Source organism: Spea bombifrons, chromosome 2, assembly GCF_027358695.1.
Source record: "Spea bombifrons isolate aSpeBom1 chromosome 2, aSpeBom1.2.pri, whole genome shotgun sequence".
Lineage (NCBI taxonomy): Eukaryota > Metazoa > Chordata > Amphibia > Anura > Pelobatidae > Spea > Spea bombifrons.
The window spans coordinates 89,313,441-89,384,950 of NC_071088.1; the positions used below are offsets into that span (position 1 = coordinate 89,313,441).

A 71,510-nucleotide genomic window follows, 5' to 3' on the forward strand; every position below is an offset into this window, starting at 1 on the left:
ATGTGGGTGGATTTAACCAATAATAAAATATGACAAAGCAATGTCATCACCTGGCACCCACTGGCCTTAAAGAGCCAGGCCTCCATAAAATCATCCCCAGTCTGGCCCTGCTTCCCGCTCCCTCTCATCATGCTACCCAGCACCATCTGCTACATTCACAGACATTAGAATCACACGCGTGTATTCCTGGGACATGTTCGTAACGCTGCGTTCCGTTACGTACAGAGTAGGTGGAACAGCACTGTTAGCACAAATCATAGCGTTCTTTATAGTGTAGGTTGGACTTTGGATCTGTCCCTAGATGTCACTTTTTTCCTATAAACGTATTATGGAGGGCCGCTCACAAATCAGGTCTTCATTTTCAGATCATAAGACTATTATTGCAGCTCCGTGCCATAAATACCATAATCTAAAAATAATAAGTGAGGCGCTTTTTTCAAAAGCATGCTCCGGAGACAGGCCTCCGTTTAAGGGGGCAGATTGTCCGGATCACACCTAGCACTCCCAAATGGGATGTTAGGGTTGCTAACCCTGCTTGAATGCAGGTTTCCAAGCTTTATTAGAGCTTGTTGGTTAGGTGGCAAGTCACTACATAGGACCTTCTCAATGGGCTATTAAAGGGTTAATATTTCAAGGGTCTCTGTTGGAAAGTTCCCAGGCATGTTTAGAACGGGTCTTTGTGGCCCTTGGCAGTGAACTTGAGAGCCTCCTTGTTAGATTTTCTAGAATGGCACTAAACACACTCTTGGGGGGGTGATTCGGTGTGTTTGTGGCTTTCCGGATTTTCGAACGGCGATGACCTCTCCTCCAATCACTGTGGACGGTATACGTTGTGCCAAAGCTGTTAGAAACGCAATTAGCGGACGCAGCTCCTTTAATGTGAGTGATGTGGCCCCCGGGGTACGGCACACGCCGCACTGTGTCTGTGACATACGAGCAGCACACAGGGAAGGGGCCCGGCGCAGCCGGCTGGGGATGAACTTCCTCTCTGGATCCCGGAACTGTGCGCGCAGAGTGAGGGAGAAACAACAACCCGGAGAGGGAGCCGGAGCATGGACGCCCAGGGTTAGATCTGGAGGGGCAGGTAAGGCGCCAAGGCTCCGAGGTTATAGTAAGGGGGCCGCGATGGGCCAAGACTATAGAAATACTAAACGCCGGGCATTGTGTTTATCGTCAGGGAAGCCCAGGGGGGTTTAAGCTATATTTTGATGTGTGTGCGAGGGAATGGTGCAGGAAATCACGACTGGGGGTCAGAGAGTAGGGTGCTGTGGAGAGGGGGGTATCCCGGCGGTGATCGCGGGACGGGGTGAGTGCCCCAGCTCGGCGGGAGTGCGGGGCAGGCAGAGGGGATCGCAGGGGAAGCTCACGGCAGGTGTCACAGATGTACGCGGAGTGCGGGCGTGAGTCCGGGCTGGCTGCTCGCGATAGGGTCAGGCTTGAGTAACCGCGATACGGTGATGCCGATAGGCGTTGCGATAAGAGGCGCTGAGTGAGGCTGGCGTTAGCGGGGTGTTCGCTCGTGTGACCCGGGGCTCTTCTCTCTCTCTCCCCGGCAGCACCGCTCTCCCCTGTGCCGTGCCGGACAGCCTGACATGCGGGTGTGACAGCGGCCAGAGCCCTGCAGGATGTGGCTGAAGCCCGAGGAGGTGCTGCTGAAGAACGCGCTGCGGCTCTGGGTGACTCAAAAGTCCAACCAGTACTTCATCCTGCAGCGGCGCCGGGGCCATGGAGACAGCGCGGCCAGGTTCACTGGTGAGTCAGGGCTGAGGCATGCCCGCTATAACCCCTTCCCCTGCTTGGCCTCAGGTGTTGCACCCTTCACCTGCTTGGCTTTAGGTGTTGCTAGAGCAGTGGTATGTTATGAAATGACAGTGATAGTATGTATGTATGTGTGTGTGTATTATGGATACACTACTATGTGTGGCATGCAGACACATTCTATAAATGTAGTTGGAATATGGCAGTCAGTTGGCCCGTCAGGCCTTGGTTCAGCCAGCGAAAATACACAACACAGTAACCGTGCTGGGGGAGGGGAACGGTGAACAAGTGCAAGTTGTGTGCCATTGTTTAGATATTTGACCACAATTTTCAGCAAAAAGTATATCTGTGAAGTAAAATGCGCACTTAATGTGATGGGGAAAAAAAGTGTTTTCCTTTCTAGAATATATACATATATATGTATGTTATATGTACATAATGTGTTGGGTGCTTGCACCAACCCCTCCCCCCACAAATTCGCCACCACTGACGCACATATATATGTATGTGTATATATATATATATATATATATATATATATATATGTGTATATGCTTCGGGTTTTTTGGTATCATGTGCATGTGGTACCATTGTATACCCTGTGAATGCTCTGTCTCATCCGGACGCCTTTAAGTAATCCATAGTTCTTGCTTGGTTTCTGGTGTGACTCCTGCTTATGTCTGGTGTTTTTAGAAATCTTTTGTATAATTGATGTATTTAATGCCCTACAATTTGATGATCATTCTGCCATGAATCTCAGGCCTATTACCAGTGCAATAGACCTTAATTACTTTATAATGGAGGCATTTTAATGACTGTACGTGAGTATGTTAAGACATCACACAGTTGCCAACTGTACTGTTTTTTTTGTTCCCGAGACAGTCCCAGGATTTGGGAGCTTGTCCCAGTATTTTCAGTGTCCTGAGACATGTCCGAGGAGATCAGTTGCGGTTGTTGGACCACCATCAGTGCCTTGCTTAGTATGTAGTAATGGGAGTTATGCTGTACCACTGTCTGTGTCTGACTTGCTATATAATAAGAGAATGTCTAGATCACTTTATAATGATAGGAGTAATGCTGTATCGCCCTCAGTGTCTGGATCACTTTATAATGACAGGAGTCAGTTTTTGTTTACATACATTCTTTGTGCCCTCTACTGAAACCAGGAAGGAGTTAAGGCATATTGCGGTATGCTTTCTGCACTGAAAGCAGGTTGAGGGGCAGCAAGAGGTTAAATGAGATGGGTCAGTGGCTTAACACATTTGTGGGCTGTTTGGTAGTGTTCACATTACTGGTCGTTATAAGAAATAATGCCTGGGAATTGCTCATCAGGGTTTTTTTTTTTTAATCCAAAAAAGCACAATTTGGAATTTGGTTGCAAGGTACTTACCGAGATATTTATTTAGAGGAATCAATAGCTAAAAGAAAACATGGTTTGTTTGAGATGAGCGCGTGCTTGTCGGCTGAATGAGCTGTGGTGGAAGCACTTTCCCCGAAAGTACACGTTGCCTCCCTGTCACACGTCACACGTCACAGGTGCCATTTGTTGGGAAACGTTTTCTTTGCATTGGCCTGATGGAAATGGCATTGCAGACATCGATATCATATACTGCATGGCCGAATGTATGCGGAAACCGCTTGTAATAAATTCATTTCACTATTTAGGCTGTTGCTGTAAAAATGAAATCATGTGATCTCTACAGACAAGCACTGGCAGTAGAATGACCCCGTACTGCTCACTCTCTGACTTCCTATGTGGCATCGTAGAAATCAATGGGAGTGTTTTCTACCTTTATACCCTCGAGCCGTCTTGCTGGCGGTGAAAATCGCACACGTGCTGGGGGGCAGGGAAACGGGTAAATGTATAGGTGCTGAATTCCTCCATGCATTTGGAAGGGGAAGAAACTGAAACCTTTCCTTCAACATTCCTAGATTTTTACGATATGTGCTAATATGGAATGCATCTTAAATAAACATTCCTTTCTTTAAAATAATATACCATTTTGCTGTATTTTCATGTTGAAAACATGTCAGCGGGCCTCTTAATCCTCTCTGTCTGCTCAGCTTGCCCATCTCTGATATCACAGAGCTTTAAGCTCTTCTAACAACTCTCATCACACCTATCACACAGGACGCCTCCCTCAATCACACTCACTGACCATCACTGTTAGAGAACAACCAAATGACAGCTTTCTTTTAATTTTTCTCTATGTGATACAGAATTTATCTGAAAGAGGGGGGCACCATATTGATGGCCATGATTTAGGTATATTTTTTACAGCAGCTGCCCTCATACATGGTAATGTGGCGTAGGTGACATGGAAGCATTTCTGCGTGTAATGTTAAAAATTCTGTCATTTTAATTAAGAAATTTCTGCGTTCTATTTGCGTGGTCTGTCGACGTGTTTAGTTTTATATAGTTTTTTTGGGTGTGACTGTTCCCCATAATGCACATTCTTCTCGTAGAAACACATGTAGTGAAGTCCTTGTCATGCCTTTTAATGGTAAGTCATATTCTTGGCAGGAGAACAAGGTGACTGGAGAATCCTTGAGAAGCCTCTGGCATCGCAAAATTGATTCCCTCTCGTAAAGTGCAGTGGAGAGTGCCATTTTTAAATGAAGTCATTATTCTGCGGTGATGCTTTTTTATGTTCGTCGTTCTGAATTCACCGGCGTTTTGTTGTGTCCATCCTGTGGGGTTTCACAAAATCTCAGATGTTTTACTTTGAAATCGATGGGGGGGGGGTGAGCTAGTGGGCATTTTCAAAACATTCTTCCCAATGCCATTCTCCTTTTGCAAACTAGAGGCTAATATACCAGTGAATTTGTTGATCCATGTTTAACCATACAAAGTTATCCAATTATTCTCCCAAACTGACCAGACCGCTACACAGAAAATGTTCCCTGCTGGAATAGCCAACTCAGACACTTCATCCGTGATATTCCCCTGTTCACACTACACTCATTCTCTCACACAGACTACTCTCTCTCTCACACTCTCACTCTCACTCGTAAGTGTATTATTATCTCTTTTACAAACTGCAAAACATTTTACACTGTGTTTTTGTTTATTTCAGCTCTAACAGGTTAAAATTGCATCTTTTTTGATATACGCACATATGGTAATATTGTCTATTTTATCGCATCGTACTTTGTTCAATATTTGTGTGGTTTCATACTATAGGAGTTGGAATAAGCATACTATAGGAGTTTTTTTTTATCTTATTAAAAAATAAATGAATATGATATTAATAGTTTATTCTTTGTGACACACAGGAGGGTGTTTTTAAATTCTTGTATTACTATTGCACCATTAACACTTTAGTGTCACTTTTACTATTCCGCTTATTATCGCAATGGCAAGAAATGTCAGACCATGGACAGGACAGCTGCTGCGTGAGAGAGAGATTTTTTTTTAAGAATGCTATTAAAGTAAAGAGATTACTTTATTATGTGTTATTATTGCTACATGATGGTTGTTTTGACCAACCGCAACTAGAAATACATTTAAGAAAGGAACTTGCTTTTTAGACATGGGAAATCTGAACTGTAGAGCCAACAGGAAGCTATTGTGTATGCGTTCATCTATACAAAGAACAGCGTGCAGAATCCTTATAGATTTACCGCCATCTGCAGCTTTAATATGTAGGAACCTGACTGAGTGCGTTAAACATTCACCATGGTGCCTTTATGGGAAATGAGGCTCCGTTGCTTTTGTGTATTGATGGGAATTCCCATTATTTATGACACAAGGCCTTGATAAATGTGCACAGTTCCTCTAATAGAAGATCGGGCTTCTGATCGCCGTCTTCCTCTTTTTTTCCCTCAGTTCTTGGCACTGTAAATGTTTGCTCTAGAATTCCCCTCTAGCTTGAAAGGCTTGTAGTGATGTGAACCTTATGGAGCAGGTTGGCATGTGAAACAAACCTCACGCAACATAATCTATGCTCACTTTCCAGCTCACGGATGATAATGCCTATATTTAAACGCGTTTGGAAAGCAAGGTGTGTGCATTGCCTGATTAGCGTGTGTGCATGCATGAGTGTGTGTGTGAGAATACTTAAGTGAATACTTAAAGTAAATAGTGGTTTAATCACTAACGAGAGAGTTTCCATTATGGAAGGCCAAACTCTGCAAGCTTCTGCTGTAAGAATAGCTTGAATAGCATATTCCAACCAATGATCTCTATTAAAAATATCCTTACTTATTCAACTATGTACTATATGGGACCGTCATAACCCTTCTTGCTATGAGATATATGCTAGAGACCGCTCTTTAGAATACATCGTCAGTTCAGGGACTTCTTTGCAGTTGTTCATAAGCCATCAAGAGCTTAAGATACTTAAATTGGGGGGAAATGTTTGTTCCGTGAATGAGACGGCTCCCAGTGGGTTGATTAATATTACTACGCATTATAAACCCCCACTTGTCGCAACCTGTATTGTGTTTTCAGACAACTCGTACTTAGTAGAAACCAGACGCGCCGATCACTCTTATTTAGTGTTCTTTGCAGGGGAAAAGCACGAGGAAAATGAATCCACGTTGGTACGTAGGTGAGCGAGCGGTGGCTTGTTCAACGGCCAACTTCAACCCACTGGATCACAAGGCTGGTAAACACATGGGCCACTTGGTAATCTGGATTATTCACCTTTAATGATGTGTGTCTCTGGGAGGCAGCGTGACAGCTGTGATGCGCAAGCTTTGAACATGTTCCATTTTGTCTGAGCCGTGTGCTTTTGTCCTCGGCGTGCGTGTTCAACGTTTCCTGCCCAGCTTCTCCTTTGCTTTGAAGTCAAACTCTGTGTTATTTTCTTTGTGATTTTTGGAGCTGGTTCTACATCCTTAAATCTTGTTTACAAAGCAAACTGCCCCAAGTCAACCGGTTCTTCGGACCTTTCCTTCTTACGTGGAATCCTAGTGTGCACTCGTTTGGCAGTCGCTGCTAAACAGTCTGTTGAACCGTCAGTCTTGATCTTATTTAGCAGCGCCTAATGCGGAAATAACACTCGCTGCTGTGTTTCCTGTGGTAGTAATAGGTTTCTCTTGTTAAAATACATTGTTAGTTGTCCTGACAAAGAACCCACAGTGCTATTAGCGGACATTAAAGTTATACTCTGTATTTTCATGATTTTGTTTAAAGAAATGTAGGTGTTTTACCTGTATTGTAGCAATTGGGGCTCTTACATGACACAGAAGCTGCCGCTACCGTGGTCTGGCTATTGTGTTATTTGGCTCCCTGATAGTATACAGTAAAAGGTTAGCGCCATCGTAATTTAAGAAAGAAATACAATTACGATGCCACTGTGGCACTCAGGAGCCCATTTACAGTATTCTGCTGTAGGACCACTAAGTGATTTCTGCCATACCATTACTCATAGCAAGCCCAATGCTACCATACTGGAGGAACCTGACACCTTTTTATAACAAACGGCAACAAAAAACAAAAGTTTATTACATTGATGTAAAACTAACCCCTAGCACAGTTTTTGTCCCCTCTGCCGTCCGGCAGCCTTGTTCAGCCACAAATCCCTCAAGTTGTTCATCCGTGTCTGTTGGTATTTGTTAAACATGCCCCTGTGTGTTCAATTTACCCCATCACTAGGCAAGCTTGTTGGGGGAATAATTACCTATTCCAAATTTATTTCTAATTTAGCCCCAAGCTATAAATGTGAAACTTGTGTCATTGGTGCCGAAAGCGTTAAAGCTGTTTTATCGGACTAGTTACACAGATTTGCCCGGCGGCTTTCGTTGTGTTCCTATTTTATTAGAAAGGAGTCCTTTGTTTGTTCTTTCTGGAGCACATGCCAATGAAAAGGATAATCCAGGCATGCAATCTGTCACGGGAAGCGGCCAGTCCCTTCAGGTTCAGCAGTGCCGAGCACACTTGGATACAGAGGCTTCACAACATTCCTTGATGTTCTACTTTTTGGCTCAATTTACTTTTCCATTTAACCTTTGAACGGCAGGAGGCTGACACGTTTTGCTATGAACCCTAGTAACAAGCACCTTTTTCCAGATTTGTTCATACATGTTTTAAAAAAAGAAAATATATATATATATATATAACTTTTTCCGCCGTATCATTACGTTGGGCAATTTTGTGTCTTGCTTTTTACCAAAAAAATTAAGATTCACCTCTAGACCGACTCTCCACCTTTGAATAAATAAGAGTTTATCATTTTACCGCAGAGGTATGAAAGTGCCGTTGGCTTAATTATCATCCTTTTATCCCAAATGATTTCGGAATAGTCCACTTATAATATGAACTAACACATTTTAATCACATCCCCTTATTTTGCCATAAAAAAAACCAAAAAAACAAAGAGATTTAAAGGTGAAGTGCCATGAAAAATATATTTTTACGTGAGCGTAAAATACAGTGCTGTATTCCAGCGATGTATTTACATTCCGCCCCTCCCTGCCTGGAAGGGTGCGCTGTGCCTTTAAGACACTGAGCACCAGGATATGATGTCATGTCCTGGTGGTGCTGAGCCGGCACAGTCCCCTCAAAGATGTCCCCTCAAAGATCTCCCCCTGTAACCAGCCCATTGAGCAGCTGGACACCAGGGGGCCTGATCGGAAGGGGGACTACCACCCCCCAGGGCCCTGTCGGCCTATGCCAGTATGGGTCACTGATGTGTACAGTAATGTAGGTTACCATTGACAACCTGGATTTATCCCCTTTTGTTCAAATAAACTTCCTTTATCTGCAGACCTGGAAGCTGCCGTTGTAGTAATGGGCACACATTGTTGTAGTCATGGGCACACAGCTTCAAGACTGCTCTGTCTCGTAAAGATTTGCTTTCTACTATTCTGTTTGTTCAGTTGCCTATATTTGTTTTGTTGGCTCAGTTGATTTTTATTAGGTTTGAATAACGACTGCATTTTATTTCTAGCTTTGTATAAGGGCAATATCCGGTATAGCCGGTGGAGCATTAGTAATTCCCTTCTTTGTTTTTTTTCATTAGTCTGTGGATTGATTTCTCCATGGCAGCTGTCTTTTTGTATGTTCTGTCAACCTGTATAACATAATCCCCCAAAATAAGATGAAACGGTCATATAATCTGACTTTTTTTGTCTGTATTGTCCCATTGGTCTTCAGGTGTTTTCAACACCATGACACTTTGGAATGTGCATTGATCCCCCTTTGTAGTGTCCATGTCCCTGCTCTGCCGTAGTGTATTGTTTCTCATGGTCAGGATTGCCTACACTTTCACCTCTACCGTAACAAATATTCTATTTCTGTCCCCAAGAAGCATTCAGACTGGTGAAGCGCAGAATCTGGAGGATGGGAGCAGATGGGGTAGGGCAGAATGTAGACTGGGAGGCTTGCATGTGGGCAGAGAGAATGCTAAAGTTAGTGAATGCAGAAGCTGAAATGCTGACATACAAAGTATGACTAGGAAACTCTAGTAGGGCTCTTGTCGATCCTTTTCTCTTTTCCCCATATTCCCCTTGTCTATGATTATGTAATCGGTTTATAAATATGGTGTGGGACATTCTTCACTGCGGACAACACCCCACACTCCAGTTAGTGTGTACCTTTCTCTCTGCCTCACTTTGCCATGCCGTGCCACGCACAAAATATTCCATTTGGATATCGTAAGATTAATAAGGCTTATCCCAAATACATTTTTATATGCTTCTTCCCCTCGTCCTGGCTACTGTTTAAATATGTGGGAAATGGGATCGTATGCACTATGTGGAATTATTCATTCTGTTAATCATACAGCATGGAAACAATTTTGATTATTCTCAATATTTTCTTTGTTGCTTATAAACGTCATTGGGTACCATAAGTGGCGGCTGTAAATCTGTGCCGATGCTTAGCAAACTAAAGCGTTCAGACAGCATCATGAGCTGGGTGTGCGTGCATCCCTGTGTTCTACAGCCATAAATGCCCCATTAATGTGTATTTAAACAGTAAACCATGTAAAAATAAAGTGTGTTGTGCACCTGTTTACATGGTAAAGTGACTGTTTAGAGAATAGGGTGATGTCCTGCCATTGAGCACATAGAGATCATAACACACGTGGCTTGATGTAGCGACTGACCTGACTGCTCATTTATGTGGCACATGGATTCCATGCTTCTTAAGTTACACCCCAAATATAATACAGCGCTCGTAGAATGCACATTTGGCAAAGCTGAAAATAGCTCTATTCAGATTGTTTGCATTCAGGGAATGTGTCTGAAGTCTTGTCAAGTGTAATGCTAGTGTTGTGTGAACTGCTTTAGCGTAGTGATCTGGCACACAAACTTAATCCAAAGCTGTTTACATTCTTTAGGATTGTGCGTTCTCTTTCAGCTTCATTCTTTGTAGTTTCTTTATCTCGTAATGATGCACATGGTCTTTGTCAGGGATCGACAAATTTGGGTCTAAGAGTCGGCCAAAAAAGTTAGGAGCCAGCTCCCCCCTCCTCAGTCATGTTTTAATTTCCTTGGCACTTAGGGTTTGTCAAGCCTTGCCATGCACTAATATACTTGTACACCGCACGGTAACAGATACGCTAACATTCTGCACTTGTGTGCAATCATTTTAACACCATACGCTAATACACGCACTCTAACGCTATATGCTGACATATACACTCATGCCCTTTCAAAACCCTGGGTGCCAGGAAGGAGTTTCTTGTCGCCATTAGCAACCTGGCGCCTGGGGTTTGTCAAGCCCTGCTCTATGTAAATAAATAACCTATCATTTATGGCAGTTAATCTCTCTGCTAATAGACCTGAGAATTAAAATAAGTTAATAAATTAGATATTCAATACATCTAGTGAAATAAAAAGAACACAATTTTTAAACTACCACAGTTGTTTTCTCCAACAAGGGGCCGTTTCTTGGGTGGGTGTCAGGGATGTGATGTGTTTTTATTATTTTTTTTCCAGGGCACTTACATTTCACATGTTGCTGCCTCATAGGATGTATAATGAACAGATTGGAATTGATTACTCAAATATATATCTCACATACTGAAGGCAGCAGCTTACATGTCCTCACCCATAACACGTGAAATATATATACACATCCTGGGAAGAAAAAACGTTTTTGCCATAATGAGGGATTTGATTACATAAAACCATTAGTAGATCGCTAGCCTCATTTTGAGGATCAAATTAAGGATTAGCCCACTGCTGAATATGTGCTTTGGGTAAGCCCCTTATTTATTTTTAAATCTTGTAATTGGAGTTGCCCATTTCAATACTTTGCATTCTAGAGGACAAAAAATGCATTGCTGTATTATGTTGCCCAAAGCAGCTGTCCTTCTTTAAGCCGTTATACCTAATGTGACTTCTGATATATCAAGTCGAGGGCAGCGCTTCCTTGAAGCACAGCGAATGCTGGTGTCCTACTTCTACAAACTGAGACAATGAATGGCTCTTCTGTCCTGTTGGAAAAGTTGACTGTAGTTCTACCACGGGTAGCAATTCTGTGGCTCCTAAGAACAAATGAACCACAAATTCATCAAAAAAAAACAGTTAACTACTTATTTGTAATGTAAGAAGAATAAAAGGGAGGGTAGAAGAGCGTTTAGGGAAGCAGGGAGATGATCTCATCATATCAGTCCACACGTTCATCTTTCTTTAGTAGGGGTTACTGGTATTATATGGCCACTTTTTCTTCTGTTCTGAGAGCAGCAAAGTATAAACAGATGTACCAAATATGCTTGGACATAACGGAAATGCTTGATTCATGCCAATAGTACAGTAACTAAAAAAAAACTAAAAAAAACAATGGAAATCTTTATTTTTAACCTTTTTAAATATTTGCAGGGAAAATAAATTTGTCTTTGTACTGTCAGTGTTAAGGGCGGATAGAGTAACAGGTTAAAAAGGATGATTACGGGCCATTTGCTCATTGCCCGTATTATAAGGCAATCGTTTGCACTGAATGCAGATATGTTCATCGCAGACAGATAATCGGCATCGTGCAGATAAGGACGGATCAAATAATAAAAATGTACACGGGGAAGCCGTAACAATAATGTGAGAATTAGCAGTAGGAGCGCAAATGTTCCTGTTCTCGTGTATATTTTTAATGTTTAATGCACTGGCGCCTGGATAATGTGCTTTCCTGGCGTGTTACTGAACTGCCTGTCGGATTCTTGCCTTTAATATTTGCTTTGTCAGTTCTGTTCTTTGTATTCAGAATACGGGAAAGGGTCTGCATTTCCAGAAAACGTTGCTGTTTAAAATGAACACTTATAAGCAAAAGGAGAATAATATATACAGTCCAATCATTACAGTCAAGGCCGTTATTATGAGCCTTCCACACTGCGTAGAATAGAATTGTGATCTAAAGCCATCTTCCGAGTATTAAGAAGGCATATCGACTGTGTGTTACCTTTGGTTGCGTATGAAACTCTCCAGATTTGGCCTTTCATGATAAGTAAGAGAGTCTCAGGCGAAGTGTCCAACTACCCAAAAAGTACAAGAAAGGATGTTGTCGTACTGGCCACAGACAAGATAGCCCAAAGTTTGATGTTCTCATAGCTTTTAGTAGATTAACGTTTGTACGGTAAGCTGTAAAGTCCCATAAAGACCTCAGAGGTTCTTTTCAATTGTTTTTATAACTGAAATTTGGACAACTTTTTGTTTTGTATTTCCTGCTACATGCTTTAGAATTTATCTAGCTCAAATTAAGGCTTCATCTGATGATATATATATAGATATAAATATATTATGGGTTTTTTTTCCCTCCCAGAATTCTCCCATTACTTGGTAAGCAGTTCACATTTTTGACAGTCCTCCTGAGCTATAGCTGCTTCCCTACCCAGATCTTTCATTTGAGCCAAGCTTTGTTCCTGCCTCTGGATGTGTGATAAATAATTCTCTTTATCTCAGATTGAGACTGTGAGACAGGTTTCTGTCGCTTGTGTTATATCAAAGTCTGATCACGCTTTAAGATCTACTTTTTATATCTTCGTTTCATCACCATATTATAATGTATGTTTATTGTAAGCATGGGTTTACAATCGGCCCATATGACTTTTTCCAGTAGTCATTGGCAACTTAAGAAAAATACAAATAGTAATGCCATCAAGATGGCCACTTTAGTCAGAACATTATGGCTTGATAATAATAGTTGAGTTGTTAGTCACTAAAATAAAAACTTTAAGGTGCAGTTCCTTTTAATTGTAATTTTCCTTTATGTTTAAGAACATATAGAAATGTTGTTTGGTTGGAGGGCATCTTGTGGGCTACAGTAGCACAGGTATTGATGTATTTTAAAAGAAAAAATTTTTTTTTTGCCCATCTATGTAATGTTTCTTCTTCAATACGCAGGCCGCCTAGTTGGGGCGCTGGATGCTGTGTTGGACTCCAATGCCCGAGTTGCCCCATTTCGAATACTGCTGCAGGTCCCTGGATCACAAGTTTACTCGGCCATCGCATGTGGTGAGTTACTGAGCGGATCAGAGGTGTACTGGGCCATAGCAATTGGTGAGTTACAGAGCTGATGCTGTGCGCATGCTCAGTGACTGCATGACCCAGGATCTGAAGGTAACCTCTAATAACTTGTGTGTGCGTGCACTTCAAGGCTTACCATAAATCCTTCAATAACAAAGCCAGATCCCCGTCCTCCAAGCTTGTTTTGCTAAAGGTTAAATAAAAATTGGCTTTAAATGTTGCAAACAAGAAATGGATGGTTTCACATGTAGAATGGCGGTGTTGTGCATCCTCTAGCTAATGGTTATGGGAGTTGTTTTCCAGTATATTCACAAGTCATGCATGCATCATGTACGCTTTAATGCAGCTGATAGCTGCTCGGTGTATTATGTTTTTTGAGTTGCCCCTTTTGCAAATGTGTGGAAGGATTCTGTTTTAATCCCCCTTATGCATTTGCCCCTTTTCTCCCACCCCCAGCTAAATGCCTTGTGATATACTCCCCTCCAGTTAGCGGCCAGAGTCCTGTTCATACCTCTGTACACATGGATGGAAAGCGCTCCTATTGATTTCAATGGAAGCGCTTTCTTGCTACTTTTTTCTTTTCTTTTGGAAGAATGCATATTCTTCTCTCCAGGAAGTGTCCCTTTAACACGGTAGAAGCTAGACATCTCCAAAACCACTAAATGTTTCTGTATTTTTTTAAATTACCATTACTGTAAAAAAAAAAAAAGTTTTAAGTACAAAAGATCATGAGGGAATGGTAAGCTAGATTGGCCAATTTTCTGCTGCTATGTATTTTTAATAAGTCATATTATTTTATAGTTTATTGTGTGCATTTTAAATGCTTTTTACTGTATTTAATTTCCTAATCGTGTTTTTTTTTTTCTTTGCATAAACATATTTTTGGGCTATTCTTTTTAATTTGGATAACGCAATTGGGATTCAAAACCAGTGTACTTGTCGTCCCATTTACCAAAACCTGTCTAAGTTAATATGCATTTTACATTAACTGATGCTTTACCAAGCAGAAACTGAACAATGCAATATGTTTGCTTACCTGTGGTGCCCAAAGAATAATCATCTTGGCCATCCTGGCTACCTGGAAATGTGTGTAATCGCAGTGCTAGAACATACACTTTCACTAAGTTAAGCTAATTACACTTCAGCGTGAATTCCATTATGCTTTATTTGGTTGCTGACGTTTGAGTATACTGTAAAATCTCCGGTAAACATCTAACGTTCAGGTACATTACCCTATTAAGAACTGGAGTACCGTGTGTGTAAAAGTTTCCTGCGACTTTAGTCCTAAATGTTGCCCGTATGTTTACAAGGGACATATGCCTGGTAAGACTTTGACAGTTCCCTTTTACGGGACAGTCTTCTGTCCCTTTACAGCCTCACCAGCCTGGATTACATACTAATTGCAGACTTTAATATGCATTAAGTAAAATAAGAAAATGCCATTGCTGCTCTCAGTGATTCCAGCCAGGAAGACTCGCCTTAACCATAGCTACAGCCGGAAATGCTCATTGCCGAGCAGGGAATGCATCTGGCATTTTAAGCAGTCGTATGCATTAAACTACATAGCATAATGAGACTATAGGAAAGGCTGTGCTACACTGGTCTTTGCTACCCCTTGGGCTGCTTGCCATCAATCAGGAGTTAACTCTGAATTAGTAAGTTATTGGGTATACTTGGGAAGTTTTGACATTTTAAAGACCATATGGAGTTATTTATATAAAAAAGACCTGTTCTCCTAATTGTCAAAGCAGTCATTTTGGAAGACTAAAGCAGTTTTGATTTTAAGGACTTGTTCTTTAAGGAATGAAGTATTCTGATTTTTGCTCTTTGTAATTCTGACTTTGATGTGGTGTACATGGTGTAGCTGTTCTCATTCATTATCTTTTTACCAGGGGCCACTGCGGAGGAGATCAACCAGCACTGGGAATGGTTGGAACAGAACCTGCTCCACACTTTATCAGTCTTTGATAATAAGGAAGATATTTCCAACTTTGTCAAAGGGAAAGTAAAGGTATGAACGGATTAGGCTAAATAATGAACCTTTTGGACATCAGTATATTTGAATGTTATTTTCTCTTAAGTAAAATGGAACAAACAGAGTGCCTGCGTTGGAAGCCTTCTTAGAAGCAAGCAAAATTGTGAAAATATTGCTATATATGCAAGTAATTATGTCACAACTAGTGTATATCTTATCGCACAAGAAATGTAACTCACTTCCATCATCTTCTATCTTTAGACAATCCTTCATCTTTCACATCTGTTTCAAGTTGAAGCAGGACTCTTGGGTGGAAGCAATGTCTTGTAATTAATATATGAACTCCCTGTCGCTGGATAGACAAAGCACAGCTACGTATTCTCGTTATGATGTCATCTTTCCAGAATCGTACTTAATTTTAAAAGTAGGATTGGTCTTTAAACCGAATAAAATGCAGAGCAGTGAATCGAATACACGCAGTAGCACAAAACAAAAGCCGTAATACTCTTCTGTGTTGAAAAAAAAATGTTTTAAAAGAGAAGTACCACTTCCACAAAATAGCTAATTTCCATAACATAATACTGGAATTTTCTGCTATTTGTTTGTTTTCCCATGCAGCCGTTACCCACAAAATATGTAACTGCAAATAAATATTTTTATTTATATTTTATGGTCAATAATAACCTTTTGCTGATTATATCAGCTTATAGTATATATTTAGCACTTTACTGGGGACCCTACACCTCTATCAAAGATCTCAAGATGGGTAGTAGCATTTGACCAATATTTGGACATCTTTATACTAAACTTATCGTCTAGGAAAGCTTTTATAATAAAAGCTAATAGAGAATAGGTCTATAGTGTGCATGGTGGGTTATATATGTGTATATACATATAATGTGTGTGTCTTTCATATAAATCACGGGCATGCCCTTACTCAAGACTATATAGAATACTTAGGCTAAGTGACTGACCGAAGGTAGCAGAACACTGCTCGATTTTATCAAGACCAGCTTTATCACCAATTCTTCAGAACAGCAGAAGAAAGGAACAGAAAAGCGATTTTAATGGGTTTTGCACATTATTAAAAAAAACAAAAACCTTATAAAGTCAATGAAGGGAACGATAGCTTGATTGACTTTTCTCAGGGTCTGCATGATTATTTCTTCCCATTCATGTATCACTGCTGATTAGTGATCTCCAAATCAACCATTAGACCAGGTTTATTTTGTGTTATTACAGGGTCTCATTGCTGAGGAGACCACCAGCAAGTTGGCTGAACAAGAGGATGATCCAGAGAAGTTCCGTGAAGGCCTGGTCAAGTTTGAGAGCAGGTTCAGCTTCCCTGAGGCCGAGAAGCTTGTGGCGTTTTATTCCTGCTGCTGTTGGAAAGGACGGGTGCCGAGGCAGGGCTGGCTGTACTTGAGCATTAACCACTTCTCTTTTTACTCCTTCTTTCTCGGAAAGGAATGTAGGTGACCAAATGAAAGCACAGAATTTCTTTACAATTCATACCATTAACATTTTGTTTGCATTACATATGCCTCATAAAATTGATATGCCATTTGCAAGGGATTTAGATCTGTCAGTAGATCTGTTAATAATTTAATTAAGCTTTTCTTAAAAAAACAATATTGACCAAGCTACAGAGCCAATAGTTATTGACCATAATTTACATTTATGCCACTTGATGGTAGCTCTGTGTTAATACCAGTGGTGTATCAGAAGCCTGAAAAGTGCCAGGCAGTCATTTGATTACCAAGAAAGGGGCTGCTCAGCAGTTAATTCAGTTTGCCAAACATTTGCTGCAGATATTCTGTACAAACGTTATGTAATTGTCATCCCAATGATGGAACTAGTGGGAATAGAGTACTGTCAGCGTTCCGTAGCAGTGTTGGCATCCACAGGATGTTTTACAGCACTTTTTAAGTCGTGCTTGGCATGCTGTATGGTCGTTGCCAGCGAAATTTTGGGCTATAAACATCATTGTTTTGCTCTGTTTGTGTTCTTTCTAACTAACCCTCAGCCTAATTCCCATTGCAATGCAATTATACTTAATTGGGAAGACCGTGTTACCCAACATAATCCTGTCTATTAAACTTCAAGTCGATCTGGTCTCCAGCTGCCATGTCTGCCGAGGTCCAATTCTGTAAAAGCTTAGCATACATTTATTTAGCGTGACTGAGATAGAAGATAGCAAGCAGTTGGGAGTTACCGTTAGCTATTTAGGATGTGTGAATACAGACCTTGTGGTGTTGCGCTTAATTTGTTTTATGTTTTATTCTCTAAATTACACACATAAAGTGACCATAAACAGATGTTCTTTATGTTGCAAACTATCCTTGACCCAGGGAGCGCTGTCATAAAACTTTGGGTGGATTACGTCCCTCTTCTCTATAACGTATGCTTTAGTTCCATGTTAAGATCACTTAGACTTTTACAATTACGTTTCTAGATGAAAACCTTTTATGTATTCGACTTTTTCGTAGACCTTTGCATCCTGCAGTCGCTTTATTTTCATGTGGATTTTAACGATAGCTTTTCTGCTTTGGCTTTTTCATACATTCTCCGAGATGATTTACTGTCTTAAAATAAAAAGGCCAGAACAGTTCAGTGCATCTCTTTTAATCTTTGATTCCTGCAGCTGATGATTATATTTGGCTGTCTTGCAAAAATCTCATATAACTGGTACCAAGCCCAGTGCGTGTCTCCTTCAACAAGGGCTGAGTTGGCCTTGTATAACATGTAAATAGATTTTTTTTACTATGTATTTGCACATGGCCAGCTAGCTTAGCCCTTCTTTGATAGTTGGCGATGCTGGATGAGGTTTCATATGAATACCGCTAATTACTTTTTTCCCCCCTGTTATTCTTCAGTAAAGATTGTGATCCCCTGGGTCGATGTTCAGAAACTTGAAAGATCATCTAATGTTCTGATGACTGACATCATCATAGTCTCTACACGTGACAAGGAGCGAGAGTTCTCCATGTTCCTTGATATTAATGAGGTTTTCAGGATAATGGAACAACTGGCAGATGTGTCTGTAAGAAGACTGCTGGACAATGAGATGTTTGAACTTGATGCAAATCTTCAGGAGCCTACACAGATAACCAGACGGTAAATTAATGTATTCATCCATAACTATTGTATTTGGCTATAATGTCATATAATTTATTTCATAATGATCTCAGGTACTTTGCAGGGCAAATAAGGTAATGTTCTATTTTCACAGGAAACATATTTTAACTGATTTTTCTCTCTTGACTGCTTGGCGGATAAGCTTTGGTTACTGTGGGCAATTAATACCTCATATAGGATGTCACTGATATCAGTCTCTATAAAGTAGCACACGATTGGTCTCGTGTAAATGCATAAGCAGCTTAACCAGATATGTATTTTTCTTTGTCCTTGTGAACTACAAACCTCATGGTTCTTGGCCTTTGACCAAGAGCCAACTGAGAACCATCAGAGTTGACGTTTCAAGGTAGCTGGGTAGCCTCCTGTTGGTTAATCAGACAGAAGATGCCTTTCAGAAGTAACCTCCGTTTATAGGATGGCCTCCACCAGTCTTCTTCATCCATTTTCCATCCAAGTATGGTTAGTTACAATTTTCTAGAGCCACTAGTGTCACACTTTTATTTCAGTAGGAAGCAACAGATTCTGATCAATTTCCGTTAGCGTTTCTGGGACAATAATCAGTCATGTTTTGGTTCCAAATTTGTGTGAAGCAAATCAAATAGCATGAAGAGCTGTGTGTTAAAACTGTCCAGCTTCTTTCCCTATCAGACCAATATACTTTTCTTTTATCATAGCTTCATTTTTACCTCCTTTCCTCCCATTTTATAATTGGTTCTTTCATTTGTTTTTATTGTTATGTTAATTAAAATGATCTGAGGGCTGTATTAGCAGAGGACAAATCATTGCTGCAAAAATAGCTGAAGCTTCATTGACTCAAAAATATCTGAAGCTATTACCCCCTACATCAATCAAGCTTCTTGACCTGAAGAATATTTTTCAAGCCATCCTGCTAGTCTTAGCACTATGTAAATTATTCTTATGCTTTGCTCCTGAATTACTACATTTTCTGTGAAGCACTTCATGTGCATTTGTCTTCATCCTCCGTTATGATATCACCTCTGCTGCTGAGGGACCTGGTCTACATGTCTCTGCTCAGCCTGGCTCTGGGGCTTCCAGTCTAGTGTACTTCCCATCATTCCAAATTTGTACACACACATGAATATTTAATGGAGCAGTTTCTAAGAGAGCTTTATTAGTCATTAAAACATGGTCTTGGGTAGAATTGATGAGTACAAAAAAATTATAGCTAATAGGCATCCTGCTCCGTATTGACTTTTCTTTTCTTTTTTCCCCTTCTTTAGTCTCAGACTGTCACGCAGCACTTATTTTTATTTACTATAGTGATGTGGCTTAATTTGGCATGAAACCAATATAATGTTTCTCTTTTCCATTGCACGGTATATACATTTAGTACTTGACTGATTTGTTTTATGTCTTGTCAAATGCAAGTGGTGTATCCACCTCTAGTGACTGCATCGTGCAACTCGCTGTGGCCATTTTGGGCAAAGTTACAGCAGGAGATAGTGTGACCACGTGTCTAGTCATAATGCCCTTTGGCTGTTTTTTGGCTTCTGTAATGCACATCAGTGGCTCTTTGTGGGTTTTGAGCATCAAAACACTGTACATTTATTCATGATTGTGTTTCCGTTTTATATTTTTCCCTTAAACGCTTTGGATGAAGTCAACACATGCTCCTGTTCTCAGCTGTATCGCAGGCCATGAAATAGGGTTTTTTTTTTTTTTTTTACCTGTTATAGATGAGCTGCTAGAAATCTTCTGCTCAGTTGAATATGATACCAGATCTTCCAGCGGTCAAACGTGGGGGACTGGCTATGGGGCAACAGATGAGTCAATCTGGGACCTCCTTGTTTCTGTCTGTCCTCTCCCCAAACTAGTTACTTGGCACATGATAATTACCGGTTCAACCAAAAAAGATAGCGATTATGTCCCCAGCCTTTTCCCTTAGCGGCAGGGAGATCAATCTGTTCTGGTGAGTGTCAATGCCGATACCCACCAGAAAGACTTTGCAGGAGGGGAGAGATCCAGCAGGGTCTGGCTGATCATACACATTGTAATGAGAAATGCAAGGCTATGGAGCAATGCCTGCAGGGAAGATAATGAGAAGCTTCTTCCTCTTCCAAGAAATAAATGAAATAAGCTAGATAGTAAGCTCACAGGCACAAAAAGGGCCCTACTTGTGAGCATGCCTACATTCTAACGATGTAAAGAAACGTAAATTTCTAGGCTCTCTGAGGTCTCTTTAGATGAAAATAATTTAGTCTCTGTTTCCGTTTATATGTAATTTAGTAACCTTTCAACCCATACTGTTGCATGTACAATTAAGTGAAGCCATGGTCACAATTGTCAGCGTGTCTGTAAATTGCACCTGTAATGTGAGCTAACAGTTTTTAAGAGGTGGCTTTGGGTTGCTGCTTCTACGTGGACTGTGTCGGTCTTTGGTATTGAGAGTTGCTAGCTGTGTCAGTGGCACTAAGCTAGTTTCATCAAGTTTCTTGACGAGTTGGTCGATATCCACCGACAGGGAACACGTACTGAGCTTCTGTACATACATTATTAACACACTGTTCAGGTTATGTTCAGTTCAGAATTTCTAAAATATTTCTACTTAAGTCATCTGGAATGTTCTGGGAGATTCTCCAAATGTTGAAGAAATTGGACATTTGGGTCTTAAAGTGGTCTTGTCTCCATACTGCCCAGTGAAATGGTGCTGTTAGCAGAAACATTCCATTGGTTGTTACGCCCATAAAGTGACATAATTTGAATGTATTTATTTATACGTAACCCTATTGTTTTTAATGTGGAAATATTTACACTGGTTCTGACATGATGCACATCCTTAATGCTGAACCTTGGGAGTACACAACCGCCTGTTCATTACCGGAAAGGACGTTCTTTGTCAACCTGGCTTTCTTTTACTTGTTTTTGTGAATTGGCTGTTCCTCTTTGTATGTTTGTTTGAAATGACAACAAGAAGTTGTGTTGTGTTCTCTTGACTTGCGTTTGAAACAGATACTTCCTAATTTTCTTCTAAATAAACTGACATGGGTTCATTGTGTCCATGCACATCTTTTGACTACTGGCATCAGTAGTGATATATTAGGTTGGGCAATACCCTTTGTCTGACCCAGGGCATCCTGCCATCCAACCCTCAGTAGTTAACTTTGGTCTCGCTCCCCTCTTTACTGAATGCTGAAGCACAGACCACTGCAGAATAACCGGGCTCCTTACAAGGAAGATCATGGATCTCCCAAACTGGCCTGTTGAGTAGTGGTGCACTGGGGAGCTTGATCACCTAATAGAAGAATCTGCACCGATTCTTTTTATGACCAAGGGGCGGTGGACCATCAAACCTGCATGTCCCATATTCCTACTGCACCGTGAACGACACAGAAAAGATATAGTAACCTATAGAAAACTGGTTACAAGCCATTGCTGACCAAACAATGTGCTTATTCGCACTGAGCTTATGCCATAAGAATGTTAAAAAGCTGTGTAAATATTTTATGTTCAACTAATTGAGGACGTGGTTTCTATGCGCCAATTGTATTGTTTGAGTTGGTTTGTTTGAAATTGTAAATTGCGGCAGTGCTTCATTAAAGTGCCCATACATCAGATTTTGTACTCTTCCCACAACATGTTTTAGCGAGGAGTACTAAGCATTGAAGCTCCACAGCAAGAGCATAGATTACGCGTCGTAAACTAGACTTGTGACAGAGATATGAGAATTCTTGCAGGTCCGTGTGTGCATAATAAACCCGGGTATTTCACACGCATACACGCAAAGGTGAGATTTTATTGTGTGTTTCTGTTTGTAGGGATCTGGAAGCAAGGGCGCAGAAGGAGTTTTTCCGAGCCCTCTTTAAGCTGCCAAGAAAGGAGGCGTTGCATGAGGTGCTTGACTGTTCTTTGTGGACACCCTTCAGCCGCTGTCACACAGCCGGGAGGATATATGCCTCCGACAGCTACCTGTGCTTTGCCAGCAAGGAAGATGGGCTATGCAATGTTGTCATCCCTCTTAAAGAGGTAGTATAATCACTTATTGTCTCTTAGAACCAGTTCACCTGCCTTGAACCCCCTTAGTTTCACTATGATTGGTACTTGTGATGGGCAACATTTACGAAGAAGGATGTCTAGATCTAAATCACAAACGCCAATGGCTCTACTCAACAAAAGTTAATGTAGATACCCCTGTATAACTGTAAAGTGACAGGTTTTAATGCAGGTATAATGCCTGTGTCTTAACAGAGAGATCTAACCTCTATTCCCTCGGAAAAGCTGTGAATCGTATAATTCTAGCAGCTCGTCTAAACTGTATAACACAGAAGATTGGTTTCTAAAAAGATGCACACTACTAGCTGTATGAGTGATAGTTTCTGATGATTACCATAATATTACCAAGAATATATAATTTCCATCCACTCGCCGTATGTCCAGAATGCATTTAGATAGGCTTCAAACTGTTATTTTAAATTTTATGTTAAACTGAACAATATCTGGTGTGTTTCCCTTTCACCAGATATTGCCTGATAACCGAATGGTTCTTATTATTTTCAGGTTGTAAGCGTTGAGAAGATGGAGGACACCAGCCTTCTTCCCAACCCCATCATTATCAGCATACGGCATCAGATGGCTTTTCAATTCATTGAGCTGAAAGACCGAGATAGCTTGGTGAGCAGTTTGCTGCTCAGGCTGGAACGTGTGCAGACCAGCACCCTGTCCATCCGGCATAAGGAAATGGTAAATAAATATGATCCCTGAAAATAAACAGAACTTTTCAAAAAATGCTATAGGATATTTATATTCATCAGAAGTAGCGGTCTGTATTAAGCAAGGTATGGGGTCTGGTGACCCTATTCCAGAGATGATGGGAATGATGGCAGCTAATCTGCCTAGTGGGCAGTTATGTGTAATTTGTAGCCATTTTCTTTAGTTGTATATATCTTGACAAGGCTTGTTAAGTATATAGGACTCCCCACACTTAGTACCCTGCTAACATTGCTTTCCCTTTATGTTTTCTCTGTCTTTGTGTGGCTGGCCAGAGGTTGAATGAAGACCGGCTTGGTAACATGAACGTAATGGTTAACCAAAACGAAGATGGAATTGGTAATGAGACGCTGTCAACGAATGCAGAAGCGTTAATGGCAGCTTTTCATCAAACAGGAACTGAGAGCACCAAGGCAGGGATGGTAAAGAACACTCTTAATTTCTTACGGTTAAATCTCTTGAGAAAGAGGAACGTAAGTAAGCCCGCAGAAAACTGTTTGGCTTTATCATTACTTCAATATACTGTTCTTCTTTTTTTTTTTTTTTTTTTTTTTTTTTTTTTTTTTACTGAACATAACTGCTTTGCATACACCCAGACCCGTAAAACACAATATCCTATTCAGAGCCGCTACAACAGTTACTTGTTCCTTACTTGTAACAGGCAAGAAGCAACAAAAGATATTTTGGAACTTAAATTGAAGTATGTAAAAGTGTTCATTCTTTAAGTTATTAAGGTTTATACTGTGCGATTTTTGTTTTTTTTTCTATTTTTTTGCTTATTTGTCATACTTAAATCATCAAACTAATTTTAAGATTAGGCACAGATAACTGGAGTTAGCACAAAATGCAGTTTTTTTCATGATAATTTAATGTATAAAGGGAAAGCTGTCTGACCCTACTTGGCTCTTAGTTACTAAATCAACTAAATCAACCAATTAACAAAATGTAATTGATAATGGAGTTCAATGTCACAAGACACACCAGGCATGATTATTGCCAGCCTTGTTGAATCTAAATATCGATTTGAAGTAGACCTGTCTTTCAAAGTGAAGTAGGCTAAAAGATCCTGCCGTCAAAATAAGTTCCCGAACACATGAGAAACAGAGTCTGAATCTGATTTTTGAAGGGTGTAGGGAACCAGTGGTGTGATTGGCACAGTTTGCCAACGGATAAAGTGAAGGGAAAATTGATCTGGCAGTAGGGTTCACGATGGATTGGTGGAGTGAAAGGCGGGAGACGAGAGATCAGTTAGTAGAGAGTTGTAATAAGGGAGTGGATGCTTACATAAATAAGCAATATTTTAGTCCTATTAGCAACACGTGGACACCATTCCGTTCGGAATATAGTTTGCTGAACCATTGTTTGCTGGAGCTGGCTCACACTGAAATTGTTTTGAATATTTTGATCCTCACTAGTATCCTTACTTAGGTTGCAGATGAGTCTGGTTTAGCTAGTCCTTTGATGTTGCTAAGATTAAGTCGCCCTGCAGCTCCAGTCAGCTAGAGTTAAGACTGTTCCTTGCTAGGATCTATGAACCATAAGAATCTTCATCGTCACATAGGTGTCCCCAATCGGTTTCATAATTGGCCACCGGTCATATCCTTCTCCCACACCAAAGACATAGTGAGAACCAAGGTACCCGTCTGGCATTCTCCAATAACGGTAGCTTCTGCGTGTGCTCATTTTATTGGAAACAGGAAGTGACTTCATCAAGATATTTGTAATACAGGCTGATGATATCATCATCACTGTTTTTAAAATCTGTCCTTCTGATAGTTGCACTATTAGTCAATGTACAGAATATTCAGATGAAGCTTTGTGAGGAAATGGTTATTTTCTCTAGCCCTTTTCTTGAGCGCAGGCTGCTTGTGGGCCAGGAATGTTTTGCTTTGCAGAATGTGTTCTTCCCACACAGTCTACAGCAGTGATATATATTTACAGCCTGTGTTTATTGAATGCATCTTTCAATATCTTTGGGCAACTTTCTATACAAGATATAGCGAGACCATTTTAATGTTTATATAGTTCCTGTACCATACCTTCTCTAGAAGGCATTATCTTCAAAATATGCTGTCTGCCTTTGGCGCCGTTATCCAAGGATTATCATAGTTTGGATTCTGCTAATCCATTTAATATACGATGACGTCGGCTTCACCTTTGATAGAAAAGCACGTTTTACTGAAAATGTATCTAAATCGATCTACCTGCCACAAGGCTGGATTGTAGTGGAGAGTCCCAAAAATGACTATGTATATTAACATGCAGATATAAATCAGTGCTCCATACGAACAATTCGGCCTGATTATCCTGATACAAACCCTTGAACTTGAATCAGTCCTTGGTCTTGTTCTAGATTCAGGATAGCCATATGTCTCTCCCATGCATGTTTAAATTCTCTCCCTGTATTAATTTCCACCACTTCTGATGGGAGGTTGTTCCACTTATCTACCATCCTCTTCCTAACATTACATTAAAAAAAAAATCAAAATCCCGGTCTATAAAGATTTTCAAGGTTTTAGCTCTTATTTGTCATACGACTATAGTTATCGCAAGCCGTCTCCTTGTTAGTGTCATTTTTGCTTATTTGAAGAGCTCTTCGAATCTTTAATGTGTGTTCTTCTTGTTTGAAACAGTCAAGAGAGCAGATAAAAGAGCACTTGTGGAACGACCATTTCTCGGAGTACGGTAGGACCGTCTGCATGTTTCGCACAGAAAAAATCCGAAAACTTGTTGCCATGGGGATACCCGAATCCTTGCGTGGAGAACTGTGGCTTATATTTTCAGGTGGGCATAGGGACTTTCCACTGAAGAGTCAACCCCTATAACTTAGATACCCACAAAAGTGTTGAGAAGTGTTTATTCTTTAAGAACACCCCTTCAGAAATCTGGTGCTGATGATAGTATCACCTTTTGCACTTACATTGCAACAAGGTCTTCATTAACAAAAACCTCCATTCATTTAGAGTTTAACATGTAATTTCATGTATTGCAGATCTTTTTCAAGCACGCTGTATTTTTGTTTTTCTTGCGTCATTAGATGCAGTAACTGACCTCCCGACACACCCGGGGTACTACAATAAGCTGGTGGAGGAGTCCATGGGCAAATGCTGTATGGCGACTGAAGAGATCGAAAGGGATCTTCACCGGTCCCTTCCGGAGCATCCCGCCTTTCAGAACGAGACAGGCATTGCGGCTCTGAGAAGAGTGCTTACTGCTTATGCATACAGGAACCCAAAAATCGGATACTGTCAGGTGAGAAGAGAACGATGCCAGTTTTGTTGGTATTTGTTTCTATAATGCCTACGTTTTATACATTAATAACATTTTTACGTCCCTGGCAGCAGTGTGTTCTGCCAACCCAGTCCTCAAGGACTACAAACTGGGCAGGATTCAGAAATTGGCACCTTCTCTTACAATGGGGGGATTCAAAAAGCTGGATCTTTGGGATGAGAACCATTGGTCTAGGGTGACAGGTCCAAAGGGGGTCACCAGCCCCTGTGTTACGTTGCCAGTTCACCCGGGCTTGTTAAGTGGTTACGTGTATGTGTCTCTATACATATTTAATGAAAAGGTGCATGGTTCATTTTGGTGTAAAAACACGTATTTACATCTGTGGGATCAGAAACTTGCTTTGCTTCCTTACCCCTAGTCTGGTTTTTTCTAGAACCATGCTAAATTATGTTGTTTGTATCTAGTAAGAATAAAAGAGAAATGTCCAGAATTGCAAGAATTTAGCTTTGCTACTGGCCATGCAAGGTCTCGCTAAATTATTATGAATACATTTATATCGGACCTTAATTCCTGTGTCACAACAGTTAATTATTCTGCTTATTCAATTATTTCAGTCCATGAATATTTTGACTTCCGTCTTGCTTCTCTATGCCAAAGAAGAGGAAGCGTTCTGGTTATTGGTGGCTGTCTGTGAAAGGATGCTTCCAGATTATTTCAATCACAGGGTGATCGGTAAGTGTCCAGCAGTTTTGGTAAAGGGTCATTTTATAGCATTAGGCTAATGTCCTTTTCTGCGCATTATTCTGTCTTACGATTTCACTTGTCAAACAAACCTTGTTATGCAACACTAAATTCCAAATAAACCAAGTCGCGTTTATAGTAAACACTTATTGTTCATACGTTCCATTTAAATAAATTCATCTTGCCGTCGTCTGATCAACGTGCTACTTTCTCCTAATGTACCCAGGCTAGCTTTAAATGCTTTAATTGGATAAACCGGAATCGACCCTATCCCATGAAAATCTGTTGTGTCTAAATTGAATGCTTCTATATGTATTTTTTTAGCCAAATAACGTCCATTTTTTAACTTGTGTTGAAGATGGTATGTATACTAAAATACAGCTGGGACACTGCTAATATGACATGGCAGGACAGAATGGAGAATACTAAGATACTGATAGGACACTGACGATATGACGTGGCAAGACGGCACGGATGATACCAACATACACTGTCAATGTGACGTGGCAGAACTGAGAATACTATGAAACTGATGGGCTAGGGCTTTCTGTGTATTATACATGGTCTAAAGAGGAACTGGGTCGGTTGGGTGTTCTGAGCTGGGGTTCTCTTGTCATAAGTGTCATGTGCATAGAAACACATCTCATCTTCACTGTCCGGCTCAACCTTGTTTACGTTGCCTACAGGCGCTCAAGTCGACCAGTCGGTTTTTGAAGAACTAATACAAGAGCGCCTTCCTGAGCTGGCTGAGCACATCACTGATTTATCTACGTTGGCCTCAATCTCTTTATCGTGGTTCCTCACCCTGTTCATCAGTATCATGCCCCTTCAGAGTGCTGTCAATGTTGTGGACTGTTTCTTTTATGATGGCATCCGGGCAGTTTTCCAAATTGGTTTGGCGGTCCTGGATGCCACCGCAGAGGAGCTCTGCAACAGCAAAGATGATGGGCAGGCCCTCATGATCCTGAGCAGGTATGTGGGATATAAACGTCATTTTCCGAGACATTGCAGCTTAGTCAACATTGCTTTACAGTGTTCTTCGTTCTAAAAGAAATTGTATCTGTATAGTTGGATAAACGCAACAGCATCGAGGGCATCTTAATTCATATTATACCCACGATTCATGGGTATTATTGAGCTCATTGTTTCAGGTTTAAAGGGTCCTAAAGGGAAAAGTTTAAGGTTTGTTTATTTTTCTGTTGCTTTTATTAATGTACGATTTATACCGTAACTTACATAAAGTGCATCACTCCTCCAGAGCCATTTTGTCTGTCCCTAGAAAGAATCCCTTCGTTTGCAGAGGTTTAGTAGGTAAGGCTATATTTGCTTTGCATCTGAATGTAGCCTCAGTCTCTATCAATGCATCTGTTCCTATGTATAGGTTCTTAGAACATGTTAGAAACGAAGAAAGTCCTCTGCCTCCCATCGGGAAACCGGATAACGAGCAGGAAGACTACCCGTTCACAGATATAGCAGACTTGATTCGCGACTCATACGAGGTATGCAAACCAATGCCATTACAAAGACCCGCAGAGAGCAGGTGGAGTGTGTGTGTGTTATATAGAGAGCTTGGGGGCAAATATGTGCAAGGTATACTGCATGGCGATATCGATGGGGCATACAATAATGAAGCAATTACTCATCGCTTCTGTGAAAGGGGCTACGTTGGCCCTATATAACACATGGCTAATGTTGAGGAGGGAGTGTGTGTGTGTGTGTATATCTAAATATGCGTGTGTGTGTGGAAGTGTACATCAAACAATGAATTGCTTCCACAGTACAGTAAAAAGTGGGAAGATTAAACGTGGACTCAAATGTCACTCTGTTTAGCATAATCTTTAATTTTATATAATGTGACTTGGGTCATTTTATAATAACATGTTTGGTTGATTGCATATTGTTTCAGAAATTTGGCTATAATTCTGTGGAACAGATTGAGCGCTTGCGTTGTAAACACAGGATCCGCGTACTCCAAAACCATGAGGAAACTACAAAGCAAAATGTTGTAAGTGTCTTATTTATAGGGTGCTAACGATTTACACTGTGCTTTATATATAGTTTTGAGTATCGTATACACAAGTTGACAAACAACCATAACTTAAATAAACTTACATAACCTACAGAGGGATTTTAAATGTTGGTGGTATTAATGGAGCCAATTTCATCAAATTGCAGGATAGATTTGTTTCCTTACATCAGGGATATTTTCTATGGCGATGGATGACCCCAAAATCCATTTGCTGTAGGAAGAGTAGATTAACATGAACAGGTCTTTCCTTAAATACATATGTTGCCTAATGTTGATAGTGTGTGAGTACACATGGAAGTGTATATTAATATTAAATACACACACACACACCACACACTTGCTGAGCGTCACAGAAATAACTTGATGATGCGGCTGCTAGACCCCCCATGTGGCCATGTTTGGAATAGCAAGCTTACAATGTTCAATGTACAATGGATTAGCCCAGAGGGTTATTACTAGCCATCCCATGAGCCTAACCTGTATTTTTATTCTCTCATAAGATAAGAGTTGTCTCACCTGATGTTTCCTTTCTTCACGAAGATTTAGAAGAGCTATATGACATGTTTAAGGTAAGAGCTATATACATTTAAAATGTATTCACCTCAGACTGCCATAGTTTCAGTGGGTAGTCCCACTTACTTGGTTATAGGGAAAAACTGTGACTTTGGTCTGTGGCTGCTGTTCAGTCTATTGCCGGTCTCTGTGTTCTAAACGATCCTTCTTCTTTTAGAAAAGGAAAGAAACCATTTGTATATATAATTTACCTGATTGGACTTCACTTGGAGCTCTGTCAGTGTGACAAACAATTGCCTACATTGTCACATAGTCCCTACTTTCTATATATTAGATTCTACCCTTGTCGCTGTAAATAGCTAAACTATCCTGCAGTCATAGTTCTGGCACATTATATTCTTCTTTAGGAGAGAATACCCCATCCCAAATGATAAGCGTGATAAATGGGTTGATGCAGTCTGCTAGCGGCTGAATGTATTCCTCTACCTCTTATCTTCCAGCGGGAGCATCTGGTCAGCTGTTACTGGGAGAGGACCTCTCCTTTACTTGAGCGTCATGACCCTAGTAGACCCTACACAGATCAGTACAAGATTGACGGCCAGCAGTTCCTGAACCTCTTCAAGCTTTCCTCGCCCTGGACATGTGGCACACACACCGAGGTTCTGGTCGAAAGACTCTTCCGTCTGTTGGATGAAAATCTGGATGGTCTTATTGAATTCAAATCGTTTGCATGGTCCTTAGGTGAATAAATCTGGAACCAAAATGTAAAGGGTATAATGAAACCTGTTTGTAAGTTGTAGACACTGTCACTAAAACTCCTTTTGTGGTCATGTGAGGTTTTAACTCTGCTTTTAATAACTTGACTGCCCATTGACTGAACAAAAACTTTCCCTTAGTACCCATGCTTTAGCCCCTCTGTCCTGGCTTAACCCCTTAAGGACAATGGGCGGTCCCTAAGCCCATTGAAAAAAATGCATTTTGAGCCCGTACATGTACGGGCTTTGTCATTAAGGGGTTAAGCCCTTATGTTAAAGATGTTTTGAATACTTTAATTACTACCGTTAAGGGCATGCACTGATAAAGGGGGGGGCAAGTTAAAAAATATTTCCTGTCATCTGGAGTTTTTTTTCTTTCTTTACAGATGTAATGTATTATGGTGAGATGAATGACAAAATCAAATTGTTGTACAGACTTCATATACCCCCTGGTAAGCTTTTTTGTTTTAATTAGAAGTACTTGATTAGAACGTCTTGGAAAATGCATTAAAAGTGCACCCTAGTCATCATATGCAAGTTAATGCAAATGATAACTGAATGTCTTTTTACGTTTATTCTGCGGAATCCCCACCACCACTACCCTTTGCCTCTTTCCCCATCCTCAATCTATTTGCCATGTAGGAGATGTGTAAGTCCTTAATATAGTTGCTTTAATGCTCTTTAGGATTGCATGATCGGAAGGTGTGAGTGAAACCAACTGGAAAGACTCTGAAAAGAGAAGAGACCCGGAAGGGGTCTGTTTGTACCCTGCTGGGATCTCTGATAGCTCCCCTTGCTACCTGATCAAGGAGCCCTGCTTGCTGATCAGTGTGATCAGCAGAGGGAAGAGAGGGAGAAGCAAGGTTTCGCCACCATTCAAAAACAAAAACTAAAATTGTAAATAGTCAATTAAAAAAGACCCAAAACGCTAATCATTAATGTATGAACAACCCCTGGTCCTGAAAGTACTTTAATATGCATTATTTCATGAGGCCATCTGTACTTACCTTTCAGCAGTCCTGCGGCGAGTCTCCCTGTTCGGTCTCTGTGCCGGCTTGTAATGCTGAGCGCCGTAAATGAGGTAATCTTCCGGCACTCAGCATTACAAGCCGGCAGGGAGACTCGCCGCAGAGGCGAGAGAGAGGGGCGTCGAGGGGGTACTGACCGCTTGGTAAGCGAAAACCACTCGGCGCCCCTTTCTCTCTCTTTCGCTTTAAAAAAAAAAAAAAAAAAAAAGGGCTTGGGGCAGTTGCCCTACTCGGCTCCATTGTCGGGCTGGCCCTGCCAGGGTCTCTATTATAAATAAAATTTGAAGAAAGGAAGCACTCTTGCGTCAATAAAAATATAAATCTATGTTCAAGACTATATTCTAGTGGGTGAGTGGGACTGATGTAAGTTCTTGAAGAAGTCTGGTGACGTTTATGAAAGTTCGCACCTTTTTTAGTGGCGATAATTGTGGTCCCAGTGTCTCTGCACCTTTTGTTGTTTTTATAAACTGTGTTTTTGAGCTGTAATGTGTATCTGCTTTTTGTTTTGGAGTGCAGCTCTCACAGAGAATGACCAGGACTGTCAGTCACCACTCAAGGGCCCACTGCTGTCCACAACCAGACCACTGAAGATCACCAAAGCAAACGGCATGTCTTTTGAACTCCTAAGGGGGGGGGGTATTGTGTTCTTTTACTTGAGTTACACCTGTGGGTATAACTGCAGGACGGATTGTCCAAGGTGCCAGCATTGCACATTCTCATAAACATATATTGTAATATATTATTACATGAAAAGTATTGCATTTCTAATTCTATATTACTTGTTTATACCATTCATCCTCACAATAATGGCCTGATTTTTACAGGAGGTGAAACTGATTATCAAAAACAAGTAAAACAGATGCTAAAAGATTTGGCCAAAGAAAAAGAGAAGAACACAGAAATAGAATTGCCTAAAATGACCCAGGTATGAAGTCGGAAAGTGCTGCTTAATTTCCGGTGCAGAACCGTCTAGTTTTCTGATGCAGTACATTGGAGTGCAAGCAAAATGAGATAGCTGAGGAGTAGCCAACAGGGGATGCCCCAGCTGTTGCTAAATGAGCCTTCTGAGAAGTGGTCGTGAAGGCTGTAATGATTATTTAACATAAATAAGTGTGTTTTTGTATTTTATTTCTTAAAGGCCCACTCCAGTCTACGTTCATGTTAAGTGCATATTTGCATGGGCTACATTGCATTTTATTGCATGCAAATAGATTCAGGCATGCTTGTTATTTGAGTTTAAAAAAAAAAAAAACAACTAGATTTTGTGTAATTTTATTCCTCCAGGATATATTAAATAAAATTGTTATGGTGTTTCTTTATATATATATATATATATATATATATATATATATATATATATATATATATATATATATATATATATATATATAATATTCTATTTCTTTCTTAACAGAGAGAATTTATCCAGTTCTGCAAGACATTGTATAGCATGTTTCACACGGACCCCGAGGAAAATGAGTTGTACCAAGCCATTGCCACAGTGACCACCCTCCTTTTACAGATTGGGGAGGTTGGGCAACGCATCAGCAGCTCCGGAAGCAACTCTGATGAATTCCCGGAGCCAGAGAATGGCACATCGAGCTCTGACCAGGACAGCGTGTTTTCCGAAACCGTTAAAGTGTCCTCACATTCCTCCCAATCGCTGCCATTCAGTGAAGCAGACTGGGCAGTGTCCTTTGAGCATATTGTGGCTTCTCTCTTGACTGAGCAGTCCTTGGTGAACTTCTTTGAGAAGCCCCAGGACATAAAGCCAAAACTAGAAAGTGCAAGAATGAATCCATACAGCCTCAAAACCAGTGGGCTCAGCCAACAGCCATGATGGTCTTGTCTTCAGTTTATCCATCTAATGTTTATTATTTTGTCTCGGGCACCTTACGTGGAGGAAACATACACTGTTCTGCGTTACTATGTAAAGTGATTACCAAAATAGCAGCATGGTTCAAGCACATTGTGTTGCTGCAGGTGGAATAATGCCGAAATCCTAAGCTTCATTACGCTATTGGTTTATTCTGCCGATGTCTCGGAACCTAAGGATGACCGGTTCTCACAGATACTTGCTCAGACGTATGTCACCTCTGGTGCCCAAGCCAAAGTACAGCACAGGTCACATCATGCGTTGGCAGATAGGTATCTGGAGTCGGAGAGGTTGGCTGTCCACACATGACTACTTTTTCTAATCCGAAGACTAAACAACAATGTAATAGGAAAGGAGAGCGTTACTTCTCAACATCTATGCTGCTTAGTACAGTTGATCCAAGCAGACCTGCAATATCTTACGTGTGTTTTGCGATCAAGGCAAATAACTCCATCTACTCGTGCCACAAATTTCTATTCCACGTAATGTAGAGACAAATGTGCATGGTTTGTCATAACTGTGATTTGAATCGAAGTGGAATTTTGAAAATGCAATCTATAAATCTATGTAAAATTTTGACAACAGGAAAATCAAATTTCAGTATTGTGCAAATCATAAGACAAAGTAGCCCAGAAACCAATCGGCCAACATAATGTACTCTGGAACAAAAGTCACCAAAGCACAAAGGACAGTATGTCATTCTTCGTCCCCTTTCATTAGTTCTTCTGTTTTTGTTTCTTGTGTGATGCCTGCTGTAGGAATCATTTGAAAGCTGTCTGATTTGTCCCATGTCCAGCACCGGCATGCCAAACACTTGTAGTTGGAATATGTTCAGTAGTCTCATGGGGACTAACGTCAAATGTTCACTGTTTTGCACTAATAATGTATATGTTTCAATGCTGGAAATTGAAACTTTTATTGTGTTTGATTTGCATTGGAATTTTTATGTTGGTGTATAACCTTGTGCTTTACATCCTTTGTTCTGTGAGAATGTGCACTTTTCAATAAACTTTTTTTTTTTAAGGTATTTTGCGTTCATAGACCTCAAAATCTGAGCTTGACGTGTGCTCTTTTGCTTGTTGATAATTGGTCAAGCAGTATTGTGAAAAAGGTTTATTGGATTCTGTACCCAGACACGTTTTACACAGTGTCCTTTTATTTGAAACAGTAATAGATACTGATTTTATGGCAGGACGGGAGGCTCGTATTATGCAATAGTCTTTCTTTACTACTGGACAGCACCAAGGGTTAACCAAACAATATATGTTGAGAAAAAACAATCAATCAATCAAACATGCTAGGTATGCAGGTAATAACCAATCAGAGCATATCACAGGTAATATAATAGGTAACTTCCTTAGACTCCTCCTCCTTTCTCGCTGCTGAGAGTTATATATACACCTATATATCTTTCTCTCACAGTAGCAGATTTATTGTTGCTTATCGTTAATATATACTGCATAATTACATACACCTTTGTGTGTTCATTTCTTTCACCTTCCTACCCCTTTCCAGGGGTTTCATTAACTCATTTTGCCTACATTTTATTTTATCTCTGCGGACGCATTTTCAATGTTTGGACCGCTTTACTTTCTTCAGCCCTCCTGTGCACTCCGTTGTTCATTTCTTTGGTTCAAACGGACACCAGAGTCGCTCGTGCGTTTTGCACAGCGGACATTTTGAGAGGTCTCCCTTTGTGGAAACCTCTGCCCCTGCCCCGCCTTGTGGGACGTGGCTTCCCTTCGCTGCCAGCGAGGCTCCGCCAGCTGGTGCTCAGCTGTTTGTGTGAGGGCGGGAATATTTCAGTCTGAGGACTTACCTCAGAATTGAATCACTGTTGGCCGTGCGTCCTGCATTCCGTTACTCTAACTATATATATTTCTACATATTTATATTTGTTTGCCTGGCAGCCTTCCAACCCTCGGAACCATCAGCATTTTATTCATATTTAAAGTGCTTGTTATTTCCTACTATGTCTTCTAAGGACCATTCTAAGAAGGCTATCACAGACGCTAGCCTTATAGGGCCGGCGGGTGAGGCAGGAAGACTCTACTAATAAGTCCATTTCTTTAGCAATTATCATGGCCATGACTTCGATGCAAGAGTCATTTGCCCAACCTCTGGCCGCTGCCATTGCTCACAATACACATGAGTGGAAAACTCAAGGTCTCTCTACTTCAGACCTATTCTGGTCCACTGAAGAGTCCACTAGACCCCTATCAAAGGAACTCAAAAAGCCTGATCAAGTGTCCCGCAAAAGACACTTCTGTATTGACGATCTGACCTCTATGCAGAGGGAAATGGATCAAGACTCTCATGACACTGAGACACCACATACCCTCTGCCCGAGAGGACGACATATTAAAACTGGCTCATTTGACACATCCCACAGTGACAATTCCTCCTCGGACACCTCCAAGGATTCGGAGGTTGAACCCCCTCTTAGTGTCTCCTCTCAGGAGTCACAAGATCAGGCGGCTACTACCGCTACGGAGGGTTTGGCCCTCGACAAAAAAGGCAACCCCTTTTTTGACCCGGGTAATATTAAACCCCCGGGATCCCCTGAGTGGATCCCAGCCACTCGTGTTTCTCAGTACATGGAATTATGGCTGCGCAAGCCACTCGACAAGTCCGCCAGTAACAAATTACGGGTGGAATGCCCAAGACCTTCTATCCCTAATAAAGCTGCTGCTACCCCTGAATTAGACCCCATAATTATTCAGTACCTCAATAAAACCCAAAAAAAGGCCCAAACAGGTCTTTTAAGGCTAGTCAAGACAAGCTTCTCGACCTGTTGGGTCCACTTGCCAAAATCTTCGATATAGCCAAAGAAGCGTGCCAATCTGGTACACCGGTTGACACTGAAAATCTTAGGAGTTGGATTCAGAGATCTATATGCCTTTTCGGCAATGTTAATTCCGCCCTGAATGGTGAGCGGCAGAGATCAGTCCTTATGAAAATGGACTCTCAACTGGCTACCCAGGAACCTGGCTCTTCTGCTGAAGGCTTACTATTCGGAATACCCTTCATTAAGGAGATAAGGAAATATGTGGGGCTACTCTCTACGCTCAACAAAGCAGAGAATTCACTTAAAAAAGGTGTTTACTCCAAAGGTTTTCGGCAGGGCTGGGAAAGGCAGGGGCCGCTTTCCCAGCCGCAAATTTCAACCTAGACAACACCAACAAGGCCCTTCACAATATGAAAATTCAATACTCTAGTTCATATCAAGCCAATCCTTTCTTCCCTTCCCGAGGAAGACCTTGGAGGGCTAGAGGCCAACGTGGCTACACACGATCCAGACCAGCAGCTGGTAAATCCCTTTATTCTCCCTTCTTTCCACACAAAGTTGGGGGGCAGACTCACATTTTTTCCATGTTTGGGCCCAAATTACCTCAGACAAATGGGTTCTAGACGCCATCAGGTGTTACAAGATAGAATTTCTTTCCACTCCAATCCAAACCCAAATCCCGAAACCTTTGGTTTTCGACCAAATTCATCACAATCTCATAAATCTATAGATATTAGATTTGAAGAAAAAAGGAGCTATTATCCCAGCTTTTCTCTCACCTCACAGTTTTGTAAGCAATCTATTCCTCGTAAACAAACGAGAAGGGGGCCACAGACCTGTAATAAATCTGAGAGATTTAAACAATTTCATACGTTATCAACATTTCAAGATGGAGGGCATCCATCTGTTAAGAGATCTTTTACTAATAAACGATTGGCTCCTAAAAATAGATCTCAAAGATGCCTATACACCGTTCTCACCAACAATATCTCCAATCCTTTGAAATCAGACATTATGGCAGTTCACCTGTCTTCCCTTTGGCTTCTCATCAGCACCATGGTGCGTTACAAAAATTCTCAAACCTGCGGTGGCCCTCCTCAGGAGCCGGGGTATTTGTCTAATCATCTATTTGGACGACATCTTGGTTACGTCTCAATCCCTAGAATCTATCCACACTCATACCTATTGGACCTTATCTTTGTTGTCCAATCTTGGATTCATTATAAACTCCAAGAAATCTATTTTGACCCCTTCTCAGGGCATAGAGTTCCTGGGTTTCCTAGTGAACTGCCTGGATTCCAATCTCAGCCTACCCTCACGGATATTGAAAACTTTTCGGATGGAAATCTATTCCAGGGTAGTAGGGCTTCTCTCGGCCTCTATCCAAGCAATTGTTCCTGCTCCTCTGCATTACCAAGCAATTCAACGCCTCAAGGCCCAACACCTGAGAGAAGGCTTAGGTTATTCAGACGAAATCTTTGACCCCAGAAACCAGGGAAGAACTCCTATGGCGGCTTCACCATGTCCAATCCTGGAATGAGAAGACTATCTTCACACCCTTCCCAGATATTACACGTTTTATGATGTATTGCCCCGCTAAACACCCTTTAACTACAGACAAGGGGGTAATATGAAAATAAAAAAAAAATATAAACATAATTGTAGGGAAAAGAAATAGGCTCCTAAATTTCTTGGCTGGCTTCTAGACACCAAATTTGTCAACCACTGTATTAAAGCATTGTCAGATTAACATAAAACCGCACCAGCAAGCGTTTCTTTGCAGACCATGGATACCATTATTTTGATCCAATGCCCCCAAAGTGCTTGTTCTCAGAATGCACTGAGGGGCATGGAAGAAATGCCATACACAAGACAATCAGAACAGCAGCCGACTGCTGATAAAAGCAGTTCTTTAAATACATTTTTTTTTAAAAGAACCCTTTGTATTTCACATGTGTTAAGATGGACTTGTAAAAGTAATTTCCCGGGACATCGCAAGATTTCTATTTTAACCCCTTCTGTCCCCTATGGACCTACCGGTTTCTGCTGCCCGATCAGATGTAACAGCTTCCGGCACGGACGCTGGAAAACCGCTACATTTTTAAATGCCGATAGGGCCTTCCCTTCCAGGTCGCATCATTGCTGACATCACCCAAAAGGTCATCAGAGGACAGGATATCCCCTGCAGGGTCTGTCCAGACTCTACTGGGATATCCGATCGTGCCGATGAGGCACAGACACCGATATCTATGCAAGCCTGAAAGCCTTCTTGTGGTTATGGTCCCTCGTGTATGAACATTTGTCATTCTTGAGATTAGGAAAACCGGACTGGAATTTTACCATTTCTATTATCAGAGAGCCCCTCAGATTTACCAAACTACAACTATACACCTAGCTCCTGAAGCCTACACGTTTCCATTGCCCTGCACTAATATAACCTAAATCACTGCTGTAAAGAAACACGCAGCAGCTCATATCATACCTCTAGTGGATGAAGTGCAGAGCGCCACCTGCTGTTCAGGTAAACACACAGCATGCCCACACAAAATGTCAATGCTTTGTAACTAAAAGGTTCCTAATTGGTATAACACTAGATTTTCCTCTTCTAGAATTATGATAACCTTTCCCTATACTTGGGCAAAGAACGTATACCGTTTTTTAATTCAAGATTGGAATTTTTTCTCAACAGGTACAACCCAAGAAAAGGGAAAAATGTATTTGATTACATGGGAAAGCACGACAACAAAAACTCAGTTTTAACAAATTTATTTTTAACAGCGAAAAAAACATTTAGTTTTCATCCACATTGACAGTCTGTAGACCTGCAAATAAAAAAAAAATATGTAAATCCAACATATCCAAAATAAAGTGATAAACTAAAAATGTGTGTAAAAATGTTAAGCAGTAAATAAGTAAAAGTCATACAATTCAGTAATGCCCAAGAAGCCAATGCTTGGGGGCAATATTACCGGGGGCACATACATGCACGTCTCACTTTACGGGGGGGGGGGGGTTTGCCGGGGGGAATTCACATACAGTAATAAAAAGCTAACATGTTTTAAAGGTTTGTGACTACGGTTATGAACATATAGGAAGTCACTCATGTCCAATGCACTATATTAAAAAAAAAAAAAAATGAATCCTGGGGGGAAAAAAGCAAAACAAACAATAGTGAACTCTGTGGCTGTCCAGGAGAATGATGTAGGAGCTTGGAACATGCCAGGACCCAGCGAGTCGCTAACTGCTGGTGAACGCAGTGGGAACATTTAACGATTGGTGTTCAGCGGCATTATTCTTAGGATTCGGTACGGCAAAACTCACTAGAACTGCTGTACGGCTTTGTCTAAAGCAGTTATATTTCTCTCAACAAGTGTAGCTCAATGGTAAATGAACAATTCCTAAATGTCAGAAAAACCTTGATGCTCCCTGACAGGGTGCCCAAGACTGTACTTGTTCCAGAACATTTTTTTTTTTTTTTTTTACTTTATGGTCACAAAACATAGTAGTTTAATATTTTATAGACATGTAGAAACACGGGTACTGTATCTCGTGGCTTCATAATATGTTAACTTCTAGCTCCACATGCCAGTGGTGTGCAACTGCTTAACACGCAAATTAACTCCCTTACAGGTAGCGAAGGAGCGCTAAGAACTGACTGGCAAGCCGATGAACAGCCGCCCAGAAACACGAGTAACTTCCAAATACTTGTGATCCGTTACCACTGAACATACTCATCCTAAAAAACACCTAATGCATCTCTATATAAACAGGAACAAAATCTAACTTTGAATAGGCGAGAAAGCAAGCTACTGCAGCGAGGTCCTTTAACACTCGCCCTGCCTCTTTGATAGCACAGGCAGCAACGCAGAGACTCCCGGGCTATGAGACGGAAGCCCAGGAAAGCAGCGTGCCACAAAAGAACCGCAGAGATTAGATCGGGGACCGTAAAATCAACTTTATCTGGGTAAGAGTACACAAGCCGCAAGAAAAGTATTACTGCTACACTCCACGTTACCCAAAAAGATCCAGGGAAACCATGGAAGTGTAGGAGAGCACAAGCAATTTTCCTCTAAAAGAACGTAATACTGCACACCAAGATGATAAATAGAAATTGAAGGTGTTGATAGCTTGTTGGTAACATTTGGTTACACATGGGAAGAATGGAAGCCTAGAAAAAGACTTCAATGACAGCAGCCATGAACAGGAAAATAGGGCTCCACATTTGGAATCCTACAAGTGATGCTACAACATTACGCTTTAAACGCAGAGAGGGATATGACTGTCTTATCAGACCAAGAAGCAACACCAAATCGACAAAGGCAAACGAGTTACATACCTTTGTAAGTTGTGACTGGCACATATGTGACCAATGTGTACAGCTTGTTAGGAGAATCCTCATCCTCGTTACGCTTTCTGGACAAGCGCACGCGTATACGGTATGGAACATTTCTAAACAAAGACAAATTTAAATTACATTAAAAAAAAAAAACACAAAAAAGAACCCCAGCAGTGATTGAGGTTTGCAACTGGAATGTTTCGCCTACTCAAGTACTGTATTTATGTATGTTACATTCATTAAAAGCCTGAAAATCACCTAAAAAGTATAGCTTCATCAATTTAAAAATTGTACTTTATACGATGCATGACCATACGGACATTGTCCACTTCTGTCTCTTGGCTTAAGAGCTGTGCTGAAAGATTAGGGGGAAACAAGCTAAAGAAGTTAACGGCCAGTGGCCTCCTGGTGACAAAAGTGCTGCAGGTGGCTGGATAAGGGCGACCACACGCTGTAGCATCCGATCTGTCGCCCCAGAACGGGTGAATATGGGGCACTGTCAGCCACCACGCATTTGTCTAGGCCAGATCTAAAAGCATTCGAATATTTTTGCACTTGGGCTAGCTCAATGTATACATTTTAAATAGGACTAACCTTACTCCTTTTGCCCAGACTGCTTTGTTGAGCCTTGTGTCAATGCGCACATCGGGAGTTCGCATCTCTTTCACTGCAAATTTACGAATCTCCTTCAGAGCTCTTGGAGCACGCTTCTTGAAGCCACTGGAAGAAGGGAAATTAAATCGTTGAACATGGTGCAGTTCGTTTTGGCAGCAACATAGTTTACCAAATGGAGAGCAACAAATAACATTAATACATGACCACATCACAGGAGTCTAAACAATTCAACCAACACAAGAGTGTGGCACAGAACAGAAGTGCATCGCATGTTAACTGCATGGGCAATCAGGGGTCCTACGGAGCAGAACATATCCTTAAGCATATGCTAAACTAGTCACATGATCAACGCTCTCATTGCATCTAAAGACCTGAGACAGGCCAAAAGATGCTAAGAACGCTAAGATTGTTAAATAAAAAAACGATGACAAAACCCCAACCAATAAATTACACAATCAAAATATGAGATTAAATCTGAGAAATCTACAGCAGCCTAGTTAGTGGCAGCTTTGATTGCCACAAAACAGAGCTGTCAGAGCAGTGGTGTCCAAGAGAGCCAAAGACCATCCCGAAGGGGGCCAGAAGACCCCCACGAATAGGGGCTGATGCCAGCCCTGTGCCTTCGGGGGTAATAAACACGCAAGACATCGCAGCCTGGCCTCGTTGAGAAGTTCGCACTCACATGCCATGGATCCGCTTGTGGATATTGATGGTGTATTCCCTAGTTACCACCTCATTAATGGCAGAACGGCCTTTCTTCTTCTCGCCACCCTTCTTTGCCGGGGCCATCTCTGTAATAAAACAGTAGCCTCATGAACACAACGAGCTGTTACCAATATCCGGAGCAAGGCAAGGAATAAGTTATTAAGTGGGGCGCATGAACTCCACACGGGGCATATGTATTATATATTAAGCATAATCATACAGCGTAGCACGCAGTACGAGGTACCGACATAATGCTGTTAGTATATGGACCCGTCTCATAATACGCCGGCAGCACCACTACTGCGGCCTGCACCCGGGGATGTCACAGACAAACATCGGGATCTATGCCCGTCTGGATGGATAAAAAAGGCTCCATGCGGGTGGCTAAGGTTAGGCCGGTGTCTGGCGCTGACTATCCAGGACTTTGGGTCGTGTACACAGCTAAGAAAACGGTAGATGGGTACGGATAGAGAAGGAGGCCCGGAATCGGACATACTCACTCAACTAGGGACGATGTCGAAAAGGAAGGAGAGTGGGATTGTGGGTAGGGAGTAAACAGTGGCGCCGCGGATGCGCTTCCGGGTCACGGACGTGTTTGACGTGAGAATGACGCTAAATGGACGGCGCCCAAGGCTGGTGTCATGGAGACGCGATGCCGCCACGGTGGTCGATGTAGCAGACGCTCTCAATTGACTTTATTTAACGGTCGTGTCAGTAAAGCAAACCGAACTTTCACCCCATGACTGTCATTACGCTACTTTCTGTGAGAAAACTCCGTGTTCTGTGCCCCGGCACTCGCTCATCGCCTCCCGTTAATTACCCCGGTGAGGCTTCAGCACTTAGCCCGGCCTGGAACTATCCTATATGTCATGTTTATGCTCCCCTGAGGCCCTTCTTTTCTGTGAGATCTGAATGTTTGGTGGTGTACGAGGGTACCACAGCGTTCCAGTATCCTATAAGGCTATATAACGACTCCATAGCGATATCTATATATTAGATTACATAGGTAATAGCTAGCAATAGGTCACAGTGACATCCCCATAGGGCTGTGACCTAGCTACACCTCTACAACAAAAGTGCCCCATAAGATTGGGATGGGGTAATGGTGTGCGCTTGTAGTGCAAGGGCACAGAGAAGATGTTTGGATTTAATCATATCGGGAACTGTTGTGTCAAATAATGACATGGCTTCTCCCTTAATGGGATCTATCTGCGAGGCAGAACATCCAATAACTGGATTAACGGCGGAGCACATAGAGCAATTACCCCTGGGCCCCGGTGTTTTCACAGCCTATACTTTTGGGTCACTCACCCTCACTGACGTACACTGAGTGCCGAGAAGTGTTGTCATGTCCCGGTGCACAGTGTTAGTGAGGGAGCTATGGGCCCACAAAATGAACTGATGGGAGAATCAATGGTAGGTGTTGTGTGGGTATGTGTGTATGTATTTATGTGTGTATGTGCATATGTGTATGGTGGGGCAGAATAGAAGCGAGGATAAGAAATGTAAAGGGCAGACGAGCAAGGGAGGAAAATATAAGTGAGGAACAAAAAATATAAGTGAGGAACAAAAAAAAAAGAGGAAAGGAAATTAATAAACAAGAAGTAAAGAATAGAACACATGGAAAAATGATTGCAATTAGCATCTAATGGGGAAATGATTGCTCCAGGACCTAACAATAAATGTGTATGTTATGTGGATTCATAATTTTATCAGCTACCCAGGGCAGAGAGTGCCCATCAGTGTGATCAGTTTAGAGTGATGAATATTATGATGCTTTTAAAAGATGAATTTATATTAATGGAATTGGACATACATGCAATATATTAAAAAAAAGAAATCATAAAAGCACTTACCTTAGGGAGAAGCTGCAGCTTCCACCCCCACATTAGCTGACACACTGTAATTATGGTAAGATTATTCAAATTTCAAGGTTTTTATGGCCTATTTCAAACAGCAATAGCCACCCAAATAATTTTCTGCAACAATCTAGCATTATTGCCTCCGATCTCTAACAGCACTTCGCTCGGTCACAAATTAGAAGTTAGTAGAGTAGAAGTTTGTCTTTAGTCTGGCATTTTATAGAAATATATAGAAGAAAGTGACACAGTTGTTCAAAATCAATTCTAGGCAGACTGTCTGCTAGGAACCTGCAGAGATCAATATAAGGCTTATTGCTTTTGTATTAAAGGAAGAGTATTGCAAGCTTTTGCTGTAAAAACATGATGTTCTTGATTGTTGGGTTCATGGGAGATATCACCTTGGAACAGCTGTGTGCCGTCTTTCTAATAAGTTGAAGATAAAGAATGATCTCTGAATCACGTGGTCAGCCACCTGAGTGTACTACCAATGATTTCAACAAAATATCGCAAGGCTAAAAGGTATGTTAAAATTTAATAGAATTAGTTTAAAATTTGGGGGGAATTAAAATATATGAGGATAGATATGTATATCAGATGGCTAGACGGACTGATGGAATAATATATCCTCCATTCCATATCTGCCTTACATCAGAGGTACAACCTCTGTTACACTATTGCTAGCCTTTTACGTTCCACCAACTTCGGAGCAAGTGTGGGTTATATTTTAATGTTCACGTCTAAGGATTAAAAAAAAGCAATAAAAGAACAAAAGGGCGTAGAGATCTGCTCTGGGGATCAAGATAATTTAAGGAAAATCTGCTAAGGCGCAAAAGAATATCCTCGAAGACGCTCATCAAGTTGCTGAAATCAGCAGCATGTTTTATGGTGTGGAAACACTTGTAAATCATTCAGCTGAGGATATGCCACAAACCTCGTTTTAACTCATTTTTATTTTACGTTGTTTCTGCTGTTTCATTGCCTTTGGAATAGCTGTCTAACTTGCTGGGTCTCTTATTTACAGTGGACTATCCACTCATAGACCCATGAGATGTGCTAATGCTCAGACCCTAATCCCCCAGCTAACTTCTGTATTTCTTTCTTAACTCTCTGGATTGTTTAATCAAGACATATATGCATATAACGGTTGCATTGTGCTGTACTGTTGTGTTTTTTATTTTCCCCAGTTAAAGGGACTCTCCAGCCATCACATGCATTTTAATGCATGTTTCCCTCCTTGCAGATGCATGGAATGATGCACCAAAATCCACCAAAATCATACATTAACGTATCTAACATATGGGTTGATGCAAGATAGAAGCATCAATTCCCATTTTTTCTGATGCATACATTCAAATGTAATGTTAAAACTACAGCCCTTTAGGAAGGGGGTACATCAGATGATGGGGAGCAGGAGGTGGGGGGCGGACTACCCCTGGTCCCAGGTGCAATGTTTCTCATCCTATAAAGGGTCACTTACCGTGCATCTACTAAATTCCAGGAATAAAAAGAAAAACAATACTTTTCCTATTTCCCTCTTCCGTAATCTGTCACATAATCAGTGTGTATTAAATTGTCGCTAAATATTTAAGTTGTAGTCCAATATTAATCGTAATTTTGGCAACCTACCTATACTTCTGGGGACTCCACCAAAGTATGGCCCCATCTGACGGTGGCCATCCGTACAGTATTTAATCAATTATATTATCAGTATAAAGGATGTGTAATACATGATATGGTGCAGTATAAAGAGATAAACGTTTATCTAAAGTGTACTTCTTTACATATATCAGTTAAGCTAGCAAAAATTAACTATTCTACAAAGTACGTCCATAATAACCCCGTGGGCTGATGTTTTAAATGGAAAACGATGATGGACAACATTACATTGATTGGAAAAATAATGAGAAGGCGGTACGATGTAAGTCTGAGTCTGGTAGATTTACGACGAAACATAGAAAGTGACGGCAGATAAGAACCAGTAGGCCCATCCAGTCTGCCCAACCTCTGAGTACTTTCCTTTAGTACCTGCCCTTATCCTATATCTAGCTTGACCTTATGCCTATCTCATGCTTGCTTAAATGACTTTACTGTATTTACCTCTTCTGCTGGAAGGCTATTCCATGCTTCCACTAAAGTAATATGTTCTGATGTTACCATTAAACCTTTGCCCCTCTAGCTTATGGCTATGTCCTCTTGTTGTGGTAGTATTTCTCCTTTTAAAGTAATAACTTAAGTGTGGATCACTATATCTTGACACAATGTACGAAAAAGGACTGCCTGCATGTTTTATTATCTTTGGATAGAATAGAAAGGGAAACCATCATTTATATTTGCTTGTTTTTTCAGTTTGTTTTGAATGATCCTTTAAATGTTTCAGGTGCAGGTTTTTATATTTCCACTAGAGGGGTTAAGCCTCAAGACTGGAAAGTGTAACCTCTTTATGGATTTCAGACACTGGAGTCATTTATAAATGGTGGCTCTATAGGAAAACGACCATTAAATTAATTTTAAGATGGAACCAATAAAAAAATAACAATTCTTTTAATAAAATGTAGCTCCATTTGTCGGCTGACAAACTTTGAATGTCTCAAAGCTCAAAGTAAAGTTATTTATTAAAATACCGTATTGGCTCGAATATAGGCCGCACTTTTTTGCGTCTTAGGTGCGGCCTATATTCGGGGTCTAGTGTCCGACGCCCGGTCACCGGCTGCAGCGATGCGGGTAAACAGCCTCCGGGTTGTTTACCCGCATCGCCGCAGCCGGTGACCGTCCACACGATGCGTTTTACCTCTGCCCCCAAGACTTACCGGAGCAGACTCCCGGGTGTCTTGCGGGGCGCCGGCGGGGGACATCTACGCAATACGCGTATACAACCGGAAGTTGTATACGCGTATTGCGTAGATGCCCCCCGCCGGCCCCGCAAGACACCTGGGAGTCTGCTCCGGTAAGTCGGGGGGGGGAGGAGGAGGAGGAGGACAGTGGTAGCATATCGGGGGGGGAGGAGGACAGTGGCGGCATATCTCGGGGGGGCGACAGTGGCAGCATATCTCGGGGGGAGGAGGACAGTGGCAGCATATCTCGGGGGGGGGCAGTGGCTGCATATCTCGGGGGGGAGGACAGTGGCAGCATATCTCGGGGGGGGAGACAGAGTGGCAGAATTTTTTTTTTTTTTGGTGCTTTTTAAAGAAAAAAACTTTTTCTTTAAAAAAGCACCAAACTTTTAAGGTGCGGCCTATATACGGGGGCGGCCTATATCCGAGCCAATACGGTATTTGAGAAGTAAAGAAGAAATGTATAAAGGTATAAGTAGCAACCAAGGATATTCATAGTGACTGGACCATTCCATTGTTAATATGGTGGGGCACTTATCAAACTTTGCCCCATGTTATTTCAATTACAGACCTGGATAGATGGCTTCCCGGGCAAGTGCCCCCAGCCAACTCCCTCTAAAAACAGACTTTCAAGGAGACGTATTGTTTATATTTGTTATATCTCATACCTGCTTCTCCAAAAGGCAGAAGAATGTGTCCTAATTAATTTGCCGTCTTGTCCCAAAGCAGTTAAACGAAGACCATTCTCCAACAACTTGAGGCGGCATTATGACAAAGGTGTGGAAACAAAATAACAAAAGTTGTTAAGTTATTTCTAGATCATAGGTCTACAAAAGTTCTAAAACGATGGGATTCCTTCTATTTTTTTAGGGGTGTGTTACAATATAGCAAAGTAGTTAGGGCTAGCAAGTATAATCCCTGTGCTTTTTCTATTTAAAGATTTTCTGCCACTTCCAGGATATCTACATTTCATTTATGTATGCCTCAATAAAGACACTTGAATATCTAAGGTGGCGTGGCATTTTTGCCCTGATGGTCTGTTATGTGCCCCACTTGTTGACTTGCTGTGTTGTAGGGTGTTCTATGGGACTGGGTAATGTGCACAGAGCAAGCTGCTTGTGTGTTTAAAGCAGGTATATTAATGGGGCATATGGCAGGATTTGCCACCTGGGATGAAAGTTTCTAGCACTCCCCTGACAGCAGATGTTGATTGACCTCTGCTGTCCTCAAGGATTTTGGATCCTTATCACATCACAACTGCAGAGGTATTACATTTCATGCAAAACTCACTAGTTTTATTGGACATTTTCCATAAATCACAGTTTTAAGATAAAGCAGTCTAATTTTTCCAGGTAAGCACTTAATGCAATCACAGGGAATATCTCTCTCTCTCTCTCTACACGAATGCAGCTTTAACATGATCATTTCTCTCTCTCTCTCTCTCTCTCTCCCTCCCTCTCTCTCTCCCTCTCTCTCTCTGCTCTAGGGGTGATTATTATCTTCCTTTAGCAGTCTCATAGGAAGCTGTGTACCGCCTAGGCCTATTTCTAAGGGACTCCACCATATACTATGGAACAGTTGGGTCTGTAGCAGAAGTATAAGTAGAAAGTACACATTTTCAGAAGTATTGACACCCTTATAGCACCTCTGTGCACCCACTTTTGGGGCCTTCAGGTATCATTACTCTTGTCATTTTTGTTGTAATCTGCAAGAGCTCATTAACATGTTTTTTTTGTAAAAAAAAAAAATGCAATATCTGGCTTCTCGCAATATGTTTAATTATACCAGATTGAAAGCTCACATTTGTATTTAATAATTATTTTCATGAGTGGAGGATGTTAGGCAAATTCTTTCGAATGATGTCCACGCTGAGGTTCTCAAATTCTAGGAACATCTGGGTATTCTGATTATCTGGAAAATAGAAATTATTTGTTTTCATTACATGTTTCCATTAAAAAAACAAACAGGTCTCACCACTCCACCGATCCAAAATCAAAATAAAGGCATTAGTCCCAATAAAATTCACCAAAGGAAGTGGCTTCCCACAGCATCAAAATGAGCAGGAGAACATGCTGACCATGCAGATTTTTGTTTCCATTCAAATTTCTCAGCAAAAATAGATTCCCAGCCGGGAAAAATCAAGCAAGCAATAGAATACCGTAAACACCGCTCCACCCCTAATTCTCATCTGTAATGCAGATGTTTGTGCCTTCATTGTCATCACTCATGTACTATAGTGTACATTGCCACTTAAGAATTTGGGATATAAACATAACTATAAAGGTTACATTCAGATTTGTAATCAGTTGTATTTATTTTATTAAGTCAATTGGTTATAAATAAATATTAATATGAAACTGAGAGTGATTTTTTGTTGGCTTAAGACCAGTAAACCTTTTTTCATAATTAAATCGTGAGCAGTTCCTGGCATTCCACCCATGCAGGGATGGATCCCTGTGCAATAACACAGAGCTAGTAAGTTGCGAATGTGGCTGGCTTCCTCCTAAATACATCCAGCTTCCTATGTCTCAGATGGCACTATATATATATATATATATATATATATATATAATATAATATAATATAATATATATTCGTCAACTAGCTCCCTTGCATACAAAATCATCTGTCATGTTTAATTTGTGTCCTTTGTTCTAACTGTATCAAAAACACTTTCCTGTATAGTAAAATTCCTAGGGCTGTCTAAGTACCAACATAAAAATCGAAACAGAATCGCTATAAAAGCTATGAATATTAATAAAAGTAAAAGCCAGATAAACATTTCACCGAAGGGATGCTCGGCTTCGTCAGGGGGATTTCAATACCCTGAGGAACTAGTCTAGTCCTATAGCAGATACAAGGCATCTTGTACTAAGAGTATCTAGCCCAGGGTTTGGATGGTTATGACTACACACATAACAGTTTAATCCTATAGAGTGATTTAGGTGTCTTCAATCACTATTTGGTTTTAAATATGTGTAATAAATGTTAAGTTTTAGGGATATTTTGTATATTTTTAGCAATTTGTTATCCACCACTCTATCAGTAAAGTAAAACCTCCTTACATTACCTCTGACCCTCTAGTTTTAGATTACAACCTCTTGTTCTAACATTTTTCATTCTTTGAAAAAAAAACTTCTCATGTACTTTATAAAATCCACTTTATTCTCCCCTCCAAGATATATACTGAGATCATTTAGCCGTTTCTGGTCACTTTTATCCTGCAACCCATTCACTGTTTTTTTTTTTGAAAATAAAATTTTATTGAGGACCAAGTGTAATAATACAATATCACAGTGCAAGGTGATACAAACATCAGAAGAAGTGCATCAGGATGAAACAGGTCATGGAGATTACTGAAGTACAAGTCCACAATGGTCATTGAAGGAAGTAAAGTGACTACAAAATAGCCTCATGGTCGTTGATAGACTAGACATGGTGGAGATAACACATAGTGGATGCACAATGGTACAGATGCGCAATAAAGTACAGTAAACGGTCCTACATTTTCATTAAAAAGATAAGAGTGTGAACCGAACTAGAACAAAAAAAAACAAAAGTAAACAAAAGGAATCGCATTCTGGGGTATGTACTCAATAAGGAGGAGAAGAAGGCCAGACATGTATCTACACAGCAAACACCAGGATTGACAGAGTGGAAGCCGTAATGTCATGGGGAAGAGAACCCAGATATAGGGGGATATGAACCACCCCAAGCCTACACTCACCAAGAATCCCCCCAAAGCCAGAACCTTCATTTAAGGGAAGTGTGTAGAGTAAAGGGAGCTGCCCAACCAGACCGACCATACCCGATCATAGAGGTGAGGCGTGTGATTTGCCAGGTGCGACATTTTTTCCATGACCCTGTGCTTCTCCAGAGTGGAGAGAACGTCCAAAAAAGAGGGCGGGGAGGCTGCCTTCCACTTTTTGGCTATGCACAGTTTGGCTTCTAGGAGAACATGTATTACTAATTTCCGTATAGGAGAGGGGGGAGGGTCATCAAACATATGCAGGAGGGCAAGTTCAGGAAGATAATCTAAGTCAATATGACACAATAACGGGAAAAGGGAGAAAATTTGTTTCCACAGAGGCTGTAGTATCGGGCAGCTCCACCACATATGAACCATGGAACCCTCGTATCCACAACCCCTCCAACAAAGTTTAGAATGGCCAGGGACTATATGGGAGAGGCGAGCTGGGGTAAGATACCACCTGCAACTAATTTTCTTTTGAAGCTCGAGGTGGTTCGTACAATAAGATACCCCCCTCATCATGTCCTCTGCCTCAAGCCAGGACTCGTGGGGCAATTGTAGATGCAATTCCCTTTCCCACGCTACCATATGGGGAAGTTTACTGGCAGAGAATCGATTCAGTAGAAGGGAGTACCAGGACGAAATGGCACCCTTACATTGAGGGGCAGCATCGCATAGTGAGCGGATGGAACATAGTGACTGTGTATGTTGGATGATAGAACCAGACGAGGAGTGGAGAAGGTGGCGGATCTGGAGGTACTTGTAGAAGTCATGATGTGGAAGTCCATGGTGAGATGTAAGGTGTGTAAAAGAGTGTAGGTCACGGCCACTATAAAGATCACCCAACACCCGTAGGGTGGGTCGAAGCCAGTGGGCCAGACCGAGGCCAGGGATCAGAAGTTCAAGAGAACGGAGCGGCGTGAGAAAGGTAAGTTTAGTCAAGGAGGGCAAATATCTGGAGACAGTGGCCCAGGTATCAAAAATGTAAGAGGTCGTAGGCGGTAAGGCAGGCAAGGAGGGCCGCGAGGGGCCCTGCACCCAGAGGAGTTGATCTAGAGTGTAGGGAGAGAGTATAGCATTCTCCTGGTGTACCCAAGTTGGGGAGTTAGTGCGTGCGTAAAATGATAAAGCATGTGAGAGAATGCAAGCCGAGTAATAAGAGGAGATATGTGGGATTCCCAAGCCCCCCTGTAATCTGGGGACTACCCGAGTGCGAGCAGCCACCCTGGAGCTAGCTCTCACCTTAGTGAATGACATGAAAAAGCGCTGAATTGTGGTCAGTAAATTAGCCGGGGGACGTATAGGGACTGTGCGGAAAACATAGAGAAGCTTGGGAAGGGCTGACATCTTGAGGGCATTTACACGACCCAACCATGATAGTTCATACTTCTGCCACCTGAGAATGTCCGCCCTAACACACTTCCAGGTGGCCAAAATATTGAGCGTGTTAATGTTATGTATGCATTTGGGCAGCTTGATACCTAAATAAGAGATGTGGGAGCGTTGCCAGGTAAAACAGTAGGAATTGGTAAGGTGAGCGCGGTCTACCGGGTCCAGATGGAAACACATTGCCTGAGTTTTTGGTATGTTGATTTTGTGATAGGAAACGTGAGAGTATTGAGAGAGGTGATGCTGTAGAGCGGACAAGGAGCGAGAAGGAGAAGTAAGAGATACTAATATGTCGTCTGCGAAAAGGCCCAGGACACATTGAGAATGGTTGGAGACGGGAAAGCCCGTAATCGAGGTGTCAGAGCGGATGGAAGCTGCTAGAGGTTCTAAGGCTAGTATATAAAGTAAAGGGGATAAGGGACAACCCTGACGGGTGCCATTAGAGATGTCGAATGGGGAGGATAGAAAACCCTGCATGGAGATACGGGCAGAGGGGGAAGAATAAAGTGCCATGGCCGCTTGCATGAATGTAGGGGGGAAATTAAATTTTGACATGGTAAGTTGAAGGAACGACCAATGTAGCCTGTCAAAGGCTTTTTCCGCATCATAAGATAAGAGCAGCCCAGGAATCTTCTTCCTGTTGGCTTCCCATATAACATTAATGAACTTACGGGTGTTGTCAGAAGGTTGGCGGCCCGTGACAAAGCCAACCTGGTCAGGGTGAAGGAGTGACGGTAAAATGGGAGATAATCGATTAGCTAAGATCTTGGCGTATATTTTAACGTCATTGTTCAGGAGGGAAATAGGCCTATAATTGGAACAAGTGTCCAAGGGTTTACCTGGCTTCGGCAGGGTGATTATATGGGCAGTTAAATTCTCAGAGGGGATAGTACCAGAAGACATGTAAGAGCGAAATAAAGAAAGTAAGTGGGGGCCCAGTATGGGTAAAAACGTACGATAGTAAGAAGCAGTGTATCCATCCGGGCCCGGCGCCGAGCCCTTTTTAAGCTGAGCCACAGCCCTCTCAACCTCGCGCAACTCTATAGGCACTGCCAAAGAGGCAGAGTTGTCCGGCGGCAGAGAGGGCAAGGGGATAGGGGCAAGATAAGAGGCGATGTCAGTGTGGCCAGGATGGTGGAGAGACGCGTCCTCCTTTAAATTATATAACTTGGCGTAGTAAGACGCAAAGACTTCTGCCATTTGAGAGGGATTGCTAACTTTTAGACCAGAGGGTGCGGTAATGTATTGTGGCCTAGAAATAGCTGAGGCATGTCGAAGTTTACGGGCTAAAAGAGTGTCAGCTTTGTTGCCCTTAGCATAGAATTTTTGCTTAAGACGAAGAAGCATATGGGCTGTAGCTTGAGCATTAAGTTCCGACAACTGCCGTTTAATACGTGCGATGTCGCTTGTGAGGGAGTCAGTCGTGTGGGATTTATTAAGCATGTTTAGATCATATAGTTTCCTCAATAAAAGTAGTTTCGAGTCAGACCTTTGCTTCTTAACATAGGAGGCCAGGCTAATGAGCCGGCCTCTCAGAACCGCTTTGTGCGCGTTCCACAAGGTCTCGATAGGAGTGTCAGGGAGGGCATTATCTTGAAAATAGTGCGTCAAATGTGAATTGATCTGTGTCTTGTGAGCGTCATCGTGTAGGAGGGAGTCGTTTAGACGCCAAGTGCCGCAGCCTATGAAGGGAAAATCTGTTTTAAGGGCCAGTAAAACAGGGGCATGATCGGTCCAGGAAATGGTTCCTATAGTGCAGGAGGATGCGGATTGTAATGTGTGTTTGTCCAGGAGAATGTAGTCTATGCGAGAATAAATATTATGCGGGGCCGAAAAAAAGGTGTAATCCCTCTCTGAGGGATGCAGGACCCTCATTTTTTTTTTTTTTTTTTTTATGTGTACAACTACAAACATTTATTTCAAACGGTATTTTCCTACAACTATTGACTTCTTTCCACATTTAACTTGTGGAGCGAGTTCAGTCACTTGACTCAGATGATCCAGAAGACAGAGTAATATGATGTTGATGAACCCTGTGCAGGATCAGGCCGAGGAGGAAATATCTCTTTAGAGCTTGGAGGCACTCAGCAGCGGAATGGTGCACGCATGTTCCCGTGTTCAGACGCTTGATTCACACGATGATCCCGAAAGATAGATATAAGATGTTGATTAATTGTCAGCAGGCTCAGGCTGAGGAGGATAGAGCTCAGTGTAGCTTGGAGGCGGCTCTGAAGGAAAACCCTCGTTGGTAGAACAGCTCGGCAGTGGAATGGCTTCCTGAGCGCGTCTGCTGGATTCATCATTATATGTTTTATTATACATGCTGTAGTAAGGAGGTGGATCCTCGCTCGTTGGCATGTTACTCCCTCTTGGAAAGTAGGGTGGTGGGGGTGGCGGGAACATGTAGACTTCGCCCTCCAACATAATGCTAAAAGGCTGATCTCTGGGTTCCTCCTCAGACTCGGGGACATCGTCGACCAGATGGTTTCTGGTCAAATGCGCCAACAGGCAGAAAAACAAGCCAACTACTGCAATTACAAGTCCAGATATTTGCAACGAGCGATTTTCGCAGAATCCAGGAGCTGTAGCTGTTTTGGGTACCGGCTTGCATTCTGATACCACAACTCCTGGGATAGCAATAAGTATTCCGCAACCGACGAACAGGATCCCAAGCGTTAAAAACTGGACAAACTGTCGGCTCTTCCCATGGAGGAAGCGGCTGTCTGGATTTGAATGGTCTCCTGTTGATTCTCTCCATCGCCTATCCTGTCTGGCAGTAAATTCTGCCATTGTTATATTTGCCAGCCCTATCAATGCAAGTACTGGGCCCAGTACTTTGTATACCCCACAGATGGAAATGCTGGACTGGCATGACCGGAACCCATACACAGAAAGCACAGATGCACTGCATATAAGCACCCAGCCAAGCACAAACAGCAAGAATATTATTATGCTGGTCAGGCGAGGCCTAGGTGGCCCACAGCAAATGCACTCCATGACAGAGGAAATCTGTACTTCTGTCAGGTGTCCATCAAAGATGGTTCAGGACCAGAGACTTCCAGCCGTGTGTGCAGGATATTAGGCGCACAAACTAAAGCCTTGTAGTCTCTGCCTATTTTTTTCTTCAAATTCAATTGAAAAACTGTAGCGCAGTTTCACACCCTGTAATGCACAGGCTAACATATGTTGAGTACTGCTACCTCTACATAATCTGAGACATCCCCCCATTCACTGTTTTAGTAGTCTTCCTCTGAATCTTATCCAGTATATCACGATCATTCTGAGAAGTGGGAGAACCACTTATCTATCTTTCTTCTGCTAATGCGTCTCACTATACTACTCAGTGCTTTTTCCAACACTTTATTGTATTGCCTGCTTACCTTTAAGCCCCCTTTCTGCTGTTGCTAACAGAAGAGTAACCCCAATGCTATATTTTGGCAGTTGTGCATACTTATATAAAAATATAGTGTTACCATAAAAAACAAACCATTTATATTTTGAACAAAAATAACTTTAACTAACTGTCCGTTCAGCAATTTTCATGTTACTTAAAATAAATAGTATACAATATAAAAGATCCACTGTGACCAGTGGCAGGGATTTTTTTAATGTATTGTTTGGCTAAGTAACAACAGAAGGGTGAACTGTATTCTTCGTAGCAATAATGTAGACAACTAAACATTTAAAGATCCTAGAAAAGAGAGTGCCAAGGCCAGAGGGGTTTGGGTCCCTAAGAGGGACTGTCCTAAAGAGTGGTAGTCAGTGGTACTTAGGGACTGGGTGGGAAGGGGCACCGTGTGTAGCATAAAATCAGCTAGGTGCACCTTTGGTGTCAGAGATAGGTAAAGTGTCCGTACAAGGACACCAGTGTCCGTGGTTAGGTTTCTAAAGGTCTATAAAAAATCATGAAATTGTCCGCCATGAGCAATATTGGTGCCTGATGGGTGTTTAGGGTGTATAAGAACTGTATTGCTTGGTAGATATGCAATTATTCTTGGTTTTTCGATATACCGTATTAAGTAAAGTTAAGAGGGCCTTTCTTGCAAGCTTACAATATAGAAGATCAGAGCACAGGACAGGCAGGATCATCAGAGACACTGCGTAGGAGTGTATTTAGAGTAAGGATTTTGAAATGATTCCTAGAGTGCACAGGCAGCCAGAGAAGAGACTGACAGAGGGGAGAGGTGTTTGTAAGACAGACATCAAGACAACATGTATGAGGTTGACATTGAGGGAAACTGTTGAGGTAATGTTAGCATTGGAGGGTGGGGAGAGAAGAAGTTCGGTTTTGGAAAGATTGAGTTTTAGGAAACATGCAGACCTCCAGAGACAGACGCGAGGCAGTTACACCATCTAAGCCGGAGGGAGAGAGATCAGGAGTAAGATAGGTAGATCTGGGTATCATCTTCATACAGGTGGTATTGAAAGCTAAAGGTTGAGATGAGTTTGCGAGTCAGGTAGTATAATGTGAGAATAGAAGGGGTCCTAGAACTGAGCCTTGGGGTACCCAGATTGAGAGGGGAATGTTATTGGAGAGGGAGATGCTGATGGTGTGGTTAGAAAGGTAGGATATGAACCAGGAGAGAGCAGTGTCACAGAGACCAAGATCATGAAGAGTTTTTTGGAGAAGAGTCCATAGAGTCAAAAGCAGCAGAAAGGTCCTGCAGGGTTACCATAAAGTAGTGGTCTTTAGATTTAGCAGTGAGGAGGTCATTAGTAATTTTAGTAAGGGCAGTCTCAGTAGAATGCCAAGAGCAGAAACTAGATTGCAGAAGGTCAAGTAATGAATAGTGTGATGGTAGCAGGCTTGAAGGATGATGAGACTGATCCAGTAGAGAACGAGAGTTTGAGCTAGTGTAACGACAAGAGAACATGAGAGAGAGATTAGGTAATATGAGAAGATCACCTCGAGGGGACATGTGGTTAGACAAGAGGAAAAGGGAGAGCATAAACCTCATCTTCAGTGACAACAGAGAGTCGGTTTCATGTATAAGAGGAATAATAGTTCAATGTATGGGAGAGTGTAGAGTCAGGGGGACTGTGCAGATATATCACGTCTGATTCAGTTTCAATTTTACTATTGATGCATGTGGCAAAGTCAGAGGCAGCAAGGTTAGTGGAAGGGGTAGTTGTGATAGGGCAAGAAAGTGAATTGAATGCATGATTAAATATAACTGTCTTATTTTTTTCTCTGTGTGAGCTTTAATATTTACATAGCCAATTGGATAGGAAGCATACCCCTAGCTGTTAGTCATGTTTGTTTGTGTCCTTTAAACCCTTACAATTTCCTTCCCTCATGCGGGTGATGTAATGTTTCCTGGTGGGAGGCCAGCATGTGAAAAGGACTATCTCTTCAGGGGATGCATATTTTAGACTATGCTGGGGGGATCAGAGGCAGGGAGTGGGGCAGTTACAGTTTGCCAGCTGCTAAACTTACCTTCCTCACCCCAAGGCATTTTAAGTGAAGGATGCTCTCACTCGCTCGCTGAGTTTGTACATATTGAGTCCTGTGACATTTCCTTCTGTAAATAATAATACTATTCCCCCATTTTTGATGCACTAACAGCCTGAGTTAATTAACTACAATTTCAAACTAGAGTAATCAGAAGGAAACCGGATAGCAGAAACTGCAATAGCTAAAGTATTTTACGCAACATAAGCCAAGAATAACAAAATGTCAGTGACTAAATACCACCGATACACTAGAAAATGCATCAATATTTTAACTTTTTAACTGTATGTAATGTACATACCAGTCAAGTGCTCTTTATAAACTATCTATAGGCATTAATCGTTTTTACTATTTGTATTATATTTCACCTAAAAAAAACAGCTTCATAGCATAAAATTAACTATCGATAATATGAAAAAATGTAAGAGATAATGGCACAGAAAGAGAAAGCCCTGCTCCTCTGAGCTTACAATCCAATGGAAGGTTAAGGTAGAATGTGATAATAGGGGGCAGAGTATTTGGGAACGGGGATTTGACTGTAGTGAAAGTCACACAAGTCAGTGGCGCAGACATTTGGAAGGTCGCGGGAACATACGCTTTCTAATCAGTGGGGCTATGTGAAGGAAGGGAAGAGGAAGCATAAATAGCCAATTAAAGTGTGAAATATGGGGAGGTCAGAAATGGATCAGAGTTGTAGGAGTGATGTCTTTCTCTCCAGGTACATGGCAGAGTTAATGCAAGATATCAGATTTGCCAGGTAAGGTGTGTAAACTAAATCTGAAGGAAATCAGTGAGTGGATATATTTACATTGTTCCACTAAGAAATCATTAAACTTATGAAATGAAGGCAAATCAGTAAAGTTATGTGTAAAACGTGACTTTGGTGCAAAGTCTTAAAAGTGGTCTTATCACCATAGTAATATGTGGCCCAGTCACCAACTTCCAGTTGCTAATTATATATATGTATATATATATATATATATATATATATATACTGAAACAAGAATAGGAGTATATCAACTGCTACATTCTGCACTCCATATTTATAAACAAAATGTCCAACAAGTGCGTCTCCACTTTGTAGCACAATGTAGTGTTAGCTTTCCCTGTAACCAATTACTTGACCAGATATGTTCTCACCGCTGAAGAATGTATTGGCCGTTTAGTAATGTATTTGGTTGCTGCATTGCTAGAACTGTTTACATTATGACAGTATCCATACAAATGTGCTAGAAGTTGTAATCCACAGCCAGCGAACACCAATAAAATATGGTATGATGCATTGTGGCGTTTTCCTATGAAAAATATTCTGACATCACATATTTTTTGTGTTAGTCATGTCATTCTTTTTGCATCACTGCTCCTTTTTTCTTACTTTAAATGAAGTCCCTGCAACCTCCTTCTACCATATATATGTGAAATAAGCAAATCTGTTAAGTGTCGCATGTGCATGCGCAGAAAGTCAGGAAGCAGCTGCTGGCTGTTAAGCTAAAACACAGGGATCAGTGATGCAGATACACAGCTCTAAAATCCTGCTGTTCTACAAGTGCATTAGTGCCAAAGTATATATAAAGTTTACAGTACACAGAAATGATGAACAAATCCATATGTTTTCTCTTATAACAAGATAAGTACGGCTCGTTAATTATTTCAGGCAGATCCTTTGATTGTAGCCTCTTGAAGTGATTTACGCTTAGAAATGTCATGGCAGAGGCCAGGAATGCTGTCCCCCTAGTATAACAATTAGTAAGTTTCAGCTCCAGTGATGTGAATTTGAATGTGAGAATGAAGAGGGCAAGACGAAAACACTTCTTACAAGTAACCAGCGTTTATTCTGAAATCTGGAATTCCTATCTGCCAGAGACTCTTTCACAATAAGGCTAAATGCTTGGCAGAATGGCAGGCTGTTGTGATTCACAATGGTGTATGGAAATGTCCTTTGTGTACAGTACACAAGTGATTAGTAGCTAGCTGAAAAGAGGTAGACCCATAATCGCGGATAAAGTTTTATGGGCAAGTCCATCAGGCTTCCAAATAAGGATTTTGAGATGTAATCACAAGAGAATTAAGTGAATTTTAGATTTATGCTTTCAGTTTTTGGCATTCCAACTATGTCTCCAATTAATGTTATTACATATGGAAACATTTTCCCTGTTTATAGTGATAAGTTAGTATAAGGTTATTCTAAAAGGGACACCCCAGCCATCATATGTACTTTTTTGAAAATGCATGAGGGGACTCTGTACAGTGGGGTAACTTCAGGGGTCGCAGCTGCCGCAACTGCCAAAGAATGAATGTAGTAGCACATGCAGACAATAGCCCCCACACATCCTAACACCTATCCCAATCCCATTTGGATGGAGAGGTGAAAAGATATTAAAATACCGTATGGGAAGTATGGATCCCATCCTGTACTCCCCCCCTTTCTGTGCCCAGTGGGGTAGGGGGTTCCTCATTACCTGCCCATTGGGAAGGGAGATTAAATTACCTATGGAATGGCACAGAGCCTCATACCTCTCCATCTTCTTTGATTCCCTTATACAAAGGTAATTAAAAAGCAAAATTAATGTCCTTATCTCCCCTACCTCCAAATACCCCAGGTAGGGGGATGATAGCAACTGGTTGCTCCGGAGTGTCCTTATATGTGCACTAGCTTGGTGAGACGATGTACTGCATCATCCATTGACTTGAGGACCTTATAGTTAATGGACGCTCTGTACCTCTCTAAAGGGTCAATTGGCAATTTAACCCCAATGGGCCCCTCATGTATATGTTATTGTTATTTAGCCACTGCTTTACCAGACATTGGATAGGGGAGGCAGTGGATAGACCAGTAATGACGCAAGTCTCTTGGCTTGAGTGCCCAACTTTCTTCATGAAACCAAGTTGCGGACCTCAAAGTAGTGTTTTCACCGTTCAGAAGAAAAACACATAAGACACACAGGCATGTATTCACACACACACTCACACACATGCATGCACAAATACACTTACATACATTACCTCCTCTCTCTCCTCCTCATTATCTCTCCCCTACAGCTTTCTGTTTATATCTCCATTTTCTTACTCTCTTCTCCTCGTACCTTTCTTAATTCTTGTGGTGGGTCCTCACTTTCAGTGTTCTATCACAGTGCCCTCTACTTTAGTGCTGAACTCCAGGATACGACATCAACAGCTGGCACACTTTGCCATGGAGCGGTGAAACAGAGGCCTGTATGAACAGACATTCCTTTTCCTCTACTTTTGGCCAATTTAAAAAGTTAACCAGTCAGTCCTCAACTTGGCCTTGTAGCACAACAGAGGCATTGGCATGCTGATTGTGGAACACGTGCCATAGGTTCCTGAATTGCTGGGATAGACTACATGCTTCCATGTATTTCATTATCTTTTTCAGCCCAGCAGCAATAGGAGAGGCTGAGTGGAGACAGTAAACCTGCTGTGACCTCGTTAAACTACTGTCACCCTAACAATTAGGAATATATTTCACACCAGATAGGTAAAATAAGAATGGTTTTAAAATAATCATTTTTTATTAATTCATAGCTGATGATATTTCCTCTTTTTAGGAACTAAACATGTAAACTAATCAAGTATATTTAAAACTAAATTGCACTGTAGGGGGTTAGGATCCTGTCTGGGACTTTTATCTAATGCCCACCATTCAACTGATTTTAAATGTAGTTTATGTGACCTACAAAGAAAACACAAAGCGGTGACTACTAAAGAACTCACTACAGGAACTTCCTGTATTCTGTCTCATTTCCTGATAGCACTTCCATGTGAGACTATACTGACCATTTATAAATACCAGGCCAATGAATAACCCTAAAGAGGGTTTCATCCTATTCCGTTCTACAGAGCCATATACCTGTTACATACACTTTTGCAGAAATGACATAACTGTCCTTATCAATCCAATATAATCTGTATTTTAGCATTGCTTTCAAGAAGAAGATCACCTTCAGTTTGTGATTTTTTCCCCCCACTATAATATTGACCTTACTTTCACTTAGTTGTTTTCTGGTTTCAGGAGATCCTGCAAGGAAAACATTCAGACTGGCTATATAATTTAAGACACAGTGGAATATTTGAGACAAAAAAGTGCCCACCAAGAAAATGGCGGCAACCAGGTGAGGGATACAATCTGTTTGCAGATTAAATATTATCCAGTTGCTTTAATTAATATGCTGTATCTCAAAAGCCCTCATCATACTTTTGGATCTAGCATAGAGGGGATAGAGGGGGTAATAATGTGTTTCCCAAATAGGAGGCAGTACTTTGTATGTCAGAAGGTATAGTATTATATAGTGAATATGAGTTCCTCCTTGTTTCCTTGTGTAAGGTGGGGGTAGGATATTGTATCACACTAGCAGGGGGCATTTCTGTTGCCCTTTTTACTCTCTCTATCCTTGCGTTGTTTGATACGGAAAAAACTAACAGGAACTAAGATGCATTTGCAAATAGGTTAAAATCAAGTTAGCTGAACAGAAAGTTCAGATGGTGGGCATGTCTAATGCATAGGTACTATAAATGGAGTTTTCCCATCTAATTTTCTCCTTTTATCTTGGAGACACATGTGAAAGAAGCAGGTGGTTAGGCTCTATTTCCTGAAACACACTTTTTCACTTCCCACCTAGAGTTAGCTCCATGGAGACTTGACTTTCACTACTACTTCTTTGTGAACGCTGTAGTTTTCATATCTCTCCAATTAGCTATTTTACTTGGGAATATTTGCTTTAGGTCCAGTGTCTGCATGATAAAATCCCTGGAGATTCTACAACAATGTCCTGTTGTTTTGTAAAAATAAAATCTACATTTCAATAGCGTAAACATGCTTCAGCTTTCTTTTAGGACATGGGAGTAGCATTTGTAAATGAATTGCAATTTAAAGTGAATGTATGCATTAGTTTAGTTGCAAGAAAGGCTTTGGGGACTGAGACCTTGAGTATGTTTTAAATAAAGCATAAAGCCCACAATATATGTTCTGGATGCAAAATATTTAAATGTGTCTGTGTAATGTATTTTAATTAATTATTTAGTGATTATGGTGGGTGTAGTAACTGGACTCAAGCATATTGTAAAATTCAAACAACCACCTTGACTATGGTAACTTCAGATAGGGTCTTGAACCCCTAAATAGACTCTGGCATTAAAAGCACAACAGATCAACTAAAAGAAATACCCAAGCCCAGTGGTTAATTGGACATTTGCACAGTCTAGACATGGTACCAATCCTCTAGATTGTAATCTCGCTTGAGCAGGGCCCTCCTCACCTGTTGTCTCTGTAAGTTACATGCTACTTGTTATGTCCTGTCCACCCATTGTACAATGCTGCGGAATTTGATGGCGCTTTATAAAACAATAAATAATAATAATACCAAACAATGCCACCATAAACTACTCAAATACTTACTTGCCACTTAAATATAAAAATGGGAGAAAAAGAACTCACCCATGGAAATACAAATTATAGCTTAATATCGCCATAGAATATTTAATTTGTAGGCAGTTTCATTTTTGAGAATGCATAATGTAATTTCTTATTAGAGAGCAATATGCAGCACAGGTATTCATCCTTGCTTCCAACTTGCATATCAATGCAGGAACCTATTCTACATGCACTTGGAAATATCATTAGCTTCAGATGGATATTCACACTTCAAGTCCCTAACTGTACTGTTTAGTAAAACAGACAGATTGCGACTCTTGGGATACTATGATGTTGTGTACGGACATGTTATACTAGTTAAATATAGCACAATGTCACCTCTGTGTAAAGGGTTATTTACTTTGTCTTCAGTGTCAGGATACAGCGTTGGCATTTCTCCAAACATGAACCTTAATCTGTACTCTCAAATTCAATAACTAGAATACCGCTTTGTATTGGTGGGTATGTAGCCTGGTAGACTTTATTCTAATATGATCCAGTTTCTATTAAACATTGGACAAAAAATTAAATATTAAGTTTACAACAAAAGTTGATGGAGCTGCACATGTTGCAGGAACCAGTGTACCTGCCAAATCGTGTACATGATGACAGAAGGCCCATGATAGACCATGACTGACCAACAGGAATAGGATAAGAGATACATGTTGATAAAAACACTTGTCACCCTGATGCTACACTAAATCAAGGCACAAGGACCTAGGGGTGCAGAACAGCTGGGAACAGTGGCAAGATTCTTCCTTGAGTCCTGTAGTTATGAAAAGCCAGCTTCTGGTGCTTCTATGGCTGCTTGCACCCTCAGCTATTCTACCTACTTACCTACCTAAATAATTGTAACGAATTAAGTCCCAGCGTACAGTGTCACGGTGAAAGCTGTGACTACCTATGGAGCCCACCTGGTAGACATGTTTGTAGTCCACCAGTCCAGAGTTAAGGCAAGCTTAACTTTTTCTAAATACATGTGCTAGTAATTCCACTAGCTGTGTATATAGTACTGTGTATATTGCTTGTTAAACCATCCCTTCACCCTATTTCGTAATCTTGTATCATTTAACATAAAACATGCCTGCCCAGTCTCTTTATTGAAGAACATATCATATCAATTGTTCACACAGCAGTGCAAAATCTCTTATTTAAACATATCTTTATCATTCTTGTGGCATCTAATTGTGCGGGATCAGATCACCACAAGAAGACCATGCTATTTGAGATTTTGAAACTAAATGCATTATAGGAACATCATTCCTGGAGTTCTGGAGCTCATCTATGAAAAGGTGAGAGCGTTGTAGTGAGTAATAGATGCAGCATTATTTAAATAAATGCCTTATCCTTGGTAATGATAACTATGATGAAGCCTACAAACTGAAAGCCATTATTTCACCACCTGCACAAGCATACATTATAATTTTGCACTGGAAGTATTCTTTTATTCAGGCATTTTATAGCTTACTCCCCTTTTCTGAAGGACAGATAACGTTCCTTTTTATTGTTTTGTGCTTTTTGCAGAAAAAGTAAAATGTTCTTTCTTGCACCCTACTTCAGGGTGAAAAAAGAAACCTTAAACCAAACTGTCAGCTATGGAACTTTTTATTAATAACCAGCGCTTCCTATATGTTGTTTGTATGCGGTTACATTTTTAAAACCCCTTCCCCTGTCCAATTATAGAAGAACATACAAAATAAAGTGACTAGTTAAAATAGACCTGTCATCATCACATTGTAACATTTATTTATTAATAAAGGGTATGTTGTAAGCTTGTTTGAGCAGGACCAGGGCCGGCCCTACAATGGAGCAGAGTGGGGCAATTGCCCCAGGCGGCACTTTGGAAAAGGCGGCACTTTGCCGCCCCAAGCGCTTTTTTTTTTCTTTTTTTTGCGGAGGAGAGAGAGAGAGAGGGCGCCGAGTGGTTTTCGCTTACCAAGTTGTCAGTACCCGCTCGGCGCCCCTCTCTCTCTCCTCTGCGAGCCATCTAGCTTGGTCTCGGTGCCGGCTTGTAATGCTGAGCGCCGGAAGTGAGGTCAATTTCCGGCGCTCAGCATTACAAACCGGCACCGTGGCAGAGCAGGGACACTCACTGCAGGACTGTTTATAGGTAAGTACAAGGGGGGGTAGATAATAAGGAGGGAGGGTAGATAATGGCGTCGGCGAATGCACTAATGGGCTGAGATAATCAAGCAGGTGTAGAAATGTGCCTCTCTATGCAAGTGTGTCTGCAATATTGAAGACAGGAACAAGAAGATAGAAGAGGGCTGTATGAAAGTATATGGGCATGAAAGTGATCTGCAGATAAGATAAGCAGACATTGACAAACATCTGAACCCCGATTATAGGTTGCACCCCTAATTTAAAGATTTAACTTAGGGGGAAAAGTGCCGTCTATGATCTTGAGAATATGGTATATATTTACTTACTATGTTAAACTGTAAAATGCAAGATTTAGGGAAATGATAGATCAACTTTAATGCATATCATAGCTGAATGTTCTCTTAAAATTAACGTTTTCCCCCAATCACATGTGATCTCACTTTTTCACTCATAATGAATCTAAAAGCACTTTTAGACTACTTTATGCCCTAAATTAGTATTGACAATACTGAAATAAGTTTTTCCTTCTGCAATGCTGTTTAAGGATATCAAGAACAAATATTACCTGTGAAATGACAGATGTGTATTACTAAAATGTACACAAGCCTGTGAGAGAAAGCAAACTAGGGTGTGACAATGAAATAAACGAAATACACTCAGGTGCACACTAGGGTGCACACTAGGGCGCATACGTGTAGGGGGTATAGCTCAGTGGTAGAGCATTTGACTGCAGATTGAGAGGTCCCTGGTTCAAATCCAGGTGCCCCCTGACAATCTTTTGTATTGATAATAAGGATTAAAATAAACAGTGATTGCCAAGAAAAAAATAGAAACACATATAAAGCACAGCAGGGTTGGGCTCATCCAAACAGTGCCAGATCATTTTAGGATAACACAAACAAAATTACCCTTATGGGGAAAGAAATATATATATATGTCAGTAATATATATTACCTTTAAAATGACAAATGTGCATTATTACAAAGTACGCAACATAAAAGAGAATACACATCAGTCAATCGATCTGGAGAAAAAAAAAGGACCCTATCAGGTAGGGGGTATAGCTCAGTGGTAGAGCATTCGACTGCAGATCGAGAGGTCCCTGGTTCAAATCCGGGTGCCCCCTGACAGCATTTTGCAATGGACATTTCTTAAACAGCAATTATTCCCTGGAAAAAGATTAGACGTTATATGCACAATAGAGGAGGCTGGTCCAAAACTCCCAAAGCAGGCCTGGATAACCTTAAGATAATCACCTAGTCCACCAGTACATCAAAGTGACTTAAGTTTAGCTTAATTTAATTGTTCATAGCTATATTGCTTACCAAGGGGCTGAATCAGTGCTTTGCATCTAAACACAAAAGATATATTTATATTTTTGCGCTGTGCATATTTGCAGGTTTTGACCAAACCTTAGGTTTGAGCAGCCTCTCCTGCCACACAGTTGCCTCATTAATGGTGTCCAGAGGACATTTTAAATTGCTTGAGAGTCTCTTTTGGGGTTTAAATGCAAAGCATTCTCACTGATTTAGCTCCTTGGTAACCAATATAGCCATGAAAAATAAGCTAGGACTTGCCAAACTTGGGGTACTTTGACATAGTGGTGGCCTATTAATATATGGCCATAAAGTAGACTATAGAGTGCAAGAGGTCCAAAATCATTTCTAATTTTTCATTTTATTTTTTGGCACAGTATGGAGAAATATATATATTTCCTTTGAAATTACAGATGTGCTTTACCATAATGTACAAAAGTCTAAGAGACAATACAAACCAGTTGAACTCACATCTCTACGCACAGATAAGGGGGTATAGCTCAGTGGTAGAGCATTCGACTGCAGATCGAGAGGTCCCTGGTTCAAATCCGGGTGCCCCCTAGCTGTATTTTATATTGATGATCATAACTTAAAAAAACACTGATTTCAAGGAAAAATATTAGAAACTATGTGCACATCGGGGTGGCCGGATCAACAGATGTTAGAAAAATACAAACAAAATTACTTTTATGGAGAAAGAACAAATGTTACCAATATATATTTCATTTACCACAATGTACAAAAGTCTAAGAGGGAAAACAAACCAGTTGAACTCACATACCTATTCACAGGTAGGGGGGCATCTTTTGCTGTAGGTACTCTTTTGCACCATGTCCTTGATTGTTTAATAATCATCACATCAAGAATTCTTGGTTTTTTACTTTTTTACTTATTGGTCATTATTATCCTAGCAGCAACCCAGTAATCTGAAATTGTATGCTTTTTATGTTCTGCACTCCTCTAGATTTGTATGCATTTTTTTGTCTTATGCATATTTGCAGGCTCTGAACAAACCTTAGGGTTGAGCTACCCCTGCTGCCACACAGATACCTTATTAATAGTGTCCAAGTAAGTCTTTTAAATTGCTTGAGGGTCTTATTGGATTAAAAATGCAGTGCAGTCCTACTGATTCGCCTAGTAATATAGCCATCAAAAATTACATAGGGCTTGCCATACCTGGGGGTACTTTAAGGTAGCGGAGGGCTAAGCAATGAAAGGCCATACTTTGTGACAGAATGACCAATATTTATGCCTTAGATAGCTCTGCAAATGCTGAATTCTTACGTTGTTTTGTGTACTTCTAGATATTACCTTTTGAAATTACAGGTTTGTAGTTACAGGTAGGGGGTATAGCTCAGTGGTAGAGCATTCGACTGCAGATCGAGAGGTCCCTGGTTCAAATCCGGGTGCCCCCTAGAAGTTTTTTGTGTTGATAATCATAATTAATTAGTGATTCCCAAGGAAAACAAAGGGTGTGGACTCAAAAGTCCCCACACAGGGCCAGATCATTTCAGGATTATACAAAAAAATTACTTCAATGCAGAGAGAACAAATGTTACCAATATATATTTCCTTTGAAATGACAGATGTGCTTTACTACAATGTACATAAGTCTAAGAGAGAAAATAAACTTGTGTACCTATGAGCAGGTAAGGGGGTATAGCTCAGTGGTAGAGCATTCGACTGCAGATCGAGAGGTCCCTGGTTCAAATCCGGGTGCCCCCTAACCATTTGTTTCAGTTTTGCACATTCATTTTGAGGGCTTCTTTTTATTTAGGAACAAAATGAATTGCCAAAAAACATCTCTCTCTGTCCCCCAATTAGTAGCTTACCTAGCGGGGGCGGGGCGGTCCGCCCCAGGTGCCGCTCATCAGGGACAGTAATGTGGCACGGTTGTGGAGATCGAGGATCTCCCTCTAGCCGACTTAAAAAATTGGACAAAAAAATCAACATTATATATATTATGATATATATATAATGATATATTATTATATATATATATGATATTGTTGATTTTTTGTCCAATTTTGGACAACATTTATTTGTTTTGCTTGTGACATGTAGTACAAAACACAGTCATATAGCTTAAGATAAGCAACTATTTATTTTAACATGGTATTTATCAACTTTTTTTAGGTAGTATTCTGTCATTCATTCTCTTATTTACCACGATATGCACAGAAATCTCAAAGGAGAGCCCTGATCCACAAGCATTTTATCAATATCATTTTCTGTGCTGCAGTCATAGGACGCGACTGTCTTTGCTCCCTTGCAGGATTCTATTTTAGAAAGATTTGCTAGTAGCAATATGAAGCCTTGCAGATCTATGTGTGAACGTTGTCAGGGTGATGTGTAACTGATTTAAATACAGTCTGATGTCATAAAAGGAAATAACGCTGCAAAGCCAAAAAGCATCTTCTTCTTGCTCCTAATTCTGTAGATTCTTTGTATACAATTTTCTAGTAAAAGAAAGTACCTCTTTAAGTAATGTATGGTATGATAAAGTACTGTCATGATCTAGACTGCCATAGAAGTAAATGACCATATCAAACAGATCTCCCAACTTTCCAGAATGCTACATTTTACAGTTGTATACACTAAATACACCTATGAAAAGTGCATCCCATAATTCACAGAATTCCATAAAGGTCTTTGTATTTTCATTGAATAAACTTGTACATTATATGTTAATCATATTCTCCAATGAAAGCAAGCCCAATTTGAAAAGTCTTGGTGAAAGAGGGACATAGGCACACTTGAGAACTCTCCAGGTTTCGTCCAGAGACTCGGAGTAAAGTAGGTACCCCCTGAAAATGGGTTAAATACGTTTTTCCTTCTGCAATGCTATTTAGGCATATCAAGAACAAATATTACCTGAGAAATGACAGATGTGTATTACTAAAATGTACACAAGACGGTGAGAGAAAACAAACTAGGGTGTGACGATGAAATAGACGAGATACGCAAAGGTATACCTGTGTAGGGGGTATAGCTCAGTGGTAGAGCATTCGACTGCAGATCGAGAGGTCCCTGGTTCAAATCCGGGTGCCCCCTGACAAACTTTTGTAGCGATAATCAGGATTAAAATAAACAGTGACTGCCTGGAACAAAATAGAAACAATGAGCACAGCAGGGGTGGGCTCATCCAAACAGTGCCAGATCATTTTAGGATAACACAAACAAAATTACCTTTATGGGGAAAGAGCAAATGTGACTAATATACACTGCTCAAAATAATAAAGGGAACACTAAGATTACACAGCCTAGATCTGAATGAATGAACTAATCGTATGACATACTTTCGTCTTTACATAGTTGAATGTGCTGACAACAAAATCACACAAAAATTCTCAATGGAAATCAAATTTATCAACCCATGGAGGTCTGGATATGGAGTCACACTCAAAATCAAAATGGAAAACGACACTACAGGCTGATCCAACTTTGATGTAATGTCCTTAAAACAAGTCACAATGAGGCTCAGTAGTGTGTGGCCTCCACGTGCCCGTATGACCTCCCTACAACGCCTGGGCATGCTCCTGATGAGGTTGCGGATGGTCTCCTGAGGGATGTCCTCCCAGACCTGGACTAAAGCATCCGCCAACTCCTGGACAGTCTGTGGTGCAACGTGGCATTGGTGGATGGAGCGAAACATGATGTCCCAGATTTGCTCAATCGGATTCAGGTCTGGGGAACGGGCAGGCCAGTCCATAGCATCAATGCCTTCCTCTTGCAGGAACTGCTGACACACTCCAGCCACATGAGGTCTAGCATTGTCTTGCATTAGGAGGAATCCAGGGCCAACCGCACCAGCATATGGTCTCACAAGGGGTCTGAGGATCTCATCTCAGTACCTAATGGCAGTCAGGCTACCTCTGGCAAGCACATGGAGGGCTATGCAGCCCCCCAAAGAAATGCCACCCCACACCATTACTGACCCACCGCCAAACCGGTCATGCTGAAGGATGTTGCAGGTGGCAGAACGTTCTCCACGGCGTCTCCAGACTCTGTCACGTCTGTCAGATGTGCTCAGTGTGAACCTGCTTTCATCTGTGAAGAGCACAGTGGCGAATATGCCAATCCTGGTGTTCTCTGGCAAATGCCAAACGTCCTGCACGGTGTTGGACTGTAAGCACAACCCCCACCTGTGGACGTCGGGCCCTCATACCACCCTCATGGAGTCTGTTTCTGACCGTTTGAGTGGACACATGCACATTTGTGGCCTGCTGGAGGTAATTTTGCAGGGCTCTGGCAGTGCTCCTCCTGCTCCTGTTTGCACAAAGGCGGAGGTAGTGGTCCTGCTGCTGGGTTGTTGCCCTCCTACGGCCTCCTCCACGTCTCCTGATGTACTGGCCTGTCTCCTGGTAGCGCCTCCATGCTCTGGACACTACGCTGACAGACACAGCAAACCTTCTTGCCACAGCTCGCATTGATGTGCCATCCTGGATGAGCTGCACTACCTGAGCCACTTGTGTGGGTTGTAGACTCCGTCTCATGCTACCACGAAAGTGACCAGTGTGATTTCACAGAAGTGTGATTGACTTCGAGTTACATTGTGTTGTTTAAGTGTTCCCTTTATTATTTTGAGCAGTGTATATTACCTTTAAAATGACAGATGTGCTTTATCACACATCAGTCAATGGATCTAGATATTCATGTAGGGGGTATAGCTCAGTGGTAGAGCATTCGACTGCAGATCGAGAGGTCCCTGGTTCAAATCCGGGTGCCCCCTAACGGCATTTTGCAATGGACATTTCTTAAAAAAACTATTATTCCCTGGAAAAAGATTAGACATTATTTGCACAATAAGGGAGGTTGGTCCAGAGACATGGAGTAAAGTAGTTACCCCCTGAAATTGGGTTTGAGACTTGGCAGGTATGCTCACAGAACAAACCACTTGAGGCAGGGGCAGGCATATTCTGCACTCCACAGTTTCACCTATACTTTGAGCTTTGCTAGCAAATGTATAGTAAGAAATTATGTTAGTAGATCGTTTTTAACTAAAGTTTTCCCGTCAGAACAATGTCTGTTGTTATTTCAAATTTAAGTGCATGACAAGGGGAAGGATATCATCCCCTTCCCACCCGTAAACCACATTAATATTTGTTAAACACAATGAGGACAACAATGCAATAACATGAACCACAAAAAGCCAAGTAAGACTACAACCGCCTGATAAAAGGACGTGAAAAACAACCCTAAGTACACTTGATTCCCCCATTGTGTACTATAAATATGCCTACATTTTATCAGGCATTACAGTGTTCAAAAAGACCTTCCCAGGACCTCATTAATGAATAGGGAAGTCCAGTACCTTTCATACCTGCTGGCGCAGACAAAGCTCGCTGTCTGAAGAAAACCAGCTCCTGCACTAGAGCTGGCTCACACGTACATGGCCGCCATCAGAAATTTTGGGAGATGGTCTGGGCCCCCAGATTACTGCTGCCCGCCACAGCACCAGGGGTTTCTCTCCTACATGGCACAGACAAGCTGTTTGGGGGCACTGACAAGCTGTTGGGGGACAAAGAAGTCATTAAAATGTGTAGGGTGCTTGCTTTAGGGAAGTTAGGATGAGCCAAGCAGATGCACACAGAAAGTATTTTACTAAAATAATTGAAAAAAAATATTTGAAATTATTCAATTGAAAAAATGTAGAATATACATAAGTTTTATACTGTCTCATCAAAGATACTGCTGGTCATGTCACACTAACTGAAGTATAGCTGTAGGGTCATGTGCATGATCATAGAGAAGTT

At 41.2% G+C, this 71,510-nt stretch overlaps 2 protein-coding genes and 7 non-coding genes across 10 annotated transcripts; 8 read left to right on the plus strand and 1 right to left on the minus strand.

Moving 5' to 3' along the window:
• Positions 1 to 1,008: 1,008 nt before the first annotated feature.
• Positions 1,009 to 34,203, plus strand: TBC1D8 (TBC1 domain family member 8). Of its 2 annotated transcripts, none has more exons than XM_053455105.1 (21): positions 1,009 to 1,084; positions 1,557 to 1,752; positions 13,045 to 13,200; positions 15,060 to 15,178; positions 16,385 to 16,613; positions 18,019 to 18,259; positions 22,057 to 22,264; positions 22,796 to 22,978; positions 23,281 to 23,427; positions 25,639 to 25,789; positions 26,043 to 26,257; positions 26,851 to 26,968; positions 27,664 to 27,949; positions 28,359 to 28,476; positions 28,884 to 28,982; positions 29,507 to 29,575; positions 30,020 to 30,260; positions 30,661 to 30,726; positions 31,819 to 31,908; positions 32,127 to 32,227; positions 32,717 to 34,203. In XM_053455105.1, exons 2-21 carry the CDS (start codon positions 1,626 to 1,628, stop codon positions 33,140 to 33,142), a joined length of 3,390 nt encoding a protein of 1,129 aa, XP_053311080.1. In that variant the 5' UTR covers positions 1,009 to 1,084; positions 1,557 to 1,625; the 3' UTR covers positions 33,143 to 34,203. The 2 variants fall into 2 exon arrangements, with proteins under 2 accessions (XP_053311080.1, XP_053311081.1); XM_053455106.1 differs by having other exon boundaries at positions 13,045 to 13,155.
• A 4,515-nt stretch (positions 34,204 to 38,718) lies between these two features.
• On the minus strand, positions 38,719 to 42,204 carry RPL31 (ribosomal protein L31). Its single transcript, XM_053457463.1, has 5 exons — positions 42,123 to 42,204; positions 41,600 to 41,708; positions 40,897 to 41,022; positions 40,303 to 40,415; positions 38,719 to 38,788 (listed from the first exon to the last, which is right to left on the minus strand). The coding sequence occupies exons 2-5, from the start codon at positions 41,704 to 41,706 to the stop codon at positions 38,757 to 38,759; spliced, it is 378 nt and encodes a 125-aa protein (XP_053313438.1). The 5' UTR covers positions 41,707 to 41,708; positions 42,123 to 42,204; the 3' UTR covers positions 38,719 to 38,756.
• A 22,931-nt stretch (positions 42,205 to 65,135) lies between these two features.
• TRNAC-GCA (transfer RNA cysteine (anticodon GCA)) lies at positions 65,136 to 65,207 on the plus strand. The gene has a single exon. It is a non-coding gene; the product is annotated as a tRNA-Cys (tRNA).
• A 285-nt stretch (positions 65,208 to 65,492) lies between these two features.
• On the plus strand, positions 65,493 to 65,564 carry TRNAC-GCA (transfer RNA cysteine (anticodon GCA)). Its single transcript has one exon. It is a non-coding gene; the product is annotated as a tRNA-Cys (tRNA).
• A 679-nt stretch (positions 65,565 to 66,243) lies between these two features.
• Positions 66,244 to 66,315, plus strand: TRNAC-GCA (transfer RNA cysteine (anticodon GCA)). The gene has a single exon. It is a non-coding gene; the product is annotated as a tRNA-Cys (tRNA).
• Positions 66,316 to 67,097: 782 nt separating this feature from the next.
• TRNAC-GCA (transfer RNA cysteine (anticodon GCA)) lies at positions 67,098 to 67,169 on the plus strand. The gene has a single exon. It is a non-coding gene; the product is annotated as a tRNA-Cys (tRNA).
• A 238-nt stretch (positions 67,170 to 67,407) lies between these two features.
• TRNAC-GCA (transfer RNA cysteine (anticodon GCA)) lies at positions 67,408 to 67,479 on the plus strand. Its single transcript has one exon. It is a non-coding gene; the product is annotated as a tRNA-Cys (tRNA).
• Positions 67,480 to 68,736: 1,257 nt separating this feature from the next.
• TRNAC-GCA (transfer RNA cysteine (anticodon GCA)) lies at positions 68,737 to 68,808 on the plus strand. Its single transcript has one exon. It is a non-coding gene; the product is annotated as a tRNA-Cys (tRNA).
• Positions 68,809 to 70,414: 1,606 nt separating this feature from the next.
• TRNAC-GCA (transfer RNA cysteine (anticodon GCA)) lies at positions 70,415 to 70,486 on the plus strand. The gene has a single exon. It is a non-coding gene; the product is annotated as a tRNA-Cys (tRNA).
• Positions 70,487 to 71,510: the final 1,024 nt, after the last annotated feature.

What these genes read in the sequence shown, in the direction of transcription:
- TBC1D8 (XM_053455105.1), top strand. Translation starts at nt 1,626, where the DNA reads ATGTGGCTGAAGCCCGAGGAGGTGCTGCTGAAGAACGCGCTGCGGCTC. An exon ending in AAACTACAAAGCAAAATGTT is followed by an intron (nt 28,983 to 29,506) that starts GTAAGTGTCTTA and finishes TTCTCTCATAAG; the next exon opens with ATAAGAGTTGTCTCACCTGA. An exon ending in GAAGATCACCAAAGCAAACG is followed by an intron (nt 31,909 to 32,126) that starts GCATGTCTTTTG and finishes TGATTTTTACAG; the next exon opens with GAGGTGAAACTGATTATCAA.
- RPL31 (XM_053457463.1), bottom strand. Translation starts at nt 41,706, where the DNA reads ATGGCCCCGGCAAAGAAGGGTGGCGAGAAGAAGAAAGGCCGTTCTGCC. An exon ending in GTCTGGGCAAAAGGAGTAAG is followed by an intron (nt 40,416 to 40,896) that starts GTTAGTCCTATT and finishes GTCTTTGTTTAG; the next exon opens with AAATGTTCCATACCGTATAC. An exon ending in GCCAGTCACAACTTACAAAG is followed by an intron (nt 38,789 to 40,302) that starts GTATGTAACTCG and finishes TTTTATTTGCAG; the next exon opens with GTCTACAGACTGTCAATGTG.